The 72089-nt window shown below is 44.5% G+C and overlaps 2 pseudogenes; both read right to left on the reverse strand.

Annotated features, from left to right (window-relative positions):
* Window positions 1–32107: 32107 nt before the first annotated feature.
* Window positions 32108–34876, reverse strand: LOC143793493 (protoporphyrinogen oxidase pseudogene; annotated as a pseudogene).
* Window positions 34382–37847, reverse strand: LOC143793499 (protoporphyrinogen oxidase pseudogene; annotated as a pseudogene).
* Between the last annotated feature and the right edge of the window lie 34242 nt (window positions 37848–72089).

The following is a 72089-nucleotide window of genomic DNA, read 5'->3' on the forward strand; positions in this document are numbered from 1 at the left end:
TATGTTCAGTAAATGCACTCAATACTCGGTCGGGGCTCCTTTTGCATCAATTACTGCATCAATTTGGCGTGGCATGGAGGCGATCAGCCTGTGGCACTGCTGTGGTGTTATGGAAGCCCAGGTTGCTTTGATAGCAGCCTTCAGCTTGTCTGCATTGTTGGGTCTGGTGTCTCTCATCTTCCTCTTGACAATACTCCATAGATTCTCTATGGAGTTAAGGTCAGGCGAGTTTGCTGCCAATCAAGCACAGTGATACTGTTGTTTGTAAACCAGGTATTGGTACTTTTGGCAGAGTGGACAGGTGCCAAGTCCTGCTGGAGAATGACATTTCCATCTCCATAAAGCTTGTCAGCAGAGTGAAGCATGAATTGCTCTAAAATTTCCTGGTAGACTGCTGCCCTGTAAAAACAAAAAAGAGAAGCCAGCACTGCTTATGGTCAGGACACAATATATAAGGTGCACATGCACATACTGAATTCTATCTGTATTTCAAATATGAGACATTTAGCAAACAATTGATCAATTCTTTGAGCTACCCCGCCACTTCACGGCATTCTCATAATGGGGCAGTCCTACTCTACGTATTTTATTTACATTGTGCCATTACGGCCTCCTAAACGTATTGAGAGTGAAAAAAAAGGAAAGACCACATTATATAACATTACCATAACTGCTGCCCTGACTTTGGTCTTGATAAAACACAGTGGACCTACACCAGCAGATGACATGGCTCCCCAAACCATCACTGATTGTGGAATCTTCACACCAGATCTCAATCCGCTTGGATTGTGGCCTCTCCACTCTTCCTCCAGACTCTGGGACCTTGATTTCCAAATGAAATGCAAAATTTACTTTTATCTGAAAACACCTTGGACCACTGAGCAACAGACCAGTTCTTTTTCTCCTTGGCCCAGGTGAGACGCTTCTGGAGCTGTCTATTGATCATGAATGGCCTGACACAAGGAATGTGACACTTGTAACCCATGTCCTGGACATGTCTGTGTGTGGTGGCTCTTGAAGCAAAGATTCAAGCAGCAGTCCACTCCTTGTTAATCTCCACCAAATTTTTGAATGGCCTTTTCTTAACAATCTTTTCCAGGCTGTGTTTATCCCGGTTGCTTGTGCACCTTTTTCTACCCAAATTTTTCCTGCCACTCAAATTTATTGCTTGGATACAGCACTCTATGAACAGCCAGTATCTTTAGCAATGACCTTTTGTGGCTTACCCTCCTTGTTGAGTGTGTCAATGACTGCCTGCTGGACACTGTCAAATCAGCAGTCTTCCTCATGATTGTGGAGCCTACAGAAACAGACTGAGGGACCTTTTAAAATGCTTAGGAAGCCTTTGCAGCTGTTTTTTGTTAATTATTCAAATTTACTGAGATAATGACTTTTGGGTTTTCATTGGCTGTAAGCCATAATCATCAACATTAACAGAAATGAACACTTGAAATAGATCTCTCTTTGCAATGACTCTATATAATATATGAGTTTCACTTTTTGTATTGAATAACTGAATAAGTTAACTTTTTGATGATATTCTAATTTTGTGAGAAGCACCTGTTTGTGCCTGTTTGTGTGTGTGTGTGTATATATATATATATATATATATATATATATATATATATATATATATACACTGCTCAAAAAAATAAAGGGAACACTTAACAGAATATAACTCCAAGTAAATCAAACTTCTGTGAAATCAAACTGTCCACTTAGGAAGCAACACTGTTTGACAATCAATTTCACATGCTGTTGTGCAAATAGAATAGACAACAGATTGAAATGATTGGCAATCATGACACACTCAATAAAGGAGTGGTTCTGCAGGTGGGGATGCTCTACAACCGACACAAGTGGCTCAGGTAGTACAGCTCATCCGGGATTGCACATCAATGCGAGCTGTGGCAAGAAGGTTTGCTGTGTCTGTCAGCATAGTGTCCAGAGGCTGGAGGCGCTACCAGGAGACAGGCCAGTACACCAGGAGATGTGGAGGGGGCCGTAGGAGGGCAACAACCCAGCAGCAGGACCGCTACCTCAGCCTTTGTGCAAGGAGGAACAGGAGGAGCACTGCCAGAGCCCTGAAATATGACCTCCAGCAGGCCACAAATGTGCATGTGTCTGCACAAATGGTTAGAAACCGACTCCATGAGGATGGTCTGAGTGCCCGATCTCCACAGATGGGGTTGTGGTCACAACCCAACATCATGGAGGACGCTTGGCATTTGCCACAGAACACCAGGATTGGCAAATTTGCCACCGGCGCCCTGTGCTCTCCAAAGATGAAAGCAGGTTCACACTGAGCACATGTGACAGATGTGACAGAGTCTGGAGACGCCGTGGAGAGCGATCTGCTGCCTGCAACATCCTTCAGCATGACCGGTTTGGCAGTGGGTCAGTAATGGTGTGGGGTGGCATTTCTTTGAAGGGCCACACAGCCCTCCATGTGCTCGCCAGAGGTAGCCTGACTGCCATTAGGTACCGAGAAGAGATCCTCAGACCCCTTGTGAGACCATATGCTGGTGCAGTTGGCCCTGGGTTCCTCCTAATGCAGGACAATGCCAGACCTCATGTGGCTGATGTGTGTCAGCAGTTCCTGCAAGATGAAGTCTTTGAAGCTATGCACTGGCCCATCCGTTCCCCAGACCTGAATCTGATTGAACACATCTGGGACATCATGTCTCGTACCATCCACCGTCACGTTGCACCACAGACTATCCAGGAGTTGGTGGATGCTTTAGTCCAGGTCTGGGAAGAGATCCCTCAGGAGACCATCCGCCGCCTCTTCAGGAGCATGCACAAGCATTGTAGGGAGATCATACAGGCACGTGGAGGGCACACACACTACTGAGCATCATTTCCTTGTCTTGAGGCATTTCCACTGAAGTTGGATCAGCCTATAACTTCATTTTCCACTTTGATTTTGGGCATCATTCCAACTCCAGACCTCTGTGGGATATTAGTTGTGATTTACGTTGATCATTTTTAAGTTTTACTGTTCTCAACACATTCCACTATGTAATGAATAAAGATTTTCAACTGGAATATTTCATTCAGTGATATCTTCTATGTGCGATTTTAGTGTTTCCTTTATTTTTTTGAGCAGTGTATGTATGTATGTATGTATGTATGTATGTATGTATATGTGTGTATGTATATATATATATATATATATATATATATATATATATATATATATATACAGTATATACACACACAGGTGCTTCTCACAAAATTAGGCCTTGTTAAAAGTGTTTTTTGGGCTTAAAGGAGAAGTCTGCAGTCACCTTGTATGAATGGGACCATACAGTCAAGTCATGATAGTGTGCAATGAGCACACTGTCACAATACCTCTGTATTCTCACACCTGCCAAATAATACTCCTAAGATTCCCAAATATTGTTGTAAAACTGTACCTAAATAGTACAGTCACAATAAATCTACATGTTCAGTATTGGGTCAGTATTTTACATCAGTATATGTAAACCAAAATCAGGAGTGAGTGAAAAATAGGTGCACAGGGCGGTAGTCATGGGCGAGTGGCTGTTGTGTAACAACACCCTGGCACCCCACAAGTAAAAAGTGTCCCTTCTGTCGAGTGGTTTGTGTAAAGTGGATAACACTCACTTTTGGTCCTTAAGACTCCATTGTGCCACGATCCTGGAGCCGGATGCAACCACACAGTCAACAACAGACTCTTTGTCCATTTTTAACAGTTCAACTTTACTCAGCAGTTCAGTCTTAGGCACGGATACAGCACAGTATGTTAGATTGGTAACAGTTCCTTCTGCCTGTGCCATCACTTCCTTTGATGGAACCTGTAGCCCCTGGGATGTTCAGTCCGGCTCTGCAGCTTCCCAGACTCCCGGTCTGACTTTCATCTGTGAATCCCCATCTTTTTTCCCCTTAGGAGAAGACAGTAAGGCAGTTGATGTAAAAAGACATAAATCCATGTAACACATTTATTCCTGCACTAAGACTGTCAAAGGTCATCAGTTTATATTCCCATACTCTTCTGTCTCTTTGAGATTTGAAGTTACCTTTTAAAACAAGTAATTTCATGTCCATAACTGGGGGTCTATATGTGGGGGAGACAGGACAAAAACTGAGGACAAGGATGAATTCTCACCGCCATACAATAAGAGAAAAAAGAATGGATCTACCTGTGGCAATACATTTTTGTCTCCCGGATCATAACATTATGGACATGAAATTACTTGTTTTAAAAGGTAACTTCAAATCTCAAAGAGACAGAAGAACATGGGAATATAAACGGATGATGACCTGTGACAGTCTTAGTGCAGGAATGAATGTGTCGCAAGGATTTATGTCTTTTTACATCAACTAAAGAACTAAGGAATTTGCCCTTCAGACCATGTGGGGTCATCACAACAGAACCAGACCCCAATCAGAGGACAATAAAACATTCCCTATCTAAGAACTGGTCCAATATTTATGGACATAACTGTTTGTCACCCATGGTAATTCTGCTTCATGTCACCTGTTTTATCCATGTTTTTTTTTTCCTGTGATGTTTTGTGCATAAATATGTGATTCTCCAGAATTTTTTTTAGTCTTTGCCTGATGAAGAGGCCTGAGTAGTCTCGAAAGCTTGCAATTTGTTACCATCTTTTCAGTTAGCCATTAAAAGGTATCAACGACCGAGGACTCTCAATTCTAAATATTTTTCTATCTACTGGCTAACACGGTACCAAGATATATATCTTTCCTGTATCAGAAAATATAAACATTCCACAGCATTATTCACATCTAAGCAAAAAGCGTACCTGTTTTATTAGGAAGGGACAAAGAGCATGCTTGTCACTAACAACTCTTACATGTGAACAACATACATTCTCTAAGAGTATTTACACACAGTCTTGTTTTCTGAGCTTTTGGGGTTGAAATTGAGCAGAAACCAAATTTTTGAGAAGTTTTGAGTTTTCAGGAAGATTTTGGAGAGTTTCTACTCATTTTTCACTCCAAAAACTCAGCAAAAACTGGTGTCAACAGAAACGTAAAACCATAGAATGTTAGGGTTGGAAGGGACCTCCAGGCTTATTTATTAGATGAATACATGTACAGTAAGCTACACAGACACTGCAGTAACTATATATCTCACTGACATATTTCTTTTTATGCACAGTATGTGCAACCAAATAATAAGTTAAGAATCCTAGAATGTTTGGATTGGAAGTGACCTCCAGGGTCATCTGGTCCAACTCCCTGCTCAATGCAGGAGTCCCTAAACCATCTCAGACAGATTTCTGTCCAGCCTCTGTTTTGAAGTCTTCCATTGAAGGAGAAATCACCATTCAGAAACCACCCATTCAGTTTCATTCTATTGCTTCTAATCTTTCTTTGGGTAAACAGGAGCCTTTACTTTTGCAAAATGTTGGTTGTGCCCCACTTTTCCAACCAGGATGGCCTGGGGATCATTTAAAGTACTGGTGTTCCTTTATGGATCAAAGTTCATTTTTGGGCCCTAGATGCAACTGCATCCTCTGCATCACTTATGATTATGCCACCATCACTGTGATCTCCGGACCAAGCCTGGAAAACTCGAAACCATATGAGGCCACACAGTTTTCATTGGTATGTATGTAAACTTCAGACATGCCAACATTTGCCAGAATTTGCTACTTTGCAAATAGCCTCAATCAAAGATCTCCTACCCGTTTGTGTGTTCAGCTCTTATGCAAAACTAAGTGACAGTGCTACTTTTCTCTTGTCTGGCTAACTTACCGACAGACGTGGGAGGCAGTGACACCTGACTGCAGGATCACACTACAATCAGGGTTTATTTGTTGTCTGTAATCATAGTTCAGCACAGGAGCTGTATACATAAAACGGTAGGAGATATTTTATCACAAAGTTACTTTACTTTTTTATTCGAAATTCTATTTAAGCAAAAAAAATTTTTTTTTCTTTTCAAAAGTATGCATACCCTTTATCTGTAAAACCGGGATGTTGGAAGCTTGGATTGTATTGCAAACATAATATTTCACATTAGAAAAAGAAACAATAAGGCAGAATGAAAACTGACACGTTTGCTAATAATGTATTTTATGAAACCCCCTGACTGGGAAAAGGTCAGAAAATAATGGCAAATGCTCCTTAAGTGATTGGTGAGAGGGGGAAAATAGCTCTCATCTAAACATGACAGCCGGGCCTGTGACATCATATAAATGCCATAATTGGGAAGTGGTAAATTGTGCAGCGCTGCCTTTGATGTGTCAATAAAGAAGTTCAAGGTGACATGTCGGATCAATACTGCGCGACAGGAATCATCCGACAAATTTACTGCAAAGTAATTGGGTGCAAAATGACTCAACTCAACCTTCACACTGTAGAAAATCAGACAAGCATCCTAAAGGCAACAGTTTGTACATGTCATGTGTGCAACGGCTCCTCGCCGCACTGTGACAGCCCCGGCTGCAAATAACACGACAGAAAATGTTATAACAAACAATGCTCCTATCTATCTATCTCATATCTGCTGATATCTGTCACCAAGTCAAGTGCCCAACATTTGCTGCTATTTTATTCCCATTCCACCCTCACCCCCTGACTACGCCATTTAAAAAAAAAAATGCATTGTGGTTCCGAATGGGCCTTTTAGTTTAATTCAAATTTTTAAGGTCTTTACCAAGTGGGTGAGGCTCATAGGGCAATAAAGACACGCCCCTGAGAATCCTTTGAGGCACCCCCCCAAGGAAAGACTATAAAAATGAGCACTAAAAAAGGCCTATATCTCTGGAACCGTATGGTAGAATAAAAAAAAAAGTGGAAAAATTTGAGGAGGAGTGGGAATAAAATAAGAGCAAAAACTGGACACTTTTTTCATGGTGACAGGCCCTCTTTTAAAGCTTCTGACAATCCGTGATAGTGTCATTTAAGGTGAGTGAACCGGATGTTGTTGCATTTTGACCCTGTGATGGGTTTGCCATTGAATCAGTGGGCCTTCTGAGAGCCTACATGGCTGTTATCTTGGTACTGCTAACACACCCATCATTTTTCCTATACATAGTAATACTGAACTATTGTAGTACAGTAATAGTTGAAAGTGTTGGCACCCTTTAAATTGTTCCAGAAAATTAAGTCTCTTCCAGAAAATTAATGTATTTACACATGTTTTCAAAGGAATAAAAGAATCCACTCTATTCATGACCTGAGAGATGGAGAGGGAACACTGAGCTAATTTAAATGAATTTAAGCCTCCTGGTCCAGATGAATTACATCCTAAAGAACTGAAAGAGTTAGCAGAGGAAATTCCAGAACCACTAGCCAGAATCTTTGAAAAATCTTGGAGAACAGGAGAAGTTCCAGAAGATTGGAGAAGAGCAAATGTTGTTCCTATCTTCAAAAAAGGAAAGAAGGTGTAGCCAAGAAATTAGAGGCCAGTGAGCCTTACTTCTATACCAGGAAAGATCTCTGAACAAATTATTAAACAGAATGTAAGTACTTGGAAACAAGTCAGGCCAGACTAATCTTTTTTCATTCTATGATTTAATAACTGACTGGCTGGATCAGGGAAAGGCGGTAGATATAGTATATCGCAATAATAGCAAAGTATTTGATAATGTATCTCATACTATCCTTATTGAAAAAATGACCAAGTGTGGTATTGACAAGGCTACGGTTAGGTGGATTCATAACGGGCTCAGTGATTGTACTCAAAGAGTGGTAATAAATGGTTGCACATCCAATTGGAAGAGTGTTTGAAGTGGGGTACAACAAGGATCTGTCCTGGCCCCAGTGTTGTTCAACATTTTTATAAATAAGGGAACTGAGGGTAAACTAATCAAATTTGCAGACAATGCAAAGCTGGGAGGCATAGATAACACTAGAGAAGACAGAGACAGTATTCAGAAGGATCTAGATAAGCTTGAACAATGGGCAGTGACTAATAGAATGGTATTTAACAGGGAGAAATGCAAGATGTGAAAAAGACTTGGTATACTAATAGATCACAGGTTGCACAAGAGTAAACAGAGTGATGCAGCAGCAAAAAAGTCAAACACAGTTCTGGGATGTATTAAGAGAAGAATAGAGTCTAGATCACATGAAGTAATTATCCCCCTTTACTCCTACTTGGTCAGGCCTCATATGGAATACTGTGTCCAGTTCTGGACACCACATTTTAAAAAGACATAAAAAAAACTGGAGCAAGTTCAAAGAAGAGCTACCAGGTTAGTGAGAGGACTGTAAAGTATGTCCTACAAGGAACGGTTAAAGGATATGGGAATGTTTAGCTTGCAAAAAAGGAGGCTATGAGGAGACTTAATAATTGTGGACCTGTGAATGACCCCATTGACTGTCATAGGTATGAGTGCTGTCCGTGAAAAAAATGGATAGCACTCATATGCAAAAAAAAAAAGGATGTCTGAATGAGCCATAACAAGCAAAAAAATCCTGTCCTACTAGCAGCCCATTGAAATCACTACCAGAATACACAGTAATGACCAAACCAAAAATGACGAACCCATTCTAAAATGGCATTATTGTAAATTTAGGAAAATCAAATATAAAAAATAAATATAACTGTAAAAAAAGCAAAAAAAAATAACAAGCCTTATGTGTAGCAAAAAAAAAGACTCTTTTAGTAGTGGAATAAATAAAAAAAGGTTAGGGTCACTACTTACTTTATTTAGGATCAAAGCATTGAGGTCATTGGGGTTTATACACAGGCACAATGAGGTTTACCCTTCTGTGGCTGTATATTTATTTCTTCAAGACTCTAGGTGCTAATAGGAAGGGGGTGTACACAATTATGCATTCTCTCTGAAGATGAAAAGTGAAGGTAATTTTACTGGGCCCTGTGATGCATTTTCAATCTCCAGTGATGAATTTGGCCTGAAACAGAGTCTTTATTGATGTTGGTGCACACTCACGTTTGCACAGGAGGCTGCTATGCAAATTCAGGTGATTAGGAATTTGGCTCTTGGTTAACAAGGTTTGCTGGGAAAAAAAAAATACAAACTATTATTTTAAAACTAGAGGCCTCGCCGCTCACTCAAGATTGATTCTCACATTGCAAATCTATTATGAACTGGAATAATGATCTGTAGAAGTGCAAAAATATCCAGCTGTCATAGAGACACATTAGTACTATGCAGGTGAACTAATGAGCGGTGGTATAATATAGTACAAGTATATAAATATATATTTATTTATAAAATATATAAAGCAAAATTTCCTGATTTTACTCACTTAATTGAGTTGATATAATAAAGTAATTTTATCTATCTATTAAAACACTACAGTGCAAAAGTTTTAGGGAGATGTGAAAAATTAATCGCAAAGCAAGAATGCCACGTTACCAGGTGGAATGTATGGCATTCTGGTCACAATTCCTCCATTTTTTACAATATTTCATTGTAGACACCATGTATTTAGAAAAATGCATAGTTCCTACAGTGAGACATAGTGGTGGCAGCATCCTTATGTGGGGCACATAATGCTGCTGGTGTCAGGAAGCTGCATTTCATTTATGGTATAAATTCACAGATGCACTGCTCTATATTGAAATAGAAGATGTACCCATCATTCTGTGCCCTTGGTAGACTTTTCCAACATCATAATGATCCAAAACACACATCTGTTGCATCTCTGAGGAAGAACAGGGTGAAAGTGATTTGGTGGCCAAGTGTCTTCTGATCTGAACTCAACTGAAAACCTATGGGGATTTTTGAAAAGACAAGTTGTCATCTCTCCATCTAGCATCCAGGCTCTAAAAGAGGTAATTCTTGAAGAATGGAGAAAAGATGTTGCAGTATGTCTCTATCAGGGAGATCACAAAGGTGTCCCACCACTGCTTCCAATCAGACAACTGAGTGACAATTGATGGATGAGAAGAGTACTATTGCTACTATGTAGGTTATAGGACCCTTTCACAGTGAATGTATAGTATATAGACATCCGATTCAACCATTGACCAGCAAGCGTCGAGGGAGATTCCAAAACATGGGTACATAACGTGGGGAAAATAAGTATTTGATACACTGCTGATTTTGCAAGTTTTCCCACCTCCAAAGAATGGAGAGGTCTGTAATTTTTATTGTAGATACACCTCAATTATGAGAGACAGAATCTAAAAAATAAAAACCAGAAAACCATATTGTATGAATTTTACATAATTAAAATGCATTTTATTGTATGAATTTGATCAACTACCAACCATCAAGTATTCTGGCTCTCACAGACCTATTAGTTTTTCTTTATTAAGCCTCCGACTCTGCACTCATTACCTGTACTAATTGCACCTGTTTGAACTTGTTACCTGTATAAAAGACACCTGTCCACACAATCGATCACACTCCAACTGCTCCACCATGGACAAGACCAAAGAGCCATCTAAGGACATCAGGGACAAAATTGTAGACCCGCACAAGGCTGGAATGGGCTACAGGACAATAGGCAAGCAGCTTGGTAAGAAGACAACTGTTAGTGTAATTATTAGAAAATAGAAAAAACACAAGATGACTGTCAATCTTCCTTGGTCTTGGGCTCCATGCAAAATCTTGCCTTGTGCGGTAATGATGATTCTGAAAAAAGTCAGCAATCAGCCCAGAACGACACAATGACCTGAACAGAGTTGGGACAACAGTCTCAAACATTACCATTAGTAACACACTACATTGTCATGGATTAAAATCCTGCAGGGCACACAAGGTCCCCCTGCTCAAGCCAGCACATGTCCTGGCCCGTTTGAAGTTTGTCAATCATCTGGATGATTCAGAGGAGGCATGGGAGAAGGTTATGTGGTCAGATGAGACCAAAATAGTACTTTTTGGTATCAACTCCACTCACCGTGCTTGAAGGAAGAAGAAGGATGAGTACAACCCCAAGAACACCGTCCCAACCGTGAAGCATGGTGAGGGTAACATCATACTTTGTGGGTCTTTTCTGCAAAGGGGACAGGATGACAGCTCCACATTGAAGGGAGGATGGATGTGGTCATGTATCACGAGACTTTGGCCAACAACCTCCTTTCCTCAGTAAGAGTATTGAAGATGGGTCGTGGCTGGGTCTTCCAGCATGAGAATGACCCAAAACACACAGCCAGGGCAACTAAGGAATGATTCCGTAAGAAGCATTTCAAAGTCCTGCTGTGGCCTAGCCAGTCTCCAGACCTGAATGCAATAGAAAATCTATAGAGGGAGCTGAAACTCAGTGTTGACCAGTGACAGCCCCAAAACCTGAAAGATCTGGAGAAGATCTGTATGGAGGAGTAGGCCAAAATCCCTGCTTCAGTGTGTGCAAACTTGGTCAAGAACTACAGAAAACGTCTGACCTCTGCAATTGCAAAGGTTTCTGTACCAAATATTAAGTTATGCTTTTATATTGTATTAAATACTTATTTCATGCAATAAAATGCAAATTAATTATGTAAAAAATATTACAATATGATTTTCTGGATTTTTTTTAAAGATTCTATCTCTCACAATTGAAGTGTACCTGCTATAAAAATTACAGACCTCTCCATTTGAAAAATCGTCAGTGTTTCAAATACTTACAGTATTTTCCTCACTTTATATACTTTAGTGTAGTCACCACCAAGCTCTGCAATAATCAAAGAAAAACTAGCTGCTATCACCAATTGTTTATACAGGCCTATTGGGCTCCCCCATTGCTGGTAACATTGAGCCTCACAAAGCTTCAGAAATGCGGTTTATAGAGCAAGAGGAAAAAAGCTATTAAACTTGATATATTTAATCCAACAATTAGGTATTGTTTGTAATAATATACAAAAGATATTACAAAGGGAACAAGACAATACAGGTCTAGGAACTTTCTTTTATTTTCTTATGTGACTGTATACAGTCACATAAGAAAATAAAAGAAAGTTCCTAGACCTGTTGTCATAGGAATGGTGCAGATCTTGCAAAAGGGATCACTCCGTTTAGAAAATGTCACAGTCCTCAAAGTACGCTGTATCTCCCAGTACTGAGCATGGATTCTAGGTCAGGACCTGCTTTAATCATGGACCAGCCACTCCCACCTACCTCCCCTTGTGACCTCAGATGGGGGCAGGTAAATAAGATGAGGCCACAGGTACCAAAAATTATGAGATCCCGGATGTTAAAGGTATCTGCCCCCCTGGAGGTCCCAAGCAGAAGATATTATTGCCATATTTTCTATTATTAGTAGTATTAATATTAATAACTATTATTATTTATATAGCACTATTGATTTCATGGTGCTGTATGTGAGAAGGGGTTACATAAAAATACAAATATCACTTACAGTAGACAAACTAACAATGATAGACTAGTACAGAGGGAAGAGGACCCTATCCATGTGGGCTTACATTCTACAGGATCATGAGGAAGGAGACAGTAGGGTGGTGCTTGCAGTAGTGCCGATGGTGTTGAGGTGGTCGTGTGGCCATTACAGGTTGTAAGCTTTCTTGAAGAGATGGGTTTTCAGGTTTTGTCTGAAGGATCCAAATGTGGTGGATAATCTGACATGTTGGGGCACAGAATTCCAGAGGATGGGGGATATTCGGGAGAAGTCTTGGAGGCGATTGGGTGATTAGTGAGTAAGTGTGGAGGATAGGAGGATGACTTGGGAGGACCATAGATTACACGAGAGAAGATATGGAGAGATTAGTTTGGAGACATATGAAGGCGAATGGTTATGGATGGCTTTGCAGGTCAGTGTTAGTTTGAACTAGATACGCTGGGAAATTGGGATCCAGTGAAGGGATTTGCAAAGGGGGGAAAGAAGGAGAGTAGCGAGGAGAGTGATTAATTAGTCAGAGCAAAGTTAAGGACGAACTGGAGAGGTGCGAGAGTGTTAGCAGTGAGGCTACAGAGGAGGATGTTGCAGTAGTTGAGTCGGGAGATGATGAGGTAATACACAAGCATTTTAGAAGATTGAGGGTTGAGGAAAGGACGGATTCTGGAAATATTTTTGAGCTGGAGGCAACTGTAGGTGGTGAGAGCTTGGATGTGCGGTTTGAAGGACAGGGCAGAGTCAAGGGTTACTCCGAGGCAGAGGATTTCCGGTACAGGGGAAATTGTGATGTCATTTATTGTGATAGATAGATCAGGTAGGGAAGATATGCGAGATGGAGGAAAGATAATTAGTTCAGATTTGTCCTACCACAATTTTAGCTTTCTATACATATGAGAAATGGCATATGCAACTTTATCCAGCAGGCCAATATTAATTCTGGCCAGATAGACAGACCAAACAGCAATGCATGTGAATGTGTTGTGTTCGCACTGCTCCTTGATCCTGAAAATATGTCTTCCATATTTATAGAGCCTATAACTTTCACTAAATACCAATATTCATATTTGGTATGTGGCCCCTCAAAGCTTTGCTTTGCTTTGAAATCTGGAAGAGGCTAATTGTATAGGGACAGGAAAGTGTCGCACAAACCTCTTGTATCATATTCGTACTGACCACTTCAAAGAAGGTGGCTGCACTGTGGTGGGGTCATTGAGCAAATTGGAGGAAGAGATTGTCAACTCTTCTCCCCATGGCCCAGGTTTACAATTTGCAGTGAAGCCATGCTCCTATGCTCTATACTGTATGAGGGTAACCATCCCAACTTAATCTTCCGATGCCTTAGAAGGTTCTGTTCTTTAAAATCATGGAAGTCATACAAAATACTAGCTAAAAAATTTTTTGGGATGTGGGTTGTACTCATTCTTGCATCTACTAATTTGAGTAAAATTAAACATTTTGTAATTAAAGTTATATTATTAACTTTACATTCATGTTTTAAAATTGTTCTAAAATTGTTCTTTTATTCTGTGAGATATTAATTAAAATTTAACTTTTCAAAAGTGGGTGTACTCATCATCAATGCTAACCACTGTATATGTTTGAAAGAGAAAATGTCCAACTCACCCGAGTATGATCTTAAGCAATTCGGAACAATGGTGGCAGTTATACCTAAACGCGGTAAGATCAAGGAAGAGAAGGAGAGGTCCAGCTTTACGAACATGAAAATATTTATTTGTGGATGAGTGCAAACGCTGTATACGTGTATCTATATATCTATTTATATAATATACCTTACGTAGAATTCATCTTTTTTATTTGTACTTCGGAGCTGCATTTATAGCTCTGCAGGGTTCAGAAGAGCTAACATTTGTACGATCTCCTAATTTAGTGTCTACACTTTAAATTTATGAAAACCCATAGATTAGTTTAGAGAATCTACTTATTTTTTGGCACTTTGATCTGTCCATACGAGTGACGAAGGCTTCATTCATAGATCTCTGCCGTAGGTAAATGAGATGAGACAATTAGATTACAAGCTTGTCGTGGCCACGTCAGTTCAGTTCAATGATATCTAACGCCCCGACAGCAATCTTGATTGTATTTTAGTGATATTGCGCCTAATGTAATGAGTGAAATATGTTGATATCTGCCTTTCGGCTTCTATTCCCCCCTGTAATTATATGGTGGAAACATTAACCAAGAGCAGTCACTTTTTCTTCCCCAGCTTGACAGTCTATTATCACTTAATGACCAGCGTAATTAATGAACCCACTTATTAAGGGAATTGTCTTGAGGTCAATCTCATTCATTAGCTTAAGGGACAATTTGTGAGGTTGAATTGCTTTTTATGTTTAAAATAAACATTGATGATTGAATATATTTAAATAGCGGGAGCTGGATGCCCATCCTGGGTAAAATGTGAGATTGTCTGGGTGAGACACATAAAAATCATAGAGGCTTCTGTAATTAAACCCTTATAGTGGTCATAAAAGTAATTTTTTTTTTTGTGCTAATATTCTTTTTTTTTACCCCGAGGTTTTGTTTCTACAAATAAGAACAGTAAAATATTTTAAAAGAGTCTTTAAAGATTAGAGAAAATTGTTTGTTTTATTTTCAGATACAGTGTGACTACTTGTGTTCATGGGTGTGACTGGTAATGCAATTCCATGAACATCACATTTTACCACTAAAAGCGCTTTTAGGCACTAGGGCTCTGTTCAGACTACAAGGTTCAGGATCCTCTGCAGAATGGTTACTGACACAGACTCACAGACAAGGCTGATTCGGTGAATGGTTGTAGCAGTCCGGAAATGCGGACTACTTGGATAGGCACACAGGTCTCGGATACCGATTCAGGATCTGGCTGCACTAGGAGGTAGGACGAGGTTCAGCTCATGGCCACACTAGGACCAGGGACTTCATGTTCAGGACTGGTCACACCAGGACCAGGGTCTTCGGTTTCAAAACTAGCCACACCAGGAACAGAGACTTCAGGTTAAGGACTGGCCACACAAGGACCAGGACTTCGAGATTAGGACTGTCTGCACCAGGACCAGAGATTTTGGTTTGGGGACTGGCCGCATAAGGACCAGGGACTTTGGATTCAGGACTGGCTGCATAGGTGTACGGAGGAGACCCTAATCTGCCTCCTCCCCGGTATGTGGTCATTTATATGTGCTATGTGTATTAATGTACAGTTAGGTCCATATATATTTGGACAGAGACAACATTTTTCTAATTTTGGTTATAGTCATTACCACAATGAATTTTAAACAACACAATTCAGATGCAGTTGAAGTTCAGACTTTCAGCTTTTATTTGAGGGTATCCACATTAAAATTGGATGAAGGGTTTAGGAGTTTCAGATCCTTAACATGTACCACCCTGTTTTTAAAGGGACCAAAAGTAATTGGACAGATTCAATAATTTTAAATAAAATGTTAATTTTTAGTACTTGGTTGAAAACCCTTTGTTGCCAACGACTGCCTAAAGTCTTGAACTCATGGACATCACCAGACGCTGAGTTTCCTCCTTTTTGATGCTCTGCCAGGCCTTCACTGTGGTGGTTTTCAGATGCTGTTTGTTTGTGGGCCTTTCTGTCTGAAGTTTAGTCTTTAACAAGTGAAATGCATTCTCAATTGGGTTGAGATCAGGTGACTGACTTGGCCATTCAAGAATATTCCACTTCTTTGCTTTAATAAACTCCTGAGTTGCTTTGGCTTTATGTTTTGGGTCATTGTCCATCTGTAGTATGAAACGACGACCAATCAGTTTGGCTGCATTTGGCTGGATCTGAGCACACAGTATGGCTCTGAATACCTCAGAATTCATTCGGCTGCTTCTGTCCTGTGTCACATCATCAATAAACACTAGTGACCCAGTGCCACTGGCAGCCATGCATGCCCAAGCCATCACACTGCCTCTGCCGTGTTTTACAGATGATGTGGTATGCTTTGGATCATGAGCTGCACCACGCCTTCACCATACTTTTCTCTTTCCATCATTCTGGTAGAGGTTGATCTTGGATTCATCTGTCCAAAGAGTGTTCTTCCAGAACTGTGCTGGCTTTTTTAGATGTTTTTTAGCACAGTCCAGTCTAGCCTTTTTCTTCTTGATGCTTATGAGTGGCTTGCACCGTGCAGTGAACCCTCTGTATTTACTTTCATGCAGTCTTCTCTTTATGGTAGATTTGGATATTGATACGCCGACCTCCTGGAGAGTGCTGTTCACTTGGTTGGCTGTTGTGAATGGATTTCTCTTCACCATGGAGCTTATTCTGCGATCATCCACCACTGTTGTCTTCCGTGGGCGCCCAGATCTTTTTGCATTGATGAGTTCACCAGTGCTTTCTTTCTTTCTCAGGATGTACCAAATTGTAGATTTTGCCACTCCTAATATTGTAGCATTTTATCCGATGGGTTTTTTCTGTTTTCACAGCTTAAGGATGGCTTGTTTCACCAGCATGGAGAGCTCCTTTGACCACATGTTTACTTCACAGCAAAACCTTACAAATGCAAGCACCACACCTCAAATCAACTCCAGGCCTTTTATCTGCTTTATTGAGAATGACATAACGAAGGGATCGCCCACACCTGTCCATGAAATAGCCTTGGAGTCAATTGTCCAATTACTTTTGGTCCCTTTAAAAACAGGGTAGCACATGTTAAGGAGCTGAAACTCCTAAACCATTCATCCAATTTTATTGTGGATACCCTCAAATGAAAGCTGAAAGTCTGAACTTCAACTTCATTTGAATTGTTTTGTTTAAAATTAATTGTGGTAATGTCCATAACCAAAATTAGAAAAATGTTGCCTCTGTCCAAATATATATGGACCTAACTGTATGTGCTATGCTTGCCTTGTTTTAATGTGTTACCATTGTACCATATAATACATATTTATGTTACCTTAGGGATAGAAAATGGTTAACTGAGGGGGTTGGACTTGCAGCCTCAAGGGAGCAGGAAGCTCCTGTTTCCTGGTCAGAGCCCGGCCAAGCTTGGCTGTGGCAGGATATGCTTCCCTGTTGGGAGCATGCCATACCCCAGGACGGGGACAGAAACTGCTGCCCTGGACCCATGGGCAGTGAAACAAGCACCAGGACTAGGAAGGTGCCCCGCCGAAGGGACTTTAAGTGTCCAGATTCTGGAATATGGATTGTGCGGCTGCAGCCGCTGCTGTGTTTAGGGACAGAATAGGAATCATTCATCTCTTGTTCATTTCTACACCTTTATTATTAAAAATATAAGTTGCTACTGTTAAGCCCTATACAGTGTGAAGCGTGGTTCATCCGGAGGACGTTGTCCCATTGTGGAGAACAGCTGCAGGACTGAGGTAACCCACTGTGACCCAGGACTGGGATTGGAGGAGTCTTTTCATATGCAAGGGGCCAAGGTGCATACTGACTGTGACCTAGTGGACTCGACTATGACTACCACCCCGTACCACCTTGTTACATTTTGGCGAAGTCGGCAGGATCGAACCCAGCAGCCCTGAAACCCTAAGACTGTTAGAGAAGGATCCGGGGTCTACGATTGAGGCATTGTTCATTTCTACACCTTTATTATTAAAATACAAGTTGCCACTGTTGGGCCTTATACAGTGTGAAGAGTGGTTCATCAGGAGGATGTCATCCCATTGTCGAGAACGACTGCAGGACTGAAGTAACCCACTGTGACCCATGCTGGGATTGGAACTGTCTTTTCAAGTGCAAGGTGATGGAGTGCACACTGACTGTGACCTAGTGGACTCGGCTATGACTATCACCCCGTGCCACCTTGTTACATAAGGACCATGAACTTTGGGTTCAAGACCCTGGCCACACCATAACCTGTGGACCTCACAACTCACAAGGAGACCATCCAACTCACTAATAATTTAATGTAATGCTTGGCACCTCCCTATAGGGGTGAGTGCCTTTTAAATAAGATGCCTCCCAGCCATTGGCTCGAATTCATCTTCTAAGTGAACTAATATACTACATGCCTCCCAGGTATTGGCTGGGGGCATTTTACCATGTGCGTGCTGCCCCTTTAAGAGCAGTGCGAGTGCCCTCATGAGGCACGTTGCTGGGACTCAGAAAAGGAAGGAAGCAGGGAACACACCCGGGACCACTGTGCATGCCCGGGGCAGTGAGTATGCTGGCGTCCCTGCATGTAGGGGGAAGGGGAAACATGCAGGGCTGCCGGCAATTAGCATTACAAGGATTAATACTATGTCAGGCCATTATACACCTTGTATGCTGCATTTTTACTCAAACTTGTTTGGAAGAGACTGCCCGCTATGATTTCTCCCATAAGCATCATAGCATGCAAAGAAGTATTTCAGCTCTTTATTCCTTAGCTGGCTCCAAGAGAGAAGCAGCTGTAGCATGGAGGAGATTATACAGCAATACTGAGTAGGGCACGTGTGAATCCAGATCTGGGATGAGGTAAAAGACTTGTTAGAAAACTCAGCACAATTATTTTCTGGGTTTCCCTATCCCTGTTTTCTCACTCTTCTGCTCACTCCTTATGTCTCTATAGAGTAATATCAAAGGTGTAACCTGACACATCACTTTGCTGGCAGTCCATCTTGTCTAGAGCAAAATGGAGTTGAGCTGTTTTTAACAAGTGAATGGAGACACGGGAGAGAAGAAGTGGCTCATAGCAAATTTCTCACATATATGACAAAGTTGACAAAGTTTCTTACATTTGCCTGCACTGTTGATTTGTGTAAATGGTTGAAAGTACAGTACCCATTTAACTAGCAAAATTAGTATTCTTTAAGGATATATACAGCCAGGTCCAGAAGTACTTATAAAGTGACATCATTTAAAAAAATGTCTCCACTGCATTGACACAAGACCTGCCTAGATATAGTGGACACCTCTGATTTTCACACTTTTCTGAAAGAATTCCCTGGATACAAGCTCATAGCATTGTAGTTGCAACAACAACTGACAGGCAGTGGAATCTAAGATTAAGATGTGAGGCCAACGCAAAATTTTAAAGGCATAGTCAGTCAGACAATATGAGGTCAGGGCAGGCAAAATCTTATCAGTAGAGCTGTCATGTAGAAAATCAGGGTAGGCAGCAGACAGGAATCAAAGTCAGGCTGTGAGGTAGGTTGGAAACTAGAAGAATATACTGAATAATGCCTTATCATACATAGACTGTGACTTAAGAACCTTGTTGCTCAGGTAAGGAAGGTTCCTCAAGTAATCACTGGGCCTGCTTGGCATTGATTGTGCAAAAAAGCAGGAATCCAGCAGAGCACCAGAGAGTCTACCAAAGGAGGATATTGCCAGCCATGTAACCGCAGCTGTGAGCAAGAAGACTGCAGGGATGAGACCTCCAATTAGCTTGGAACCAGAGGCCGCAGAAGTATGGCAACATGACTCCATTTCCACAAGTCTTCAGGATCCCTGTAGAGGTAAAACAGGAAGATTTGGAGATGAGAGCAGACCTAAATAATCTACTACCGTGAGATGGGGCACCGCCACCATTGGCTCAGGGATTGGGCAATACTGCTAAATACTTTAATGAGAATTGGCTCGGGTCTCCCTGGTTTGTCTTAAAACATGGTGACCATGTTAGTCTAAACTTTTTCCCTCCTACATCTCCAGGTGAGTCATAGGTTATATTTAAACCTAAACGAAAACAAACTTTTTTTATGTTTATAGGACCCCAAAAGATATATACCTGGTATATTATATGACAATAATTATATAGTCAGAGGAGTTCACACACAAAAAAAAGTAAGGGGACTTTTTTCAGAATTAACAATATAAATCTTTATTAAATATATTAAATATAACAAGCAGACATATAGACAACCGGTGTTCATATATGAGAAGCAGCTAAAACAATTACCTGGCGTAACCAGAGATGGACAGTCTGACGCCAGGAGATAGGAGAAAAAGACCGTGTCCCATCAAACAACAATATGCACCGTTTAAATGGAGTAGTGACTACGGAATCATGTCATATAATGCCAAATGGTACAGGCTATAGGTATAAGTAATCCACAATGGCTGAATTAGACATGTGTTATATCAGCTGGAAGAGCCCTATCAAAAGTAATTAGAACCTATGGCATATGGCTCTCTCCATAGAGTAGTTGATAATCAGTAAATTTATCCGCAAAATCGTAATGAAGGGCCATAATTTAGGTATATAGTAGATGTTTACCTTGCGACATGGTGGTCACCCCAGCGCAATGGTGTTGGTGGGACACGCCAGAGCCTCGACGCGCGTTTCACCACCTACGGCTTCGTCAGGAAGCGTGGTTAAAAAGGGTAGGGTCAGGGGTATATATGTGTGAAGTGTGTAAAGTTAAAAAGGTCGTTAATGAATCAGCGTATCCTCTAACTTAATGCTCCGCCCTCCGAAATAGAGAGGGGGGTTTTGGTTATCGGGCCAGCATGCAGTGCACACGACGGAGAGGAGAATGTGCGTCATAACTCCCCGTCATCATGGCGACGCATCTAGCCCGTCGCACCACAGGGAGGGGAGACGCACAATGTACGTCAGCAATGCCGAACTCTTAGAAGTCCCCAGCGAGTTGGCGCACCTTCACGCATGATGCTCCGCCCCTCAAAGGGGCGGGCCGACATGAGACAGGCATGATGGGAAGGAGAACACTGGTCATCACTTCACATCACCATGGCAGCGCAGCCGACCAGCCACACCACAAAGGGAAGAACAGCGCATGCGTGGTGTGCGTCTACGCATAGGTGAGTATAAATCATATCTAATGGCAAGTCAAATGAGAGGGGGGTGTCAGAAAGCGGATATTAGATATAACTGCCCGCAATGATAAATAAATCAGAGCCCACATGGGCCACTCACGTCCCTTAATTAGATATTATTTTGCGCTAAAATCACCCCGGATGATCATAAAGTGGTGAAATGTATATAGACTATATAGTGGTTAACAATGGGCATGTAGATAGACAAAAAATAAGCACAATAAGCCATCACCCTTTAGTTATATGTGTTCTAAACATGTCAGCATCCCAACATATAAAGAGAGCATCGTTCTCAATGTATGTATCCGGATGCCAGCATATAACGACATTCCGTTAGTCAACTGTCATGAATCCCAATGGCTAGGGATAGCACAGGACAAGCAAGGTACAAATATATAACGGACGAGCTCTAGGGTGATGGAACCTGGGCTGACCGCTGCCCTACGCCTGACAAACGCAACTAGAGATAGCCAGGGAGCGTGCCTACGTTGGTTCTAGACGCCACGCACCAGCCTAAGAGCTAACTAGTACTGCAGAGAAAATAAAGACCTCACTTGCCTCCAGAGGAACGAACCCCAAAAGGTATAGTTGCCCCCCACATGTATTGACGGTGAAATGAGAGGAAGGCACACACATAGAGATGATATATATAGGTTTAGCAAATAGAGGCCCGCTGTAAACTAGAAAGCAGAACGATACAAAGGGGTCTGAGCGGTCAGCAAAAAACCCTAATCAAAAAAACCATCCTGAGATTACAAGAACCCATGTGCCAACTCATGGCACATGGGGAGAACCTCAGTCCACTAGAGCTTCCAGCTAGCATAGAGACATAATAAGCAAGCTGGACAAAAAACCAAACAACTGAAAATCAGCACTTAGCTTATCCTGAAAGATCTGGGAGCAGGTAGGCAGGAACAAAACAGAGCACATCTGAATACATTGATAGCCGGCAAGGAAATGACAGAAAGACCAGGTAAAATAGGAAACACCCAGCCTCTGATGGACAGGTGGAAACCAAAGGCCGCAACCCACCAAAGTCACCCAGTACCAGCAGTAACCACCAGAGGGAGCCCACAAACAGAATCCACAACAGTACCCCCCCCTTGAGGAGGGGTCACCGAACCCTCACGAGAACCCCCAGGGCGATCAGGGTGAGCTCTATGGAAGGCGCGGACCAAATCAGTCGCATGAACATCGGAGGCGACCACCCAGGAATTATCCTCCTGACCATAACCCTTCCACTTAACCAAATACTGGAGTTTGCGTCTGGAAACACGAGAATCCAAGATCTTCTCAACAACATACTCCAATTCTCCCTCCACCAGCACCGGAGCAGGAGGCTCAACCGAAGGAACAACGGGCACCTCATACCTCCGCAACAACGACCGATGGAACACATTATGAATAGCAAACGATGCTGGGAGATCCAAACGAAAAGATACAGGGTTAAGAATCTCCGAGATCCTATAAGGACCGATGAACCGAGGCTTGAACTTAGGAGAAGAGACCTTCATAGGGACAAAACGAGAAGACAACCACACCAAATCCCCAACAAGAAGTCAGGGACCCACGTGGCGACGGCGATTAGCAAACTGCTGAGTCTTCTCCTGAGATAACTTCAAATTGTCCACCACCTGATTCCAAATTTGATGTAGCCTGTCCACCACCACGTCCACTCCAGGACAATCCGAAGACTCCACCTGACCAGAGGAAAAACGAGGATGAAACCCCGAATTACAAAAAAAAGGAGAGACCAACGTGGCAGAACTAGCCCGATTATTAAGAGCAAATTCGGCCAGTGGCAAAAAAGCAACCCAGTCATCTTGGTCAGCAGAAACAAAACACCTCAAATAAGTTTCCAAGGTCTGATTAGTTCGCTCCGTCTGGCCATTCGTCTGAGGATGGAATGCAGACGAGAAAGACAAATCAATGCCCATCTTGGCACAAAATGTCCGCCAAAATCTAGACACAAACTGGGATCCCCTGTCAGAAACGATATTCTCCGGAATCCCATGCAAACGAACCACGTTCTGAAAAAATAAAGGGACCAACTCAGAGGAGGAAGGCAACTTAGGCAAGGGCACCAAATGAACCATCTTAGAAAAGCGGTCACACACAACCCAGATAACGGACATTTTCTGTGAAACCGGGAGATCAGAAATAAAATCCATGGAAATGTGCGTCCAAGGCCTCTTCGGGATGGGCAAGGATAACAACAACCCACTGGCCCGAGAACAGCAAGGCTTAGCTCGAGCACACACTTCACAAGACTGCACAAAGGTACGCACATCCCTAGACAAGGAAGGCCACCAAAAAGACCTGGCCACTAAGTCTCTAGTACCAAATATTCCAGGATGACCAGCCAACACAGAAGAATGGACCTCGGAGATGACTCTACTGGTCCAATCATCCGGAACAAACAGTCTTTCTGGTGGACAACGATCCGGTTTATCCACCTGAAACTCCTGCAATGCACGTCGCAAGTCTGGGGATACGGCGGACAATATTACCCCATCCCTAAGGATACCAGTAGGCCCAGAATCTCCAGGAGAGTCAGGCACAAAACTCCTGGAAAGAGCATCTGCCTTCACATTCTTTGAACCTGGCAGGTATGAAACCATGAAATTGAAACGAGAAAAAAACAACGACCAACGAGCCTGTCTAGGATTCAAACGCCTGGCAGACTCAAGGTAAATGAGATTCTTGTGATCAGTCAAGACCACCACACGATGTTTAGCACCCTCAAGCCAATGACGCCACTCCTCAAATGCCCACTTCATGGCCAAAAGCTCCCGATTACCCACATCATAATTGCGCTCGGCGGGCGAGAATTTTCTAGAGAAGAATGCACATGGCTTCATCACCGAGCCATCAGAACTTCTCTGTGACAAAACCGCCCCCGCTCCAATCTCGGAAGCATCAACCTCAACCTGAAAAGGAAGTGAAACATCTGGTTGACACAACACAGGAGCAGGAGAAAACCGGCGCTTAAGTTCCTGAAAGGCCCCCACAGCCGCAGGAGACCAATCAGCAACAACAGCACCCTTTTTAGTCAAATCAGTCAAAGGTTTAACAATACTGGAAAAATTTGCAATGAACCGACGATAAAAATTAGCAAACCCCAAGAACTTCTGTAGGCTCTTAACAGATGTAGGTTGTGTCCAGTCACAAATTGCCTGAACCTTGACGGGATCCATCTCAATAGTAGAAGGAGAAAAAAGTACCCCAAAAAAGAAATCTTCTGGACTCCGAAGAGACACTTTGAGCCCTTCACAAACAGAGAATTGGCCCGCAGAACCTGAAACACCTTCCTGACCTGTAGAACATGAGACTCCCAGTCATCAGAAAACACCAAAATATCATCCAAATACACAATCATAAACTTATCCAGATATTCACGGAAAATATTGTGCATAAAAGACTGAAAGACTGACGGAGCATTGGAGAGTCCAAAAGGCATTACCAAATACTCAAAATGGCCCTCAGGCGTATTAAATGCGGTTTTCCACTCATCACCTTGTTTTATCCGCACCAGATTATACGCACCGCGAAGATCTATCTTAGTGAACCACCTAGCCCCCTTAATGCGAGCAAACAAGTCAGTCAATAATGGCAATGGATACTGATATTTGACTGTAATCTTATTCAGAAGGCGATAATCTATACAAGGCCTCAGGGAACCATCTTTTTTTGCCACGAAAAAAAAACCTGCTCCCAGAGGGGACGAAGATGGACGAATATGTCCCTTTTCCAAGGACTCCTTAATATAATTCCGCATAGCAGTATGCTCTGGCAGTGACAGATTAAATAAACGACCCTTAGGGAACTTACTGCCAGGAATCAATTCTATAGCACAGTCACAATCTCTATGAGGAGGGAGCGAATTGAGCTTAGGCTCCTCAAAAACATCCCTATAGTCAGACAAAAACTCAGGGATCTCAGAAGGAGTAGATGAAGCGATTGAAATCGGAGGTGCATCACCATGAACCCCCTGACATCCCCAGCTTAACACAGACATTGTTTTCCAGTCCAGGACAGGATTATGAGTTTGTAACCATGGCAGCCCCAGCACTAGTACATCATGTAAATTATACAGTACAAGGAAGCGAATCACCTCCTGATGAACGGGAGTCATGCGCATGGTCACTTGTGTCCAATACTGCGGTTTATTCATAGCCAATGGTGTAGAGTCAATTCCCTTCAGAGGAATAGGAACTTCCAGAGGCTCCAGACTAAAACCGCAGCGTTTAGCAAATGACCAATCCATAAGACTCAGGGCAGCGCCCGAATCCACATAGGCATCAACGGAAATGGAAGACAGTGAAAAAAATCAGAGTCACAGACAAAATGAACTTAGGCTGCAGAGTACCAATGGCAAAAGATTTATCAAGCTTTTTTGTGCGTTTAGAGCATGCTGATATAACATGAGCTGAATCACCACAATAAAAACACAATCCATTTTTCCGCCTATAATTTTGCCGTTCACTTCTGGACTGAATTCTATCACATTGCATAGTCTCAGGTGCCTGTTCAGAAGACACCGCCAACTGGTGCACGGGTTTGCGCTCCCGCAAACGCCGATCAATCTGTATGGCCATAGCCATAGACTCATTCAGACCTGTAGGCGTAGGGAACCCCACCATAATATCCTTAATGGCCTCAGAAAGACCATTTCTGAAGTTTGCAGCCAGGGCGCACTCATTCCACTGAGTAAGCACCGACCATTTCCGAAATTTTTGACAATATATTTCCGCTTCATCATGCCCCTGAGAGAGGGCTAACAAAGCCTTTTCAGCCTGAATCTCCAGGTTGGGTTCCTCATAGAGCAATCCCAATGCCAGAAAAAACGCATCCACACTGAGCAATGCAGGATCCCCTGGTGCCAATGCAAATGCCCAATTCTGAGGGTCGCCCCGCAGGAAAGATATTACAATCCTGACCTGTTGAGCAGGGTCTCCAGAGGAGCGAGATTTTAAAGAAAGAAACAATTTACAATTGTTCCTGAAATTCAGGAAGGTAGATCTATCTCCAGAGAAGAACTCTGGAATAGGAATTCTAGGTTCAGACATGGGAGTGTGAACAACAAAATCCTGTATGTTTTGAACTTTTGCCGCGAGATTACTCAGGCTGGAAGCCAAACTCTGGACATCCATGTTAAACAGCTAAGATCAGAGCCATTCAAGGGTTAAGAGGAGGTAAGAAGCAGCTAGACAGCAATTAAGGGCTAGGCAGCAAAACTCTGAAGGGAAAAAAAAAAAAAAAAAAAAAAAAATTTCCCTTAAACACTTCTTATTCTCCTGCTTAGGCCCAAACAATTAACACTTTGTGGGCCGGCTATACTGTCATGAATCCCAATGGCTAGGGATAGCACAGGACAAGCAAGGTACAAATATATAACGGACGAGCTCTAGGGTGATGGAACCTGGGCTGACCGCTGCCCTACGCCTGACAAACGCAACTAGAGATAGCCAGGGAGCGTGCCTACGTTGGTTCTAGACGCCACGCACCAGCCTAAGAGCTAACTAGTACTGCAGAGAAAATAAAGACCTCACTTGCCTCCAGAGGAACGAACCCCAAAAGGTATAGTTGCCCCCCACATGTATTGATGGTGAAATGAGAGGAAGGCACACACATAGAGATGATATATATAGGTTTAGCAAATAGAGGCCCGCTGTAAACTAGAAAGCAGAACGATACAAAGGGGTCTGAGCGGTCAGCAAAAAACCCTAATCAAAAAAACCATCCTGAGATTACAAGAACCCATGTGCCAACTCATGGCACATGGGGAGAACCTCAGTCCACTAGAGCTTCCAGCTAGCATAGAGACATAATAAGCAAGCTGGACAAAAAACCAAACAACTGAAAATCAGCACTTAGCTTATCCTGAAAGATCTGGGAGCAGGTAGGCAGGAACAAAACAGAGCACATCTGAATACATTGATAGCCGGCAAGGAAATGACAGAAAGACCAGGTAAAATAGGAAACACCCAGCCTCTGATGGACAGGTGGAAACCAAAGGCCGCAACCCACCAAAGTCACCCAGTACCAGCAGTAACCACCAGAGGGAGCCCACAAACAGAATCCACAACAGTCAACCATCTATGTTACGCAATTCTATAAGCCATATATAGATAAACATGACAACATATAAATCTAGATCATCAGACAATTCCTAATAGTTAGAGCATAATCTGAATACATCAAGTGAATGATAGTCTTAATTATCAAATCTTGATCCAGGCCGTATTTCTTGCTTTATCATATATCCGTATATAAATCGTCCCGGATTTTTTTCTTTTTTCCAAAATGTCCATAGATGCTAATTCAGATAAATGCTCAATCAAAAAGTGACGTATCGATGATTCATCAGGACCATACCGAAAAAATAAATCTGTAATTACTAGAATATAGAAACTAGGATAACAACAGAAAAATTCCATGACCCTCATAAAATAACGCACTTAAAGTTAAAGAAAGGACTTGATGCTGACGGTTTCATTAAGGCCATTAGGCGCTATAGTGTTTAGGGTAACTATCCAGCGTGTTTCTTTTTGCAACAGTTTCTGTTTAAGATTCCCGCCTCGAATGCCCATGTAAACATGGTCTATGCCTCGGACTACAAGACCCTTTGGATTACATCTATGATGCTCGAAAAAGTGTCTCGGAATGGTTTTCAAAAGATGTGGTTCTGAGCAATCCACAGCATTTTTTATGTCTCTGATGTGTTCTTGAATCCGTATTTTCAAGGGTCTAATTGTCATTCCGATATATATGTATCCACAGGGGCAGCTGGCATGATAGACAACTGCCTCTGTGTTACAAGTGATGTGGTGAACTATTTTGTACACCACATCACCCTTGGAGTTTGAAAATTCTTTTGCCCTGATGATATAGCGACATACCGAGCAGTTTCCGCATGGGTAACTTCCCCATGGGGGCCCTTTGCTACTGTTCAGAAAAGAGCTGTTTTTAGGGGGTATATAATGACTCCTGCATAACACATCCCCCAAGGTCAGGGACTTACGCCAAGTAATCGAGGGGTATGAAGTTATTTGACTTTGCAGATCTCTGTCAGTTAGTAATATAGGCCAATGCCTCCTAAAGATTTGATTAATTTCGGCCCAGTTAGAGTCGAACCTAGTAATAAATCTGGGTCCTGTATTGATAGATGTACTTTTCTTTTTAGATGGCTTAGATAATAGATTGGCTCTGTCTGCATTTAGAGCACGTGAATAACCTTTAGCGATATCTCTGGACGGATAACCCCAGTTTTTAAATCTTTGGTGCAGGTCCTTTGCCTGTTTATAGAAGCTTGCATCAATTGAGCAAATGCGCCGGGCTCGCAAAAATTGCCCTATAGGGATAGAGCTCTTTAATTTGGGTGGATGTGAAGATGAATAATGCAATAATGCATTCGTTGCAGTCGTCTTCCTAAAGATATCTGTACATACTGTGCCATCGCTGGATTTAAGAATTTGAAGGTCTAGAAAGTCGATTGAAATTTGGCTGTATTTCCAGGTCAATCTGATGTTCAGTGAGTTGTTATTGAGATGACCTAGGAATGAATCGAGTTGCGACGTGGAGCCCTGCCAAATAAAAAATACATCGTCGATGTACCGCAGCCACGGGACAACAGAGCTGTGACCAGGTGTGTCAAGGACCATATCCCTCTCCGACAGCCCCAGGAACAAGTTAGCATATGAGGGTGCACAAGACGCCCCCATTGCTGTTCCCTGGAGCTGTAAGGGCGGTCCTTGAACACAAAAAAATTATGAGTAAGTATGAAATTCAACAATTCCAAAATAAATTGAATAAGACCTTCAAATTCTTAAATCCAGCGATGGCACAGTATGTACAGATATATTTAGGAAGACGACTGCAACGAATGCAATATTGCATTTTGAAAACCATTCCGAGACACTTTTTCGAGCATCATAGATGTAATCCAAAGGGTCTTGTAGTCCGAGGCATAGACCATGTTTACATGGGCATTCGAGGCGGGAATCTTAAACAGAAACTGTTGCAAAAAGAAACACGCTGGATAGTTACCCTAAACACTATAGCGCCTAATGGCCTTAATGAAACCGTCAGCTTCAAGTCCTTTCTTTAACTTTAAGTGCGTTATTGTTGTGAACTCTGTTTTTGGGCTCCCTCTAGTGGTCACAAGCGGTACTGTGTAGTGTTGTCTTTCTGCAGGTTGGCAGCATCAGCTGGTTCGTTATCCTTGGTTGGTTTCCTATTTAGCTCAACTGGATACTCAGTTCCTTGCCTGCTCTCAATGTATTCAGTGCTCTTCAGATTCCTTGTGACTACCTTGCTCCCAGTCTCTCCAAGACAAGTTAAGTTTTTGTTTGATCATTTTTTGATTATCAGCATTTATTATGTTTTTAGTCCAGCTTGCTAAAATGTGATTTCCTCGCTTGCTGGTTGCTCTAGCGGACTGAGTTTCTCCCCCCACACCGTTAGTAGGTGCGGGGGTTCTTGAAATCTCAGTGTGGATATTTTGTAAGGGTTTTTTACTGACCGCACAGACCCCTTTACTATTTTCTGCTATCTAGTATTAGTGGGCCTCATTTGCTAAATCTGTTTTCACCCCTGTGTATGTGCCTTCCTCTTACCTCACCGTTATTATATGTTGGGGGCTTCTATATCTTTGGGGATTATTTCTCTGGAGGCAAGAGAGGTCTTTCTTTCTCTCTAGGGGTAGTTAGTTCCTCAGGCTGGCTCGAGACGTCTAGGATTTTTAGGCACGTTCACCGGCTACTTCTAGTGTGTTTGGATAGGTTCAGATTTGCGGTCAGTCCAGTTTGCCACCTCCCTAGAGCTTGTTCTATGTATGTTACTTAGCTGGAGTAATTTGTGATCCTCAACCACTAAGGATCATAACAGTAGAGCAGGCCACAAAAGTGTTTAATGCATCGCAGAAGTGGGATAAAAAGAAGACCTGAGTACATTTTTTTTTCTTTTTTTTCTCCTCCCGCTTTTCCTTTGCTGCAGTCTGTTTAGCTTCTTTCATCCCCTTGAACTCTGGGTGGTTTTGAGCTCAGCTGCAGACATTAATGTTCAGACTCTGACTTCTAGTGTGGATCATCTGACTGCACGGGTGCAAAGTATTCAGGATTTTGTTATTCATAGCCCTATGTCTGAACCAAAGATACCCATTCCTGAGTTGTTTTCTGGTGATAGATCTAGGTTTCTAAACTTTAAGAATAATTGTAAGTTATTTCTACCTCTGAGACCTTGTTCCTCTGGTGATTCCGCTCAGCAAGTTAAAATTGTTATCTCCTTGTTGCGTGGCGACCCTCAAGATTGGGCTTTCTCTCTGGCGCCAGGAGATCCTGCATTGCTTAATGTAGATGCATTTTTTCTGGCTCTTGGACTGCTTTATGAGGAGCCTAGTCTTGAGAATCAGGCAGAAAAAGCGTTGCTGGCTATCTCTCAAGGTCAGGATGAAGCAGAGGTGTATTGTCAAAAATTTTGGAAATGGTCGGTGCTTACTCAATGGAATGAGTGTGCCCTGGCTGCAAGTTTCAGAGAAGGTCTTTCTGAGGCCGTTAAGAATGTTATGGTGGGGTTTCCCACCCCTACAAGTCTGAGTGATTCTATGGCTTTAGCCATTCAGGTTGATCGGCATTTGCGGGAGCGCAAATCTGCTCATCCTTTGGCGGTATTTTCTGAACAGAGACCTGAGTCTATGCAATGTGACCGAACTCTGACCAGAATTGAGCGACAAAGTCATAGACGTCAAAATGGGTTGTGCTTTTACTGTGGTGATTAGTGTTGAGCATTCCGATACCGCAAGTATCGGGTATCGGCCGATATTTGCTGTATCGGAATTCCGATACCGAGATCCGATACTTTTGTGGTATCGGGTATCGGTATCGAAACAACATTAATGTGTAAAATAAAGAATTAAAATAAAAAATATTGCTATACTCACCTCTCCGACGCAGCCTGGACTTCAGCGAGGGAACCGGCAGCGTTGTTTGCTTAAAATTCGCGCTTTAACTTCCTTACTTGAAGTCCTGGCTTGTGATTGGTCGCGCGCCGCCCATGTGACCGCGACGCGACCAATCACAGCAAGCCGTGACGTAATTTTAGGTCCTTCAGGATTTTAAAATTACGTTCCAGCGTTGTGATTGGTCGCGTCGCGGTCACATGGGCGACGCGACCAATCACAAGCTGTGACGTCACGGGAGGCAGGACACGCGCGCATTTTAAAATGCATCCATGTGCTACATGCACACCTAGGAATCAGTCAGGTCCGCAATTTGTGGTTGCGACTGGCCCGAGAATTTGTGTTATCTTGGACTAAGAATTGGTAATAAGAATCCGCTTGGCAAACTTGAAGTTCTTTTTGGCGAATTACAAGGATAAAAGGCAAATCAAAGCAGGAATAACTTCAAACTCCTAATCTCAATGACCAGGCTTGGACTACTACCTCTGAGGTCTTTTGCATAGGGAGCCCTCTTCTGATAATATCCAACAGTAACTTTTCTCCCTGTACATTTGGTTTGACTCTTACCTCTTTATCTCCTATAATTACACCCTGGAATCATTTACTGTTTTTGCTGTTTATACCCTCCCCTGAGTAAATATTTCTATACATTGGGTTAGACTCACAGCTCTTTATCTCCTACAGTGTTTTGAGAAAGTATTCACCCCTGGCTTTTTTACCTATTTTGTTACATTACAACCCGTGTTTTTTGTCATCCGATTTGTGTGTGATGCATCAGCACTAAGTAGTCTAAGTTGCTGAAGTGCGAAACATACAGGCATAAATTACATTTATGGGATCAAATAACTAAAAATTGGCATGTGAGTATGTATTTACCACTTTTGCATGCAAAATTTCTTGTGCAAGCAAATACCTTCATAAGTCACATGCTTAGTGAAAGGAAGTCCACCTATGTGCAATCTAATTGTCACATGTCTGTCAGTATATACACTTTTTTTTCTGAAAGGCCACAGAGGCTGCTACACCATTAACCAAACAAATATATGAAGACCAAGGAGATCTCCAAACACCATGGAGACCAAGGAGATCTCCAAACCAGTCAAGTACAAAGTTGTTAAGAAGTTCAAGTCAGGCATTAATCAGAGAGGCAGTACAGAAACCAAAGGCAACCCTTAAGCAGCTTCAGAGTTCCCAAGCAGCGACTGGAGTTTCTGTCCATACAAGCACAATAAACTGTTCACTCCATAGAGGTGACCTTTATGGAAGAGTGAGCAGAAAAAAAGACATTACTTAAGTACAAAAATTGTAAGGCTCATTTTGAATTTGCACATATGGGAGACTTTCAAAATGTATGGAGGAAGGTGCTGTGGTCAGATGATACCAAAATTGAATATTTTGGCCACCAAAGTAAATGCTATGTCTGGCCCCAAACCAACACAGCTCATCAGTACAAGAACACCAACCCCACAGTGAAATATGGTAGAAGCAGCATTATGCTGTGGGGATTTTTTTCGGCAGCAGTGTAAGGAGGTTGCTTTCCCTGCTCCTTGCCTGGAACCACTTAGTCAGACAGCAGTAGTTGATGAAGCAGAGAAAGCATATCTCAACCTGACTGATGAGCAGCTCCTAGACCATTTAGTCTGGGAGTATGTACAAGAAGAAAGGCAGAAGAAGATGCGAGAATCGCAGGTATCTGACTCCCCTCCAAAGAACAAAGAGAAGCACGAAGAGTCCTCGCCCGTGGAATGGCGAGCTTTAAGAGAGGGGGAATGTAAGGAGGTTGCTTTCCCTGCTCCTTGCCTGGAACCACTTAGTCAGACAGCTGGGTTGCTGGGGGGAAGACTTTCTGCCCTGGACAGAGGGGACGTGGTGACTGCTGGGAAGAGAGAGGTGTGGTCAGAAAAGAGCGGGAGAGCAGAGAGAAGGCAGCGCGCCAAAGAGAGGGCAGGCTGCAGCGCCATGCTCCCCTAAAAGTAGTGCTCCCCGTGAGGGCACTGAGGCTGAGATACCCACCAGAGTGAAGGCTGGATGTGGGGGTGTAGATTTGGAAGCCTCCAGAATCAGAGACAGTGACTGTGCAGCCCTGGTGACCGCAGTGACAAGCAAAGAATCCCTGCTGACCGCAGTGACAAGCAAAGAATCCCTGAGTGTGATAAGTAACTACCTAGTGTGTGTGTGACAGCGTTAGTACAGAGAGACTGTCAGCCTGGTGCACAGAGGCTCTTGCAGCAGCGACAGAGACTGTGCTATTTCCTGGTTCCAATTTCACTTTGAGAAGAACAGGCTGCAAAAGTTTAACCCCGGAGTCTTCAGGAGTCTCCAGTTCTCAGAAGGCAGGAAAGACTTCAGACTTTTCAAGTGCTGCTGGTGACTGTACCCACATTGGAATAAGGACCCTTCGGTCAGGACCTCCCTGGACTGATAAGTTACAAGAACACTCGTTAACCCTTTCGTTTCCGTTTAACTGTTTACTATTGATTTACCTCTATTAACCCCCCGTTTACTCCCTGCGAGGAGAATCTACTCCTGTTAATAAATTCCCCTCAACAGTTGGTCTGCCTGTTCCGTGGTGACATACGCAACCCTGCACTCTATTACACTTGGCGTAGTCGGCAGGATGTAGGAGAAGAGATGATCAATTCGCTTCCAGTGTCCCAGCATGTACTGGGGGATGCAGCTCTTGTTCAGGGTCACGATGGTGCGGCATGGCATCTCCTTCACTCCCAGCTGGGTGGCAACCTCCGTGGACGCCAGGCTCAACAGCGCCTCCTTTGATACAGCATCTGGCTCACCCAGGCTGCTCTGAAACCAGGCACCTCCAAGCATCACCGTCAGTCTGGTGGAGCTGCCGCCTCGTCTGTTGTGTTCTGGGAAAGCGAGAGAATCATATACAATCCCCAACATGGCGTCGCCCTCAAAGGAGGGAATGAGATGTCCGAAACCCGATACAGGCAGCACGTCTCCGTCATACTCCAGGTTTACCACAGCAACAGTGGCGGCGCTCATCTCACGCAGAGTGTTTGTCATTGGCTCAGCATTGAGGGGTAGAACTTTGCTCAGTACTGCTGCGGGGACTGCGCTGATCACATGATCGGCTACCATGCTGCCACCAGGAACCTTGATCTGCCAGCCACCATCCGCCTGCCACTGCAGTGCCTCCACTGGGGTGTCCTTGTGTATCTGCACACCTCTATCCTTAATGTAGGCCTCGAGCGTGTCTGAGAGGGTCTGCATGCCCCCTCGGAGCGACCACTGGCTCCACTTCTCCTTCTTGGACCTATGAATGAGTGGTGAGTCCAGTGGCGGGGTCTTATCTCCGGTGGCGACCATCCCCAGGACCACAGATCTCTTGTGACGTTCAGTTTCGTATAGGAAGGGGAAGCAGGAGCGTAGGCTGAGCTGGCGACTGTCACCAGCAAACACCCCCCGACACAGGCTGTCTATCACTATATCAGCGAGCTCTTTTCCAAACCGGCGTGAGAAGAAATCATGAATGGCCTCATCTTCCTTTGTTCCTCAAGGGGCTGTCAGGTCCCGGAGACCACATAAGAATAGAGGTCTTGAAAAGGGGGGGATGGTATGCAGGATGCCCCCTATACTGGACGGCAGCTTGTGTAGTGACTTGTTGACGTAGAGGTAGCGGTTTTTGGCAGCCGGTTGACTCCTTAGTACGGGAAGAAGATCTGCTTCAAGTCCCAGCTCTGAGATTATACTCAGCGTATTTCTCCCCACCACTCCTCCTGGCCGCATCCCGCGGGGTCCATGTTCAAACACAGCGCCATCTTCAGTCCGTGTGGTACGCATCCACCCGCCGAGTCTGCTGCTGCCCTCCAATAATATCACCTTAGACACTCCGCCATCCTTAACCAGGTGGTAACAGGCGGTCAGTCCGCTGATCCCACCGCCCGCGACCACCACTGTCCTCTGCATCCAGAGATCTACTGTGCAAGCAGAGGGTTGAGGGTTCGATCTCTCAGGTTCGGGGAGACTCGGGGTCACTCGGGAATATTCGGGGAGACTCACCGTCCGTAGGAAAGAAAGTGACGTTCACTCGAGAAGACCACCAAAGTGCTTTACTACCCTGTCCAGCACGAGTTCCTGAAGAAGGAGAGAAAGTGCCAAGTGTTCCTGCGACACTCGTTTTCAGTGTCCGAGCCGATGAGAAGGAGGAACCACTGATGTCGTCCCCTGAGGTGAAGAATGTGCTGGCTGTCAGCTCACCAGTTCCTGATCGGACAAGGGAAATGGAGCAGCTGTGTGAGACAGGGCGTGTGGCTGAGAAGCCCTGGGAAATGATGCCTGCAGAGCCCGGCGCAGCTGACAAAGAGTCCGGCCTGCATGGTCTTAATTCATCTGACTCAAGCTTTGGCGAGAATGCTCCTGTCATAGAGAGGGGGAGCCATGGAGAAGAATTGCTTGTACTAAGCCCCCAAACTGAGGAGCCTGAACAAGAAGTCCCTAAAGTTTCCGATAACGACAAGGAGGAGGAAGAATCATTTACGCAGACATCTGCTAGCGGCAAAGCTAAGAAGAAGAAGAAGAAAAAGAAGAAGACAGCAGTAGTTGATGAAGCAGAGAAAGCATATCTCAACCTGACTGATGAGCAGCTCCTAGACCATTTAGTCTGGGAGTATGTACAAGAAGAAAGGCAGAAGAAGATGCGAGAATTGCAGGTATCTGACTCCCCTCCAAAGAACAAAGAGAAGCACGAAGAGTCCTCGCCCGTGGAATGGCGAGCTTTAAGAGAGGGGGAATGTAAGGAGGTTGCTTTCCCTGCTCCTTGCCTGGAACCACTTAGTCAGACAGCTGGGTTGCTGGGGGGAAGACTTTCTGCCCTGGACAGAGGGGACGTGGTGACTGCTGGGAAGAGAGAGGTGTGGTCAGAAAAGAGCGGGAGAGCAGAGAGAAGGCAGCGCGCCAAAGAGAGGGCAGGCTGCAGCGCCATGCTCCCCTAAAAGTAGTGCTCCCCGTGAGTGCACTGAGGCTGAGATACCCACCAGAGTGAAGGCTGGATGTGGGGGTGTAGATTTGGAAGCCTCCAGAATCAGAGACAGTGACTGTGCAGCCCTGGTGACCGCAGTGACAAGCAAAGAATCCTTGGTGACCGCAGTGACAAGCAAAGAATCCCTGAGTGTGATAAGTAACTACCTAGTGTGTGTGTGACAGCGTTACCACAGAGAGACTGTCAGCCTGGTGCACAGAGGCTCTTGCAGCAGCGACAGAGACTGTGCTATTTCCTGGTTCCAGTTTCACTTTGAGAAGAACAGGCTGCAAAAGTTTAACCCCGGAGTCTTCAGGAGTCTACAGTTCTCAGAAGGCAGGAAAGACTTCAGACTTTTCAAGTGCTGCTGGTGACTGTACCCACATTGGAATAAGGACCCTTCGGTCAGGACCTCCCTGGACTGATAAGTTACAAGAACACTCGTTAACCCTTTCGTTTCCGTTTAACTGTTTACTATTGATTTACCTCTATTAACCCCCCATTTACTCCCTGCGAGGAGAATCTACTCCTGTTAATAAATTCCCCTCAACAGTTGGTCTGCCTGTTCCGTGGTGACATACGCAACCCTGCACTCTATTACACTTGGCGTAGTCGGCAGGATGTAGGAGAAGAGATGATCAATTCGCTTCCAGTGTCCCAGCATGTACTGGGGGATGCAGCTCTTGTTCAGGGTCACGATGGTGCGGCATGGCATCTCCTTCACTCCCAGCTGGGTGGCAACCTCCGTGGACGCCAGGCTCAACAGCGCCTCCTTTGATACAGCATCTGGCTCACCCAGGCTGCTCTGAAACCAGGCACCTCCAAGCATCACCGTCAGTCTGGTGGAGCTGCCGCCTCGTCTGTTGTGTTCTGGGAAAGCGAGAGAATCATATACAATCCCCAACATGGCGTCGCCCTCAAAGGAGGGAATGAGATGTCCGAAACCCGATACAGGCAGCACGTCTCCGTCATACTCCAGGTTTACCACAGCAACAGTGGCGGCGCTCATCTCACGCAGAGTGTTTGTCATTGGCTCAGCATTGAGGGGTAGAACTTTGCTCAGTACTGCTGCGGGGACTGCGCTGATCACATGATCGGCTACCATGCTGCCACCAGGAACCTTGATCTGCCAGCCACCATCCGCCTGCCACTGCAGTGCCTCCACTGTATCTGCACACCTCTATCCTTAATGTAGGCCTCGAGCGTGTCTGAGAGGGTCTGCATGCCCCCTCGGAGCGACCACTGGCTCCACTTCTCCTTCTTGGACCTATGAATGAGTGGTGAGTCCAGTGGCGGGGTCTTATCTCCGGTGGCGACCATCCCCAGGACCACAGATCTCTTGTGACGTTCAGTTTCGTATAGGAAGGGGAAGCAGGAGCGTAGGCTGAGCTGGCGACTGTCACCAGCAAACACCCCCCGACACAGGCTGTCTATCACTATATCAGCGAGCTCTTTTCCAAACCGGCGTGAGAAGAAATCATGAATGGCCTCATCTTCCTTTGTTCCTCAAGGGGCTGTCAGGTCCCGGAGACCACATAAGAATAGAGGTCTTGAAAAGGGGGGGATGGTATGCAGGATGCCCCCTATACTGGACGGCAGCTTGTGTAGTGACTTGTTGACGTAGAGGTAGCGGTTTTTGGCAGCCGGTTGACTCCTTAGTACGGGAAGAAGATCTGCTTCAAGTCCCAGCTCTGAGATTATACTCAGCGTATTTCTCCCCACCACTCCTCCTGGCCGCATCCCGCGGGGTCCATGTTCAAACACAGCGCCATCTTCAGTCCGTGTGGTACGCATCCACCCGCCGAGTCTGCTGCTGCCCTCCAATAATATCACCTTAGACACTCCGCCATCCTTAACCAGGTGGTAACAGGCGGTCAGTCCGCTGATCCCACCGCCCGCGACCACCACTGTCCTCTGCATCCAGAGATCTACTGTGCAAGCAGAGGGTTGAGGGTTCGATCTCTCAGGTTCGGGGAGACTCGGGGTCACTCGGGAATATTCGGGGAGACTCACCGTCCGTAGGAAAGAAAGTGACGTTCACTCGAGAAGACCACCAAAGTGCTTTACTACCCTGTCCAGCACGAGTTCCTGAAGAAGGAGAGAAAGTGCCAAGTGTTCCTGCGACACTCGTTTTCAGTGTCCGAGCCGATGAGAAGGAGGAACCACTGATGTCGTCCCCTGAGGTGAAGAATGTGCTGGCTGTCAGCTCACCAGTTCCTGATCGGACAAGGGAAATGGAGCAGCTGTGTGAGACAGGGCGTGTGGCTGAGAAGCCCTGGGAAATGATGCCTGCAGAGCCCGGCGCAGCTGACAAAGAGTCCGGCCTGCATGGTCTTAATTCATCTGACTCAAGCTTTGGCGAGAATGCTCCTGTCATAGAGAGGGGGAGCCATGGAGAAGAATTGCTTGTACTAAGCCCCCAAACTGAGGAGCCTGAACAAGAAGTCCCTAAAGTTTCCGATAACGACAAGGAGGAGGAAGAATCATTTACGCAGACATCTGCTAGCGGCAAAGCTAAGAAGAAGAAGAAGAAAAAGAAGAAGACAGCAGTAGTTGATGAAGCAGAGAAAGCATATCTCAACCTGACTGATGAGCAGCTCCTAGACCATTTAGTCTGGGAGTATGTACAAGAAGAAAGGCAGAAGAAGATGCGAGAATTGCAGGTATCTGACTCCCCTCCAAAGAACAAAGAGAAGCACGAAGAGTCCTCGCCCGTGGAATGGCGAGCTTTAAGAGAGGGGGAATGTAAGGAGGTTGCTTTCCCTGCTCCTTGCCTGGAACCACTTAGTCAGACAGCTGGGTTGCTGGGGGGAAGACTTTCTGCCCTGGACAGAGGGGACGTGGTGACTGCTGGGAAGAGAGAGGTGTGGTCAGAAAAGAGCGGGAGAGCAGAGAGAAGGCAGCGCGCCAAAGAGAGGGCAGGCTGCAGCGCCGTGCTCCCCTAAAAGTAGTGCTCCCCGTGAGTGCACTGAGGCTGAGATACCCACCAGAGTGAAGGCTGGATGTGGGGGTGTAGATTTGGAAGCCTCCAGAATCAGAGACAGTGACTGTGCAGCCCTGGTGACCGCAGTGACAAGCAAAGAATCCTTGGTGACCGCAGTGACAAGCAAAGAATCCCTGAGTGTGATAAGTAACTACCTAGTGTGTGTGTGACAGCGTTACCACAGAGAGACTGTCAGCCTGGTGCACAGAGGCTCTTGCAGCAGCGACAGAGACTGTGCTATTTCCTGGTTCCAGTTTCACTTTGAGAAGAACAGGCTGCAAAAGTTTAACCCCGGAGTCTTCAGGAGTCTACAGTTCTCAGAAGGCAGGAAAGACTTCAGACTTTTCAAGTGCTGCTGGTGACTGTACCCACATTGGAATAAGGACCCTTCGGTCAGGACCTCCCTGGACTGATAAGTTACAAGAACACTCGTTAACCCTTTCGTTTCCGTTTAACTGTTTACTATTGATTTACCTCTATTAACCCCCGTTTACTCCCTGCGAGGAGAATCTACTCCTGTTAATAAATTCCCCTCAACAGTTGGTCTGCCTGTTCCGTGGTGACATACGCAACCCTGCACTCTATTACAGCAGGGACAGGGATAATAGTCCAAGAAGGAAGACTGATGGTGCAAAATACAGGGATATTCTGGAGCAAAACCTGTTTCAGTCAGTGATTTGAGACTGGGACGGAGGTTCCCCTTCCAAGAAGACAATGATCCAAGGCATACTGCTAACGCAGCACTCGAGTGGCTTAAGGGGAAATGTGTAAATGTTTTGGAGTGGCCTAGTCAAAGCCCTGAGCTTAATCCATTTGAGAATCTGTGGTCAGACTCGAAGATTGCTGTTCTCCAGAGGAAACCATCTAACCTGAAGGTGATGGAGCATTTTTACCTTGAGGAATGGGAAAAAATCCCAGTGGCAAGATGTGGAAAGCTCATAGAGACTCATCCAAAGCGTAATGAAGCTGTAATTACCACAAAAGGAGGATCTACAAAGTACTGAATTTATGGGAGTGAATAGTTATGCACACTGAAGTGTTCAGTAATTTTGTCCTATTTGTTGCTTGCTTCACTATTAAAAGAAAGCCAAATGTTCACAATTGTAGGCATGTTCTTTTCTTGAACTGATGCAAACCCTAAAAAACCTGTAAAAATTCCAGGTTTTGAGGTAGCAAAACACGAAAAATGGCAAGAGGGGTGAATACTTTCGCAAGTCACTCTATGCTTCCTGAACCCATTTGTTGTTTTTTCTTTTGACACCCTCTCCTGAGTAAATGCACTTTCAGCTCACTGCAGCAGAATATGTTATCCCAAGAAAGAATAAAGAAAAATGGCCAAATATTCAGGAGATCATATCTATGAAGATGCAAAAGTATGAATCTGCAGCTACCTTTAGCTGGAATATTAATATAAAAAGGCATTACACTTGCTGATAATGTACTGCGTATATGAGCGTACACTTTTACATAAAGATTGTTACAAAATAAAGGTAAAAAGTAGTGTCTGCCTCATTTTTAATCATTTTGACAGTGCTAACAGGGGAAAGACTGACATGTGATTCCCCCTGTGTGTCTCATTATACGCATGTATGGAAATACCATTTAGGAGATACATCTGGGTACGAGTCTGCCGAGTGGCAGCTTATTGATCAATTAATGCACAATCAATTGTACATTATGTTAGAAAGGTTTACATGCTAACGAGAAGTGGATTGTGTTGTGACATTTAGGCTCTCAGATTGCCTCATTTGTCAGTCTACTTACATTGGGTTATTCACCGATTTTTATTGTTTTATGAAACACTTGGCGTTATAATTAAGACATAATCTTATTGGAATCCCATAAACGGCGGCCATATTGATGCAGGTTAGATGACTATTTCTTTACATAATCATTATGACTGTAACCTACTTATGATTCACGTCAAAATGGTCCTTAGATAGTCACAGAATGTCAATGGGACAAAAATAATCAGACACAAACATACACATATTTAAAGTGGAACAGTCCTTGTCTATTTGACCTATGATTATGTTCCCTGCTATTTTCTGGTACTGTACTTGTCATTTGACTCCTTCTTTGATGTAAGATCATTATTGCATATTCATATCATTATTGTTTTGGCACACCATGGATAGAAGGTCGGCAGCTCTTTACAAGGCTTACATGGACAGGCTTTGCACAAACTACTCTGTTTATTTGGTCTTGGGGAGGGGAACTCCAGCCTTCACTCTTTAACCTTTTATACAAAGATTTGAACTCATGCAGGGTCCTAGGATTACATACTCACAGTGGCTGCTGGCTGGTGGAGTGAGCTTGCAGAGAATAGTCGTGATGCCGGGTCCAACCCACCGACAGGCTTTGCAGGAGCCATTCCATTTAGCAGGTCTCACTGGAACCCTGGCCTTCATCCTTTAACCTATATACCGAAATCTGGACTTATGTAGGGTAATTGGATTACGTACATGGAGTGACTGTCAGCTGGTAAAGCGATCTTGCAGAGAATAGTGATGCTGGATCAAAACCATTAAGTCAAGGTATGTGAAAGAATTGTGAGACAGTCAGGTCATCATTAGGGATGAGCGGACCCATGGAAGTTTGAGTACATCAAGTTTGGCCAAACTGTAGCTCAAAGTTATGTTCAGCATCAGAACCTGACCCCAAGGTCCATGGTGACCCAAACTTCAGCACTTTAAAATGGCTATACAATGGTGATCATAAGGGCTAGGGGCAGAGGCATAGCTAGGGTTTTGGCTCAGGGGGGGCGAAGCTTCTGAATGGCCCCTAACCAGGTAACCTTCATTACAATTCGGTGATGCGCCCTAATAGTGGAGGAGAACCTCAGCAGATGACTGCGCTGTTACAGAAAATAATCTCTATACAAAGACCAATATGGATATTACCGCCATATGGTCAGTGGTAGATACCAGCCCTACAGAACATATAAGAGATCACAGCACAGTTACAGATAATGTCTTACCGCTGATGTTCTTTCTGATGGAGTCGTTCATTTTTCCCGTCTTTTCCATCTGGCCCAGACCGACATGACAACTTCTTCCACCCAGGACTCATCTGCAGAGAATACAACAAAGACACATTTCACTTCTCACATTCCATCCCCATCTCCATCTATTCCTAAACCTGCACAAACTCCTCATCCTGCTGATACCCCAATACTGAGCTGATGCTGCCATATGTGTCCATATTACTGCACCTGATACCCCAATACTGCGCTGCTGCCATATGTGTCCCTATTACTGCCCCTGATACCCCAATACTGAGCCACTGCTGCCGTATGTGTCCCTATTACTGCCCCTGATACCCCAATACTGAGCCGCTGCTGCCATATGTGTCCCTATTACTGCCCCTGATACCCCAATACTGAGCCGCTGCTGCCATATGTGTCCCTATTACTGCCCCTGATACCCCAATACTGAGCCACTGCTGCCGTATGTGTCCCTATTACTGCCCCTGATACCCCAATACTGAGCCACTGCTGCCATATGTGTCCCTATTACTGCCCCTGATACCCCAATACTGAGCCGCTGCTGCCATATGTGTCCCTATTACTGCCCCTGATACCCCAATACTGAGCCACTGCTGCCGTATGTGTCCCTATTACTGCACCTAATACTACAATACTGAGCCTCTGCTGCCATATGTGACCCTATTACTGCCCCTGATACCCCAATACTGAGCCACTGCTGTCGTATGTGTCCATATTACTGCCCCTGATACCCCGATACTGAGCCGCTGCTGCCGTATGTGTCCCTATTACTGCACCTGATACCCCAATACTGAGCCGCTGCTGCCATATGAGTCCCTATTACTCCACCTGATACCCCAATACTGAGCCACTGCTGCTGTATGTGTCCATATTACTGCCCCTGATACCCCGATACTGAGCCACTGCTGCCGTATGTGTCCCTATTACTGCCCCTGATACCCCAATACTGAGCCACTGCTGCCGTATGTGCGCCTATTACTGCCCCTGATACCCAAATACTGAGCTGCTGCTGCCGTATGTGTCCCTATTACTGCACCTAATACCCCAATACTGAGCTGCTGCTGCCATATGTGTCCCTATTACTGCACCTGATATCCCAATACTGAGCCGCTGCTGCAGTATGTGTCGCTATTACTGCACCTGCTGTGTGGTTCTCTGTGCCCTCTAAATTCTAAAGCAACCCTCCAGAATATAGTACTGCCGGGTGCAAGTGCCCTGGAAAACAGGGCCCACATTTTGTCCCCTAGAAAGTAATAATGCCCTCTGTGTGTGACCCTTTGATAGTCACAGTAACCTGAATTCCCCTATAAGAATAAGTGCCCACTTTACATTTAATAAAGTCCCGAGTCTCAGCCCTGTACAGCTCCCCTATACACAGTATGATGCCCCCTCACTGTATATACTGACCCCTTAATATCCCCCAAACTGGCTCCAACACTGTATGATGGCCCCGTCGCTGTAATCTCCACACTGAATGATGGCCCCCTAGATAGCCTCCATATAGCATAATACACCAGATAGTCCTCAATATGGCATAATACATTCCCCATAGGCCTCCATATAGTATCATGCACTCCCCATAGGCAGACTCTATAGTATAATGCACTTCACATAGGAAGACTATATAGTATAATGCAGCTCCCCATAGGCAGCCTCTATAAGGAAGGCTGTAAATGTGTCCCCAATCCCCTCCACAAGGCATAAAAATGACCTCTCATTATACTCACCAACAGCGCTCACAAAAGCATAGCTGGTCTTGACTTAAGATCGCCATCCTCCATTACTGCTTTTTCTGGATGATACATCCTACGTCATCCACACAGTGTCACCCATCGTGCTCCTGTGCAGGCACACTTCTCTCTGAGCTGCTGAAAACAGAGCTAAGTACTGTAGTGCATATGCGCTGGGAAAGGCCAAAGGGCGCTGATGACCTGGAAATAAACCGGCACATGCGCACTACAATACTGTGCTCTGAATTCAGCAGGGCAAAGAGAAGTGCGCCTGCATGGGAGTGTGATAGAGGACACTGAATGCATGATGTAGGATGCATCTTCCACACGAAGAGGGACAGCGATCACAGGAAGAGGGTCGGCGCCGGATCAAGACTAGTGACGCCCGGACTGCGCCATCTGTGAGTATAATAAAAGCTCTTTTTTGTGCCTTGCATAGAGGATTGGGGACATAGAGAGCATTCTAGAACACTATGTGAGGGCATACAGATGCTGGCCGGACCTTATATGATGACAGGCTCCCACATGTAAAAGCCGTCCTGCAAGATTCCAGCCGCTCGCAAACTTAAGAAAATAATCATTTTCTCCTTCTCATAAGCTAATCAGCAGTAAATAAATTATGTGCCAAGACACTTATCGATCACATGTCAGTTTTCAGTGTCTGTCCAGATTGCAGGATAAACAAGACATACAAGTTTAAGAACCTTCATTGCTTTATATACTGTGCCTGTATATATGTATTCAAGGCAACAGATCAGATATATCAAATAGCAAATGACATGTGCCAAGATACTCATCATGCTGTGTGGAGAGTGTCCTCTGGTCCTGGGGGCTGCTCCTCAGGCTCCTCCCAGTCAGATGCAGACATCATGTGTAGGCAGTGAGCTCAGGTCACAGTCAGAGGCAGAGTCCCCCTGCGTCCCCGGCTGCTGCTGCTGGAACTGATTACTTCTCTGCAGCACAGGAGCTTTGAAGCAGAGCGTGCTCAGCCGGGATTGGGTGAGTGGTGAGTGACCTCCCTTCACCCTCTCCTCCACAGACTGCAGAACAGCGATCACATGACTCACTCCCTGCACTTTGATCGGAGGCCTTGTCTTCCTTCTCTCTGCTGACTCCCTGTGAGCGTTTGTACTGTGCATGTTACTTTAGCTACATACACAGTACAAACGCAGGGGAAATTAAAGATAAACATTGACCGGAGGCAGGGGCCCCTAACGCCGGCCCTGACAGTAGCGTAAATCTGGGTGGGCCCCCTCAGAGCACAGGGCCCGGGGCATCCACCCCCTCTACCCCCCTGGTAGCTACGCTACTGCTGTGTGATAATATAGACTTTACCACTTATAAAACTGTGTCCTGTAGTTGTCTTGTTCCACGCAAAGAGTCTCCTGAGTTATCCCCTATAATTATTACAGGATACTCTAGCCTAAAAAAAAGGAGACTGCTGGAACAATGACTTCAGAAAGCAGACTAGAGCAGGTGTTTTCCATAATTAGATCACTGCAGAAAGATGTGGAAGGTCTGCAAAAGAAGTTTGGAAGCTTTGAACACAATCAACAAGTGTTTGGACAGACTTTGCAGGACTTAAGCACCCGCACGGCAGCCCAGGAAAACAAACTTGCTGGCATAGAGTCCCAGTATGGACGGTCTTTTCAGGACATAAGCACGCAAATAGCTGCACAAGCTGCACAATAGCTGCGCAACCGCCACCAGCTAGCCCACTTAAGTTGCCCCCATTCAGATTTAATGGTGATCGCGACAAATTTTGTGGCTTTGTGAATCAATGTATGCTATATTTTGATGTGCATGCTGACCGTTTTCCTAATGATAGATCCAAAGTATTGTGTGTAATAATGCTGCTGACCGCACGAGCGCTCGCCTGGGCGAATCCGATGATTGAGTCTCGTGACCTACGGTTAAATAACTTGGATGATTTCTTGGCCGCTATGGCATTAATGTTTGATGATCCTAATCGCTGTGCAACCGCTGAATCTGCTTTATTGTCTTTACGCCAGGCAAAACATTCTGTTATTGAGTATGCTACTGAATTCAGGAGATTAGCGGTAGATACCAATTGGGACAGTTATGCACAATTGCCTATTTTTAAAAGGGGTCTGTCTAGTATTGTAAAAGATGAACTAGCTCGCTCTGAGTCACCACAAGAGCTAGAGACATTTATACAGCATTGTGTGCGCATTGACATTCGCCTTACTGAGCGTAGGCAGGAGAAGTTTGCTGCATATAACCATATTTCTAACTTTTCCCTTCCTTCTAAAGAGCCTGCAGGTAAAACATCTCGGGAGGTGGAGGAGGTGCCCATGCAAATTGATTCCATTCAGAGGCGCGAGATCAATGAGCGCTGGGAGCATCACCTTCGTGAAAGTCTATGTTTCTACTGCGGCCAGTCTGACCACTTCTTGATCAATTGTCCTAAGTGTCCTAGACGGCCTAACAAGGTGCTAGCAGCAGTAGGGGAGTATGACAACTGTGATGATGAATCTGACATCTCTGAATGTAGCCTGCCTTTAAACGCTGTATTCCATTCACTTTCTATGACTTCACCCCCCAAAGAGCTTAAGGGAAAGAACTCTCACTGTTCTCTCCCTATTAAGATCCTGTGTTCAGGACAGTGGATTTCCAGTGCAGCTATGATTGACTCTGGTGCAGGTGGCAATTTCATGGATATCGCATTTGCCAAGGAACATGGTATTGAAATTCAGCAAAGAGCCTCTCCAATTACCATGGAAACAGTGGATGGGTCACCTTTAATTTCTGGGCCTGTGGATCAGGAGACCATACCCCATGAAATTTTGTTGGAGCCTAATCATCAGGAGCAACTTTCTTTCTTGCTAATTTCTTCTCCTTATTTTCCTGTAATTTTAGGCATTCCTTGGTTGCGTTCTCAGAACCCAATTATCAACTGGGAGACCAAGGAGATTATCTTTCCAACAAGGAGCAACTCAGCGTTAACAGAAGCTGTCCCTGAGTCCACGGCTACAGAACCACATGTACAGGTATTTTCTTTACCTCCAGCATATAAAGAGTTCTCTGACATCTGTGACAAGAAGAATGCAGATCAGCTTCCTCCACACAGGCATTATGACTGTCCCATTGAGTTGCTTCCTGGGGCAGCTATTCCATTTGGTAACGCATACCCTTTGGTGGCACCTGAGCTTCAAGCCTTAAAGGAGTATACTGATGAAAATCTGGCCAAAGGCTTCATACGTCCTTCTTCCTCACCAGCAGGGGCACCTATCTTTTTTGTAAAGAAGAAGGATGGGACCCTGAGACCCTGTGTTGACTATCGGGAACTCAATAAGGTAACCGTACGAAACCGTTACCCTTTGCCTCTAATTCCCGAATTACTGGAAAGAGTCCACCATGCTAAGGTGTTCTCTAAACTGGATCTTCCTGGGGCTTATAATTTGGTGCGTATTCGTCCAGGGGATGAGTGGAAAACAGCATTCAGATGCCGGTATGGACACTTTGAATCTCTTGTGAAGCCCTTAGGGCTTTGTAACGCCCCTGCAATATTTCAACACCTTGCTAATCACATTTTCAGAGATTTGTTGGACCAGTTTGTAGTGATCTATTTGGACGATATACTAATCTTTTCTGACTCTCTACAGGAACATGAAGAACATGTCAAAACTGTTTTAAGACATCTGAAAGAGAACCATCTGTATATTAAGCCAGAGAAATGCGAGTTCCATCGTTCTGAGATACAGTTCTTAGGTTATATCATCTCTCCCCAGGGGCTGAACATGGAATCTGGTAAGATTCAGGCTATCCTTGACTGACCGGTACCCAAGAACGTTAAGGAGGTCCAACGTTTTATTGGTTTTGCAAATTTCTACAGACGCTTCATTAGAAATTTTTCTGATATTGTCCGTTACATTACTTCCTTGACAAAGAAGGAAAAGCCCTTTAAGTGGTCATCACAGGCTCAAGAAGCTTTTGATCGGCTTAAGATCTGTTTCACATCAGCACCGCTGTTGATACACCCAGATCCAACACCTTCTTTCATTGTGGAGGTGGACGCTTCTGATAATGCTTTGGGGCTAGTCTCTCCCAAAGAACTGGAGAGAAGGGTCTGCTACATCCTTGTGCTTTCTTTTCCCGTAGACTAACCTCAGCAGAGAAGAATTACGACTTGGGAGACAAGGAATTGCTGGCTATTATTGTTGCTTTCAAAGAATGGAGGCATCATCTGCAAGGAGCTGCACAACAGGTCATAGTGCTAACTGACCATCGCAATTTAGAGTTCCTTAGATCCGCTAGATGTCTTTCTCCTCATCAGGCTCATTGGAACTTATTTTTAAATCAATTTAACTTTATCTCATACCGTCCAGGTTCTCGTAATGGGAAGGCTGATGCTTATCCCGAATCCATGCTGCGGATTCCGTACCTGGAGCCCCGTCCAAGACCATTCTATCTGATGCCAATTTCATCGGAGTTATCCACGATCAGGACTTGTGGAAGGAGTGCAGGGAGGCCTATGACGGTGATGTATTTCTGGCCAACCCACCTGTGGATATTAATCTTGTCTTTAAGGGTGGCATGTGGTTCAGAGATCGACGTACCTACATCCCTGAGGTCGTCTGTCTGCAGATCCTCAAGTTGGTACATGACTCCAAGTTGGCTGGTCACAGGGGGGTACAGAAGACACAAGAGTTCCTGAGCCGATTCTTCTGGTGGCCAACTTGCCTGAAGGATACCAAGGACTATGTTCTCTCTTGCGAGGTATGTGCTCGTTACAAGACTCCTCATGTGGCACCTACGGGTCTTCTACAACCATTACCTGTTCTGTCCCGCCCTTGGGGGTCTATATCAATGGACTTTATTGTGGAGCTGCCTGCATTGGGGGGCATGAATACAATCATGGTGGTACTTGATCGCCTGACTAAAGCTGCTCATTTTGTTCCGTGCACCGGCCTCCCCTCAGCTAAAGATACAGTGAACTTGGTTATACAAAATGTCATTCGGTTGCATGGGGTTCCGGATGAGATCATCTCTGACCGTGGAGTGCAGTTCACTTCAAGATTCTGGAAGGGGTTTTGCTCTGCACTCAATATTAATGTCTGTCTCTCTTCCGCTTACCATCCCCAGACAAATGGTCAGACTGAGCGTACCAACCAGACGCTGGAACAATATCTAAGATGCTATGTCAGCCATCTCCAGGATGATTGGTTGGAGTTGCTGCCGTTAGCCGAATTTTCATATAACAATTCTCAGAGCGCCTCCACTAAATTTACACCTTTCTTTGCCAATCTGGGTTATCATCCGTGTATCTTACCTAGGTCTCCAATTAATTCTCCAGTTTCGGCAGTGGAGGAAAGGCTGACTGCGATGAGGCAAAATCTGGAGGTTCTGAAGGAATCCCTGACCACAGCTCAAGAACGTTATAAGAGATTGGCTGATAGATTCCGTAAACCTGCACCCATGTTCAAGGTAGGAGATTCCGTGTGGTTAGCAACTAAGAATCTGAAGTTAAACATTCCTTCACAAAAACTTGGACAGAAATTAATTGGCTCTTTCAAGATCAACGGTATTGTGAGCTCTGTGGCCTGCCGGCTGAAGCTGCCTAGGACTATGAAGGTACACCCAGTTTTTCATGTATCTTTACTAAAGCCTTTATCTCCTAATACCTTCCAGGGACATGTTGTGCCACCTCCGCAGCCTGTGGTGATTGATGGGCAAGAACAATTTGTGGTGGAGGAAATTGTTGATTCCAGGATTCACAGGAATCGGCTCCAATATCTGATAAGATGGCAGGGATATCCCCCTGAGGAAGACTCTTGGGAACCTGTGGAAAACATCAATGCCCAACAGAAGATTTCTCGTTTTCATCAGAGATTCCCTGAGAAACCAGGTCCAGGATCGTCCTGAGGCCGCTTCTAAGGAGGGAGTAATGTCAGGACTCTGAACATTTTTTATTACCTTTTTGTGCATTACTGCCCTTTTCCAAGATGGCGTCTTTAGTCTCATGTGCACTGTGTCTTCCTGCTATAAAACTCCACCCCAGCCTTCTGTCTGTGCTAGAGTATTCTGCCTTGCATCCAGCTCCTGACCTCTGATGACTCCCTGGCTATATACCTGCTCCTGTGAACCTGTGTGGTGATCCTGCTACTCTGCTCTGAGTTCCTGCTGCATACACCAGTTCCAGTAATCCTCCTTCATCTGCTGCTCGTGTTTACTTCCATCTGCATTTGCTGGACATGTAAGCTGTTTCTGCTCTGCAAGAACCTGAGACTATTACCCAGACCTCCCTGGTTGAGCTAAGATATTATTTGAACTGCCTTATAAGCATATCTATGTATTTTGGACTAAGCAAGGACTTATTCGTGTCAAGTATCCCCAAGAATAATTGTGCTTCATAGACATTCTGCATGATTGCATTTTCCTCTGAAGTTTCCTATAGACTGCTAAGCTGCATTTGATATTTGCACCAAGTGTTGTGGACTTGAGTTTCTCTCTGCACCTGTTTGAATCACCGTGTGATAATATAGACTTTACCACTTATAAAACTGTGTCCTGTAGTTGTCTTGTTCCATGCAAAGAGTCTCCTGAGTTATCCCCTATAATTATTACACTCTCCGTCATCCAATCTAACACCGCCTCATCATGTTTTTGCCTGACCATTCATGTAGCAGTACTCGGCCCTATGAAATGGTGCAAAATGTCCTGTCGCCTGCGTGCACAAAAAGGAAGATGTTTAATTTGGGTATGTAGTAGGCACAGAATGACCACTTCCTCTCCCTGCAGCATCTACACCACCACCAGCAGCAGCGTCACAAGTACCACCACGGCCATGTCCAAGTCCCATATTTGATGCTCTCCTCATTTTTTGAAGTGGCTTTTAGGCACACTATTCCCACAGACACGAGTGCAGAGTAGAACAATTAATTTTTACACACACTATTCCTACAGACACGGCTGCAAAGTAAAACAATTTGTTTGTATGCACACTACTCCCACAGAAACGGGAACAGAGGATAAAATAATTGTTTTTAGGCATAATACTCCCACAGATATGGGTGCAGAGAATAAGAAATTGATTAGGCACACTACTCCTACAGACACGGGTGCAAAGTATAAAATATTGGTGAGGCACACTACTCCCACAGACATGAGTGCAGAGTAGAAAAAATTGGTTGTAGGCATACTACTCCCACTGACACGGATGCAAAGTACACACAGAGCGGCTTTTTTGAAAACTGGGAACACACAAAACCTAATACTGTCCCACACTCTGCTGCGTCTTGTCCTTACGCTAAGCAGAGCAAAATGGCGGTGGCACTCATGATCCAGCAGTTATACAGTCCAGGTCACGTGGTGCGCCGGTCAATCACAGCCATGCCAATACTTGACATGGCTGTGACTGCTCCTGAAGTGCTTGTAGAAAAGCCGCGGAGACACCATCACGTGTTTCTCAACGCAAGCAATGAATAGCCAGGTCTTTCACCGGGAAGGAACAACCACGGGAAGGGCAGCATCCAATAAAGGAAAACCACCTATGCCAAAACATGGTATCCATCCACAGACAGCTGTTTTGGGGTATTTGCCCCTCATCAGTGTGGAGTAGGAAACTGGCTATTAGGAGCAGTGCCTAGTGAAAGGACTATAAACATAAGGATGAATGACCTCGGGGAGATCAAAACATCCAACACCGCGGAGACACCGCTCCTGAAGTGCTCACAGACTAAAAGCTTGTTGATTGGCTGCCCTACAGCCTTTCAATAAACTTTATTTGGCATCTGAACCCAACAGAAAACCAGACTTCCTGTAAAAAGTCAGTGTTCGGGGTTTGGTATGAACCCTGAATGTTACAATTCGGGTTCTCTCATCCCTAGTCATCATAAATATGAGCCAAAGTCAAGGTCTAGAAATAGGAAGCAGGACTTAACCACTTCCCGACCTGTGACACAGCGTATGCCTCATGAAAGTCAGTGCCTATCCGACCTGTGACGCATATGCTGTGTCACAGAATGATCGCATCCCTGCAGGTCGGGTGAAAGGGTTAACTCCAATTTTGCCCGACCTACAGGGACGGGGGGAGTGGTACTTCAGCCCAGGGGGTCACCCCCCCCCCCATGGCTACGGTCGCTCTGAATGGCTGCCGAAAGTGAAACAGCCAATCAGAGCAATTTGTAATATTTCACCTATGAAAAGTGGTGAAATATTACAATCCAGCCATGGCCAATGCTGCAATACCATCGGCAATGGCTGGAAACCCTGATCTGCCCCCCACCACCGCCACCGATTTCCTCCCCAGTCCTCCGTTCTGTCCCGTACTCCCCTCCGTCCTCCTGTCCGCTCCCCCATCCTCCTGTCCGCTCCCCCGTGCTCCGATCCACCCCCCCGTGCTCCGATCCACCCGCCGTGCTCCGATCCCACCCCCTCATACTTACCGAGCCTCCCGGTGTCCGTCCGTCTTCTCCATGGGCGCCGCCATCTTCCAAAATGGCGGGCGCATACGCAGTGCCGGCAGATTCGTTCCAGGTACATTTTGATCACTGTGATAAAACCTATCACAGTGATCAAAATAAAAAAATAGTAAATGAACACCCCCCCTTTAGCACCCCCATAGGTAGGGACAATAATAAAATAAAGAAAATATATATATTTTTTTTTCCACTAGGGTTAGGGTTAGGGCTAGGGTTAGGGTTAGGGTTACGGTCAGGGCTAGGGTTAGGGCTAGGGCTAGGGTTAGGGCTAGGGTTAGGGTTACAGTTAGGGCTATTGTTAGAATTAGGGTTAGAACTAGGGTTAGGGTTAGAATAAGGCTATGTGCACATGGTGCGGATTTGGCTGCGGATCCGCAGCGGATTTGCCGCTGCGGATTCATAGCAGTTTTCCATCAGGTTTACAATACCATGTAAACCTATGGAAAACCAAATCCGCTGTGCCCATGATGCGGAAAATACAGCGCGGAAACGCTGTGTTGTATTTTCCGCAGCATGTCAATTCTTTGTGCGGATTCCGCAGCGTTTTACACCTGTTCCTCAATAGGAATCCGCAGGTGAAATCCGCACAAAAAACACTGGAAATCTGCGGTAAATCCGCAGGTAAAACGCAGTGCCTTTTACCTGTGGATTTTTAAAAAATGGTGCGGAAAAATCTCACAGGAATCCGCAACGTGGGCACATAGCCTTAGGGTTAGGGTTGGAATCAGAGTTAGGGTTGGAATTAGGGCTAGGGTTGGAAATAGGGTTAAGATTAGGCTTGTGGTTAGGGTTAGGGTTAGGGGTGTGTTGGGGTTAGGGTTAGGATTAGGGTTAGGGTTGGGATTAGGGTTAGGGGTGTGTTGGGGTTAGGGTTGTGGTTAGGGGTGTGTTGGGGTTAGGGTTGTGATTAGGGTTATGGGTAGAGTTGGGATTAGGGTTAGGGGTGTGTTGGGGTTAGTGTTGGACTTAGAATTGAGGGGTTACCACTTTTTAGGCACATCAGGGGTCTCCAAATGCAACATGGCGCCACCATTGATTCCAGCCAATCTTGCGTTCAAAAAGTCAAATGGTGCTCCCTCCCTTCTGAGCCCTGCCGTGCGCCCAAACAGTGGTTTACCCTCACATATGAGGTACGAGCATACTCAGGACAAACTGGGCAACAATTATTGGGGTCCAGTTTCTCCTGTTACCCTTGTGAAAATAAAAAATTGCTTGCTAAAACATAATTTTTGAGGAATGAAAAATGATTTTTTATTTTCACGGCTCTGCATTGTAAACTTCTGTGAAGCACTTGGGGGTTCAAAGTGCTCACAACATATCTAGATAAGTTCCTTAGGGGGTCTAGTTTCCAAAATGGGGTCACTTGTGGGGGGTTTCTACTGTTTAGGCACATCAGGGGCTCTGCAAACACAACGTAACGCCCGCAGACCATTCCATCAAAGTCTGCATTTCAAATGTCACTACTTCCCTTCCGAGCTCTGCCTCCATTGCGTCACTCGTCACTGCATCCCACAACCTGCTTTCATATCCTGTGTGCCTTACCTGTTGCACCAACGTCCGTGGCCTATGTCCCCACCTGGACAAGAATCTTGGATGATCCATCTCACCAGGTGAGTTGAAGCAAGTAATTTGTGCCCCCTTATAGTAATATCCACAATGTATTTTGTGTATTAGGAATCTGTTACCACCAATAAAAATACAAAAAAAACACACTAAAATTATTAACACACAATGTAGGTGCCTGGTGGATAAGTGGACACTACGGCCGGCCAGGTGAGATACTGAATGTGGCATGGAGTCTAATGGCCATTTGTCAACTGGTTACTAACAAAATTTAGCTGCCATACTGTCAGTTAGAATGAGATATGAAGTGGAGAAATAAGGTTCTATCTGATGTGACTATTTCTATTCAGATTGATGCATTTCCATGACAACAAACAAGCCCCGTGTAGTCTGATCGAGATAGCTCGACGTGATTAAGGGTCAGATATGATCTTCTATCAATTTTTATGCTCATGTGGTATAGGGGGTTATGTTTTGTTTCCCTGTAGTTTCTGGGCTGCCATCAGTCGTGTCCAGGAATAATTTTCTTCAGGAGCATGACGGAAAAAACTGTACAATGACCATACTGTCATCTGTTACAATATGGCCGCTAGCGCTACATCTACACTTAAATAGAAGTGATTGGCTTGAAGGGTAAAAATGATATTGCTCAGTTTCCTTGTAGTTAGCAAAGTTGAGCTTTCTACAAAATATTTTGTAAAGGCTGAAAATTATTTATCTGTCATTTCCTATAGCTCTGGGTTCAACCATCTGTGAAATATGATATTGCAATGTAGCGTTCAGTGGCAGCACTTGTACCTTACAGGTGGGCTGCAGGTAAACAGCCCTTTGTCCTCTGAAAAATGGTCCAACAGCAGAGAAATGACTTTGATAAACCTCAGTAAAGGCTCTCTATCATTCTTTTCCGAATGACTTCCCCGGTGAAACATGGTTACCCAACCTAAATCTATCTTACTTGAGGGAAGGTGTCCATCCTACAAGCTGTGCTCATACAGGATGAGTCCTTGTTCCATAAATATCTTTTATTCAATATACTTAAAAAATATCAGAGGACCCTGAAATCTTTACTTTTGTACTTTTATGCTTTACTGCGAAAAGTAACATAAATGTGTTCTGAATGCATTGTAATTTGTCTATCTCCTGTCTGTCTATCTATCTATTGTTTATCTATATATTATAATCATCTATCTATCATCTATCTATCTATCTATCTATCTATCTATCTATCTATCTATTATCTACCTATTATCTATCTATCTATCATCTATCTATCTATTATCTATCTATTATCTATCTATCTATCATGTATCTATCTATTATAATCATCTATCTATCATCTATCTATCTATCTATCTATCTATCTATCTATCTATCTATCTATCTATCATCTATCTATCTATTATCTATCTATCTATCTATCATCTATCTATCTATTATCTATCTATCTATCTATCTATCTATCTATCTATCTATCTATTTATTATTATCTAACTATATTTCATATCTATCAGTAAGGGCTATAACATTTTTCTAATTCTCTTTTTTGGAGTGCTGCCTTCATTTTTGTATCTATCCATCTTCAAACAAAAGAATACATCAGCCTCTGTAAGCGCTAAAATGTATGCAACATTGAATATGTAAAATTTGGACTTCATTACTACTGTATAGAATATACTTACAAAATGAAGGTACAGCCCACCAAGGTGTAACTTTCTTTGGTGGGACCCTAAACCTAACATTTACCAAACATGCCACTCCTGGGCTAAAAGCTACAAATATAAAGAGCAGGAAGGGTCCAGCACTAATCAACAATAGCCTTAGGCTGAGGGGAGCAGCTCAGTCAAATATGGTGGCAGTCACCACCTTGAACAGTATACTTCAAAAACCAAAAACTAACCAGTACCTTCCAACAGACTAAAGCAAGTATGAACAGAACTGCTTTGATGCGATTATATACAAACAAAAGAAAGAAAAAGCGCTATGTAGGCAAACATTGAATATTTTAAATGTTACTTTATTACTGCTACATAGAATATACTTATAAAATAAAGGTACTTAGAACATAAATTGGCCAATTCATGAGAACACACTAGCCACAACAAGGCATACCTTTTTTGATGGGACCCCAAGCCTAATGCCTATTTGTAAATCTATCTATGTTAAGTGATAAAAGCTATCTTAATGATAACATCCCAATCCATGTACAAGAATATAACTATTATAATAATGGCCCATAGAGTGGGTACGGAAAGAATTCAGATCCCTTTAAATTTTTCACTCTTTGTTTCATTGCAGCCATTCGGTAAATTCAAAACAGTCCATTTTTTTCACATTAATGTACGCTCTGCACCCCATCTTGACTGAAAAAAAAATGTAGAAATTTTTGCAAATTTAATTAAAAAAAAAACCTGAAATATCTCATAGTCATAAGTATTCAGACCCTTTGCTCAGACACTCATATTTAAGTCACATGCTGTCCATTTCCTTGTGATCCTCCTTGAGATGGTTCTACTCCTTCATTGGAGCCCAGCTGTGTTTAATTAAACTGATAGGACTTGATTTGGAAAGGCGCACACCTGTCTATATAAGACCTCACAGCTCACAGTGCATGTCAGACCAAATGAGAATCATGAGGTCAAAGGAACTGGCCAAGGAGCTCAGAGACAGAATTGGGGCAAGGCACAGATCTGGCCAAGGTTACAACAGAATTTCTGCGGTACTCAAGGTTCCTAAGAGTATAGCGGCTTCCATAATCTTTAAAGCGAACCTGTCAGCCGTTTTGGCCGACATAAGATACGGCCACTGGCTTTCAGGGCTTATCTACAGCATTCAATAATGCTGTAGATAAGCCCCGGTCCGACCAGCAAGATAAGAAAAATAAGAAAAAGGAGGGCGGCATCGCAAGAAGATGAGAGGTGCCGGACCCGGACCGGTGACATCCATCGGATCGGACCATCCCCCCCGGGTGAGTATAATAAAACAAATTTTTCTTATTTTGCAGGTTGGACTGGGGGCTTATCTACAGCATTATAGAATGCCCTAAAAGGTTGTGGCCATATATTATATCGGCCAAATTTGCTGACAGGTTCCCTTTAAATGGAAGACGTTTGGGACCACTAGAAGTCTTCCTAAACCTGGCTGTCTAGCCAAACTACACAATCGTGGGAGAAGAGCCTTGTGAGAGAGGTAAAGAAGATCCCCAAGATCACTGTGGCTGAGCTCCAGAGATGCAGTTCCACAAAGTCAACTGTCATTGCAGCCCTCCACCAGTCAGACCTTTCTGGCAGATTGGCCAGACAGAAGCCTCTCCTCAGTGCAAGACATATGAAAGCCCGCACAGAGTTTGCTAAAAAACACATGAAGGACTTCTAGACTATGACAAATAAGATTCTCTGGTCTGATGAGATGAAGATAGACCTTTTTGGTGATAATTCTAAGAAGCATGTGTGGAGAAAGCCAGGCACTGTTTATCACCTGCCCAATACAATCCCAACAGTGAAACATGGTGGTGACAGCATCATGCTATGGGGGTGTTTTTCAGCTGCAGGGACAAGGCGACTGGTTGTCATTGAAGGAAACATGCTTGCGGCCAAGTACAGAGATATCCTGGATGAAAAACTCTTCCAGAGTTTTCTGGACTTCAGACTTGGCTGAAGGTTCACCTTCCAACAAGACAATGACCCTAAGCACACAGCTAAAATAACAAAGGAGTGGCTTCAGAACAGCTCTGTGACTATTCTTGACTGGCCCAGCCAAAGCCCTGACCTAAACCCAATTGAGCATCGAAAACACCCTTTAAAAAATTATGTGGGTGTTGCATCACGGAGCACTGTCACCCTGGTGATAGGGTGGTGGAGGACGAGGATGAGGAGGAGGATGACAACAGCAAATAGCCTAAATCAGGAAGCGTATACCCATGTGTGGGTGTGAAGAGGTGCATGGGAATAAACCTCCCAAAAAAAGACACTAGATATGAGTTTATGTTAAGCTGCTATCATTCGGTGGTGTTGAGAAGTCTGGCCCAATCCAGCCCTTGTTCATTTTTATAAGTGTCAGCCTGTCAGCATTTTCAGTTGACAGGCGGATGCGCTTATCAGTTATAATTCCACCAACGGCACTTGAAACCCGCTCTGACAATACTAGTGGCAGGAATGCAAGGACCTCCAAGGCATACAGAGCCAGTTCATGCCACGTGTCCAGCTTGGATACTCAATAATTATAAGGCACAGAGGAATCATGGAGGCTGTTGGTACGGTCAGCTAGGTACTCCCTCAGCATCTTCCCAAACTTTGCACTCCTTTTGAGAGTGCCCCGCGCCTCAGGGCCTGTATGATGGGAGGGTCTGAGAAAACTCTCCCAGAACTTTGCCAGTGTTCCCCTGCCTTTGCTGGATTGGAGTTGTGTCTCTCTCACCTGTACTCCTTTGTTGTCCAACGAACTGTGACTTCTGCCGCCAGTGTTTTCAGAAGGGAATTTTTTTAATAATTCCGCAACAAGGGCCTTCTGGTACTGCCCCATTTTAGTAGACCTGTCCGCCTTGGTAATAAGAGATAGAAAGTTCTCCTTGTAACATGGGTCTAGAAGTGTCACCAACCAGTAATGACTGTTACCCAAAATTTTGAGAACGAGAGGGTCATGGGAAAGGCAGCATAACATAAACTAAGCCATGTGTGCCAGACTGCTAACAGACCAGATTTCTATGTCCTCACCAAGAGGATGACTGACCATGCTCTCCTCCTCCTCCTCGCTGTCCTCAGGCCATCCTTGCTGAACAGACCATACAACAGTTGTGCAGGTAGTACCGTCTATAGCGCATGAAACTAGCTCCTGTTCTTCCTCCTCTTCCTCATTGTCACCCAATCCATGTTGGGATAAGATGAGGCTAAGCTGTGTGTAATCACCCTGTTTGCCTCCTAGCTCGATCTAATCATGATCCACCTGCAATGCATCCTCTTTGATTGTGAGCAGAGAGCGTTTCAGAACACAGAGAAGTGGGATGGTGACGCTAATTATGGTGTCATCGCCGCTCACCATCTTGGTGGACTTTTCAAAGTTTTGTAGGATGGTACATATGTCTGACATCCATGTCCTCTCCTGAGGTTCTATGTGTGGAGTCTGAACTGAATGCCAACAGCCTTGTTGATGCTGTTAGTCAACAACTGCTCTCTTCTGCTCACAAATCCTTCCAACATCTGCAGTGGAGAGTTCCAATGCGTGGGGACATCACACACTAGTCGGAGAGCCAAAAGCTGCAAACGCTGCTGAAGCATGGCAAGGGTGGCGGAAACTGTAGCTGATGAGCTCGCCTCGCCTCAGAGCCGCCGCCAGGTTCCGGCCATTCTCACACATGACTGTAGGTTCAGCAGTTTCAGCATTGTGCAGTTTGACACCTAAGCATACTAGCTTCAGCACAGCCTGTTGCCGCTTGGCTGAGGCAGTGCAGTGCTTCCAGCTTGTGACTGATGATGTCATTTTGGAGATGGAGGCTGAAGAGGAGGACGAGGAGAAGGTGCAAGAGCTGTAGACTGTGGGGGCAACCCTGATTGACGTAGGGCCTGCAATCCTCGGCGTCAGGAGGACATGTTCCATCCCAAGGTCTGACTGGGTCCCGGCTTCCACTATGTTAACCCAGTGTGCTGTCAGCGAGATGTACCATCCCTACCCAGAACCACTTGTCCATGTGTCTGTGGTTAGGTGGACTTTCCCAGTAACTTCATTGTTGAGGGCATGGCTAATGTTGTTGGACATGTGCTTGAGTAATGAAGGGATGGCACAGCGGGAGAAAGAGTGGCCGCTGAGAACCGAGTACCTCGGGATGGCTGATGCCTTCAGGTTGTGGAAAGCTTCTGTCTCCATGAGCCTAAAAGGCAACATTTCAAGCACAAGCAGTCGCAAAATTTGTTAATTTAGTAGTGTGGCCTGTGGGGCGTTGGCTGTGTATTTCCGCTTGCATTCCAAGCACTGGGGTATGGACAACTGAACACTGCGCTGGGACAAGGACGTGAATGTGCCTGCTGATGGTGCTAGTTGAGTGACAATGACAAGTGCAGGGCAGGAGGCATCTTCGCATGCACCATAGACAGGGGATTGGCTTGCATGCACAACAGCGGAAGAAGCAGTGGTATCACCTGCAGACAGTGTTCCTGGACCCTGGGGTTCAGCCCACAAACTTGGGTGCTTTGCTGCCATGTGCCTGATCATGCTGGTGGTGGTCAGGCTGGTTGTTTTGCTACCCCTGCAGATGCTGGCCTGGCAGGTGGTGCAAATGACCTGTTGGTGGTATCGGCAATCTTTAAAAAACAAACAGACTCGGGAAGACCTAACAGTTGTACTGGCAACTTCGGTCATGTTGGTGTTATGGGGAACGGTTGCCCATCTTCTGTCTGTGGCCACCACACTGCTTCTTCCTGCCTGTTGGGGTGCTACGCCTCCCTCCCCCTGTGTGCTGCTGTCCTCACTCTGCATGTCCTCCTGCCAGGGTGGTTCAGTTACTATATCATCCACCACCTCGTCTTCCACTTCTGCTCTCTGGTCCTCCCCACTGACTTTCTGGCAATTGTGTCTCATCATTGTCCACCTCTTGTGACACTTTCCCACTGTCGCCTTCGTGTAACAGTGGCTGCTCAAATATTTGGGCATCGCTACATGCGATCTCCTCTTGCCGTGCTGCAAGTGAAGTAGGCGTGAGACCCGAATCTATAAATGGAAAAGTGAATAGCTCTTTGGAGTGGCCAAGAGTGGAATCTGTTGTCTCCTGGCACTCGGCATGGTGGGAGGAAGGAGGAACAGGGTGAGGAATATGCGGTCCAGCCTCACGGCTACTGTGACTTGACCGTGTGGAAGTCAGGGTGGTGGTGGTGGTGGCAAAGTGACTGGAAGCATTATCAGCTATCCAACCAACAACCTTTTGATACTGCTTTGGGTTCAATAGTGGTGTGCTGCGGTCCCCTAGTAATTGGGACAGGAAGGTCGGGCAAGAAGATGTGGGTGTTTCAGCTTGCCCACGGCCTCAGCCTCTGCATGCACCATCACCATCACGTCCAGTTCCTCATCCATTACCATGTGCCTTACCCCTTTAAAAGGAGGACAATATTTTCCACGTTCACTAAAAATGGCTGAATTTGGAGCAAACTTATATGTGATCCATGTGACAGAAAACCGCAGTTTTAAATAGCTGGCCTGTAGGTAACTATTTTTAACAGCAAACTGGTGTCAATAACTTCACTAACACACTGCAACAAAATTGCAATGCTTTTTTGGACTGCTAAATACCACCAAAATGTGCCACAGACCGTATAATACTCTATGGGTGAGTAATTGAATCCAGAAACCGTTTTCAATGCTTTTTTGAATGTTATAATAATAATAATCTTTATTTTTATATAGCACTAACATATTCCGCAGCGCTTTACAGTTTTGCACACATTATTATATACCACAGAAATGTACAACAAAGCACGTAATACTCTATGGAAGAAAATATATTCATTTTTTTTCACCCACACAAAAAATGTTGTCACATGCAGCAGATATATTTTCAGCAACAGACTGCAAACCCTACTATAATACTGCTCCCTATGTACAAGAATATAACTACTATAATACTGCCCCTATGTACAAGAATATAACTACTATAATACTGCCCCCATGTACAAGAATATAACTACTATAATACTGCCCCCATGTACAAGAATATAACTACTATAATACTGCCCCCATGTACAAGAATATAACTACTATAATACTGCCCCTATGTACAAGAATATAACTACTATAATACTGCTCCCTATGTACAAGAATATAACTACTATAATACTGCCCCTATGTACAAGAATATAACTACTATAATACTGCCCCCATGTACAAGAATATAACTACTATAATACTGCCCCCATGTACAAGAATATAACTACTATAATACTGCCCCCATGTCCAAGAATATAACTACTATAATACTGCCCCTATGTACAAGAATATAACTACTATAATACTGCCCCCATGTACAAGAATATAACTACTATAATACTGCTCCCTATGTACAAGAATATAACTACTATAATACTGCCCCTATGTACAAGAATATAACTACTATAATACTGCCCCTATGTACAAGAATATAACTACTATAATACTGCTCCCTATGTACAAGAATATAACTACTATAATACTGCCCTTATATACAAGAATATGACTACTATAATAGGGTTGAGCGAAACGGATCGTTCATTTTCATAAGTCGCCGACTTTTGGCAAAGTCGGCGTCTCATGAAACCCGACCCGATCCCTGTGTGGGGTCGGCCATGCAGTGGAAGCTACATTTTTTTTCCTCAGCGCTGTAGCTCATTGGGCTTCCCTAGAAGGCTCCCTGATAGCTGCGTTGCTGAAAAAAATGCAATTCTGCCATTGTTTTGGGGCTTGGTTTTATTGGTATTTTTTATATGGTAAAAATTACCTGGAAACATGATTGTCCACATCAGTCTGATTACAGTGATACCAAACTTACATTTAAGTGATGAAAAAACATTCAGAATATTGTAAAAAAAATTGGTTTGCTTTCTGTCTGTTTTTCAAGTCTTTGTTGATTTTTATTAATACTAATTTTGTGTGCGTATAATACGTTCTTGCTTATTATTACAGCTTCTTAGGGAGGTGAGGTGACCTAAATAAGCAATTCTGGCCCTTCAATTTTTTTTTTCTTTAAGCTGTTTACTAGGGTTGAGCGAAACGGATCGGTCATTTTCATAAGTCGCCGACTTTTGGCAAAGTCGGCATCTCATGAAACCCGACCCGATCCCTGTGTGGGGTCGGCCATGCGGTACGCGACTTTCACGCCAAAGTCGCGTTTCAATGATGCTAAAAGCGCCATTTCTCAGCCAATGAAGGTGGACGCAGAGTGTGGGCAGCGTGATGACATAGATCTCAGTCCCCACCATCTTAGAGAAGGGCATTGCCGTGATTGGCTTGCTTTCTGCGGCGTCACAGGGGCTATAAAGGGGCGTTCCCGCCGACCGCCATCTTACTGCTGCTGATCTGAGCGTAGGGAGAGGTTGCTGCAGCTTCTTCGGAAGCAGGGATAGTGATAGGCAGGGTACATAAAGCCCCAAACCGCTTGTGCTGTAGCGATTTCCACTGTCCAACACCACCTTTTGTTTGCAGGGACAGTGGAAGCTACATTTTTTTTCCTCAGCGCTGTAGCTCATTGGGCTGCCCTAGAAGGCTCCCTGATAGCTGCGTTGCTGTGTGTGTACGCCGCTGTGCAAATCAACTGCTTGTTTGTCCACACTTTTGTGTGCAGCAGTCCTTTTTATAGCTGCCTGCCATACTTTTCTTAGATTACTGCAGGGAGATAAAGATTGGCAAGTCTGCCTCTGTGCCAGTGCTGTGTGTGGCATCTGTCTCTCATTGTGTGCCACAGAAAACCTAGTGTGTAATACTGGGCCTTTTTTTTTTTTTTTTTTTTTAATTCTCCCTGAAAAAAAAAAAAAATAGTGGGAGATAAAGATTGGCAAGTCTGCCTCTGTGCCAGTGCTGTGTGTGTCATCTGTCTCTCATTGTGTGCCACCAAAAACCAGTGTGTAATACTGGGCCATTTTATTTTTTTTTTGTAAATTCTACCTGTAAAAAAATAAATAAATAGTGGGAGATAAAGATTGGCAAGTCTGCCTCTGTGCCATTGCTGTGTGTGGCATCTGTCTCTCATTGTGTGCCACCGAAAACCAGTGTGTAATACTGGGCCATTTTTTTTTTGTAAATTCTCCCTGAAAAAAAAAAAAATAGTGGGAGATAAAGATTGGCAAGTCTGCCTCTGTGCCATTGCTGTGTGTGGCATCTGTCTCTCATTGTGTGCCACCGAAAACCAGTGTGTAATACTGGGCCATTTTTTTTTTTGTAAACTCTCCCTGTAAAAAATAAATAAATAGTGGGAGATAAAGATTGGCAAGTCTGCCTCCGTGCCAGTGCTGTGTGTGTCATCTGTCTCTCATTGTGTGCCACCGAAAACCAGTGTGTAATACTGGGCCATTTTTTTTTTTTTGTAAATTCTCCCTGTAAAAAAATAAATAAATAGTGGGAGATAAAGATTGGCAAGTCTGCCTCTGTGCCAGTGCTGTGTGTGGCATCTGTCTCACATTGTGTGCCACCGAAAACCAGTGTGTAATACTGGGCCATTTTTTTTTTTTTGTAAATTCTCCCTGTAAAAAAATAAATAAATAGTGGGAGATAAAGATTGGCAAGTCTGCCTCTGTGCCATTGCTGTGTGTGGCATCTGTCTCTCATTGTGTGCCACCGAAAACCACTGTGTAATACTGGGCCATTTTTTTTTTTTTTAAATTCTCCCTGTAAAAAAATAAATAAATAGTGGGAGATAAAGATTGGCAAGTCTGCCTCTGTGCCATTGCTGTGTGGCATCTTTCTCTCATTGTGTGCCACCGAAAACCAGTGTGTAATACTGGGCCATTTTTATTTTTTTTTAAATTCTCCCTGTAAAAAAATAAATAAATAGTGGGAGATAAAGATTGGCAAGTCTGCCTCTGTGCCAGTGCTGTGTGTGTCATCTGTCTCTCATTGTGTGCCACCGAAAACCAGTGTGTAATACTGGGCCATTTTATTTTTTTTTTGTAAATTCTACCTGTAAAAAAATAAATAAATAGTGGGAGATAAAGATTGGCAAGTCTGCCTCTGTGCCATTGCTGTGTGTGGCATCTGTCTCTCATTGTGTGCCACCGAAAACCAGTGTGTAATACTGGGCCATTTTTTTTTTGTAAATTCTCCCTGAAAAAAAAAAAAATAGTGGGAGATAAAGATTGGCAAGTCTGCCTCTGTGCCATTGCTGTGTGTGGCATCTGTCTCTCATTGTGTGCCACCGAAAACCAGTGTGTAATACTGGGCCATTTTTTTTTTTGTAAACTCTCCCTGTAAAAAATAAATAAATAGTGGGAGATAAAGATTGGCAAGTCTGCCTCCGTGCCAGTGCTGTGTGTGTCATCTGTCTCTCATTGTGTGCCACCGAAAACCAGTGTGTAATACTGGGCCATTTTTTTTTTTTTGTAAATTCTCCCTGTAAAAAAATAAATAAATAGTGGGAGATAAAGATTGGCAAGTCTGCCTCTGTGCCAGTGCTGTGTGTGGCATCTGTCTCACATTGTGTGCCACCGAAAACCAGTGTGTAATACTGGGCCATTTTTTTTTTTTTGTAAATTCTCCCTGTAAAAAAATAAATAAATAGTGGGAGATAAAGATTGGCAAGTCTGCCTCTGTGCCATTGCTGTGTGTGGCATCTGTCTCTCATTGTGTGCCACCGAAAACCAGTGTGTAATACTGGGCCATTTTTTTTTTTTTTAAATTCTCCCTGTAAAAAAATAAATAAATAGTGGGAGATAAAGATTGGCAAGTCTGCCTCTGTGCCATTGCTGTGTGGCATCTTTCTCTCATTGTGTGCCACCGAAAACCAGTGTGTAATACTGGGCCATTTTTATTTTTTTTTAAATTCTCCCTGTAAAAAAATAAATAAATAGTGGGAGATAAAGATTGGCAAGTCTGCCTCTGTGCCAGTGCTGTGTGTGTCATCTGTCTCTCATTGTGTGCCACCGAAAACCAGTGTGTAATACTGGGCCATTTTTTTTTTTGTAAACTCTCCCTGTAAAAAAATAAATAAATAGTGGGAGATAAAGATTGTCAAGTCTGCCTCTGTGCCAGTGCTGTGTGTGTCATCTGTCTCTCATTGTGTGCCACCGAAAACCAGTGTGTAATACTGGGCCATTTTTTTTTTTGTAAACTCTCCCTGTAAAAAAATAAATAAATAGTGAGAGATAAAGATTGGCAAGTCTGCCTCTGTGCCAGTGCTGTGTGTGTCATCTGTCTTTCATTGTGTGCCACCGAAAACCAGTGTGTAATACTGGGCCATTTTTTTTTTTTGTAAATTCTCCCTGTAAAAAAATAAATAAATAGTGGGAGATAAAGATTGGCAAGTCTGCCTCTGTGCCAGTGCTGTGTGTGGCATCTGTCTCACATTGTGTGCCACCGAAAACCAGTGTGTAATACTGGGCCATTTTTTTTTTTTTTTAATTCTCCCTGTAAAAAAATAAATAAATAGTGGAAGATAAAGATTGGCAAGTCTGCCTCTGTGCCATTGCTGTGTGTGGCATCTGTCTCTCATTGTGTGCCACCGAAAACCAGTGTGTAATACTGGGCCATTTTTTTTTTTGTAAATTCTCCCTGAAAAAAAAAAAAATAGTGGGAGATAAAGATTGGCAAGTCTGCCTCTGTGCCATTGCTGTGTGTGGCATCTGTCTCTCATTGTGTGCCACCGAAAACCAGTGTGTAATACTGGGCCATTTTTTTTTTTGTAAATTCTCCCTGAAAAAAAAAAAAATAGTGGGAGATAAAGATTGGCAAGTCTGCCTCTGTGCCATTGCTGTGTGTGGCATCTGTCTCTCATTGTGTGCCACCGAAAACCAGTGTGTAATACTGGGCCATTTTTTTTTTTTTGTAAATTCTCCCTGAAAAAAAAAATAGTGGGAGATAAAGATTGGCAAGTCTGCCTCTGTGCCATTGCTGTGTGTGTCATCTGTCTCTCATTGTGTGCCACCGAAAACCAGTGTGTAATACTGGGCCATTTTTTTTTTTTTTGTAAGTTCTCCCTGTAAAAAAAAAAATAAATAGTGGGAGATTAAGATTGGCATTTCTGCTTGAGTGGCGGTCGTGTGTGTGCCATCTGTCTCAAATTATTGGGGCACAGAAAACCTAGTGTGTAACATTGGGCCTGGTTTTCCTTTCAGTGTCAGCCACCTATAAAGGTGTATATAAATCCTACAGAAGTTAGAGTTCACCTTATAAGTTGTTTTACAGTAACAAATACCGTTACTTTGGTTACGTTTTGCAAACAATGAGGAAGTCTGGTGGAAGAGGTCGTGGCCGTGGGCGGTCATTGTCAGCTGGTAATGATGGTAGTGGTGGTGGAGCATCAGGTGGTCGTGGTAAAAGCAGTACAGCACCTAAGTCTCGAGTTGTTGAGCCAGGTTCGTCGTCTGGCTACACAAGGCCTCGAACGCTCCCTTTTCTGGGAGTAGGAAAACTGCTTTTAAAGCTGGAGCAGCAAGAACAATTTTTGGCTTTCCTTGCTGACTCAGCCTCTAGCTCTTTTGCCTCCTCTTCTGAAAGTGCAAAATGTAAAAGCAGCGCGTCGTTAGTGGATGTTCATGGTCAGGGACAAGTCGCTTCCTTGTCTTCTTCACCCAGAACAAGAGAGAAGGATGCGTCAGGAGACACAACGGGTTACTCCATGGAGCTCTTTACACATACCGTTCCTGGGTTAGACAGTGAAACAGTTAACAGGCCATGCCCATTAGAAGTTGAATCGGACATGGAGTGCACTGATGCACAGCCACAGCCAGATTACTATGCTGTTCCTTTGACTCAGACCAGAACATTGCCCTCGCAGTGTACTGAGCCAGAATCAAACCCAGCTGAGACTATGGTGCCCCGTCACGAACGCTCTACCACCGGCTTACACGGTGACACAGACGAAGTTGCACACGAGATAGAAGAGGAGGTCATAGATTACCCAGTTGTTGACCCCGATTGGCAGCCATTGGGGTAACAACGTGCAGGCGGCAGTAGTTCTGAAGTGGAGGAGGAGGAGGAGCCGCAGCAGGCATCAACATCACAACAGGTTCCATCTGCCGGGCCCGTATCTGTCCAAAAACGCGTGGCAAAACCAAAACCAGTTGGAGGACAGCGTGGCCTGTTGTGAATTCCATTCTCGGGCTCCCTCCTGTGGTCATGAGTGGTACTTTGTGAGTTCTGTTCTTGGGCTCCCTCTGGTGGCCTTTAGTGATATGGCTGTCTGTAGCTGGGCTCCAGCTGCCTCGTTTTCTGCTATGCTGGTTCCCTATTTAACTCCGCCTGGACCTTTACTTGTTGCCAGCTGTCGTTGTATTCAGTACTGGTTCAGAACCCTCTTGGACTTCCTTGTGACCTGTCTCCTCGTGGAGAAGCTAAGTTCATGCTAGTCCATTTTTTGCTCATTGCAATTTGAAAATGTTTCTCTGTATATGATGAGTTCAGTCCAGCTTGCTTATATGCTATGTGATTGCTAGCTGGAAGCTCTGGGGTGCGGAGTTGCGCCCCTCACATCGTGAGTCGGTGTGAGGGTTTTTTGCATTCTCTGCGTGGATAATTTTCGTAGTGTTTTATACTGACCGCACAGTTCCCTTGCTATTTTCTGTCTATCTAGTGATTAGCGGGCCTCATTTGCTAAAACCTGTTTTCATTTCTATGTTTGTGTTTTCTCCTTAACTCACCGTTATTATTTGTGGGGGGCTGTCTAAACTTTGGGGAAAATTTCTCTGAGGCAAGTGAGGCTGTGTTTCTCTCTAGGGGAAGTTAGTTCTCAGGCTGTGACGAGGCATCTAGGCACTTAGTAACGCTCCACGGCTGCCTTTAGTGTGTGTTTGATAGGATCAGGATTGCTGTCAGTAAAGTTCCCACATTCCCAGAGCTTGTCCTTTTGTTCTAGTTTACCCATCAGGTCATTCATGTGTCCTTACCACCAGGATCATAACAGTGGCCATCCGGTTAAAGAAGCTCAGTCTTCAATGCCTGAAAAGGTATCCGATAGTAGAAAGAGTGCAGTCTGGCATTTTTTTAAACAACATCCAAATGATCAGCGCAAAGTCATCTGTCAAAAATGTTCAACTACCTTAAGCAGAGGTCAGAATCTTAAAAGTCTAAATACAAGTTGCATGCATAGACATTTATCCCCCATGCATTTGCAAGCCTGGACTAACTACCAAACGTGCCTAAGGGTTGCAGCACCCTCGGCCAATGAAGCTAGTCAGCAACGCTACATCCCTTCCCTCACTGTAAGCCCACCATTTCCCGCAACACCTGCAGTATCTGTGCAGCTTTTGTCTCCAGGCCAAAGCAGTCAGGGAATCACCAGGTTCGTAGTAGGAAACACTGCATGTAGGGCACCGGCAAGAATACCATCTCCAACCCTCTCTCAGTCTGCCATGTCCACCGGCACCACCGCTAGTTCCATGATCTCCAGCTCTCCAGTCCAGCTCACCCTACATGAGACTCTTGTTAGGAAAAGGAAGTACTCATCCTCGCATCCGCGTACACAGGGTTTGAACGCCCACATTGCTAGACTAATCTCATTAGAGATGATGCCCTACCGGTTAGTTGAAAGCGAAGCTTTCAAAGCGCTGATGGACTACACTGTACCACGCTACGAGCTACCCAGTCGACACTTCTTTTCTAGAAAAGCCATCCCAGCCCTCCAACAGCATGTTAAAGACCGCATCGTCCATGCACTCAGGCAGTCTGTGACTACAAAGGTGCACCTGACAACAGATGCATGGACCAGTAGGCATGGCCAGGGACGTTACGTGTCCATCACGGAACACTGGGTGAATGTGGTGGATGCAGGGTCCACAGGGGACAGCAATATTGGGACAGTTCTGCCTAGCCCACGGTCAAGGAAAGAGTTGGCTGTAGGCGTTCGCCCCCCCTCCTCCTCTTCCTTGTCCTCCTGCAGAAGCGAGAGCTCGTCTGTTATGATCCTAGTGGCAAGGATCGCAGGTCGGACTAGCTAAGTAACTGAACAGACTACTAGCTCTGGGGAAGTGGTAACTAGATTGACCGCAACCTGATCCTATCCGCAAACAACTATAGGCAGCCGTGGAACGTTACCTAAAAATCCTAGACGTCTCGTCACGGCCTGAGAAACTGACTATTCCTGGAGGGAAAGTAAGTCCTCACTTTCCTCAGTGGAAGACCCCAAAGATATAGAATAGCCCCCCACAAATATTAACGGTGAGTTAAGGGGAAAGCACAAACGCAGAGATGAAATCAGATTTAGCAAATGAGGCCCGCTAATACTAGATAGCAGAAAATAGGAAGGAAACTGTGCGGTCAATAAAAAACCCTATTCAAAATATCCACGCAGAGATTGCTCGAGCCCCGGCACCAACTAATGGTGCGGGGGAAGCAACTCCGTACCCCAGAGCTTACCAGCAAAAAGAAATCACATGTTAGCAAGCTGCACTAGACTCATCATACACAGAAATCATATTGCAGGCAGATGAGCAAAAAATATTCAAACAGAACTTAGCTTATCCTGAAGAGGCAGAAAACGAGATAATCAGGAGTAATCAGAATAGCACTGAATACATTGACAGCCGGCAACCAGTGGAAGTGAAGCAGAGCTAAATAGGAGCCTCCCTGGTGAATAACGAGGCAGCTGATCCAGCAGACCCGCAGGATAATAAACCAAACCACCAGGGGGAGCCAAAAAACCAAAGTCACACAATACCATCTGTGACCACAAGAGGGAGCCTGAAAACGGAGTTCACAACAGTACCCCCCCCTTGAGGAGGGGTCACCGAACCCTCATCAAAACCCCCAGGGCGATCAGCGTGAGCCACATGGAAGGCACGAACCAAATCGGCCGCATGAACATCAGAGGCGACAACCCAGGAATTATCCTCCTGACCATAGCCCTTCCACTTAACCAAATACTGAAGCCTCCGTCTAGAAACACGAGAATCCAAGATCTTCTCCACCACGTATTCCAATTCTCCCTCAACCAGCACAGGGGCAGGAGGCTCAACCGAAGGAACCACAGGCACCACATACCTCCGCAACAACGACCGATGGAACACATTATGAATAGCAAACGATGCCGGGAGGTCCAAACGAAATGACACAGGGTTAAGGACTTCCAAAATCTTATAAGGACCGATAAACCGAGGCTTAAACTTAGGAGAGGAGACCTTCATAGGAACAAAGCGAGAAGGCAACCACACCAAATCCCCAACGCGAAGTCGGGGACCCACACAGCGACGGCGGTTGGCAAAGCGCTGAGCCTTCTCTTGTGACAGCTTCAAATTGTCCACCACATGATTCCAAATCTGATGCAACCTATCCACCACAACATCCACTCCAGGACAGTCAGAAGACTCCACCTGACCCGAGGAAAAACGAGGATGAAACCCTGAATTACAAAAAAAGGCGAAACCAAAGTAGCAGAACTAGCCCGATTATTAAGGGCAAACTCGGCCAATGGCAAAAAAGTCACCCAGTCGTCCTGATCAGCAGAAACAAAACATCTTAAATAGGTTTCCAAAGTCTGATTAGTGCGCTCGGTTTGGCCATTCGTCTGAGGAATTAATGCCCATCTTAGCACAAAAGGTCCGCCAAAATCTAGACACAAACTGGGATCCTCTGTCGGAAACAATATTTTCAGGGATCCCGTGCAAACGAACCACATTTTGAAAAAACAGAGGAACCAACTCGGAGGAGGAAGGCAACTTAGGCAAGGGCACCAAATGGACCATCTTAGAAAAAGGATCACACACCACCCAAATGACCGACATTCTCTGAGAGACAGGGAGATCTGAAATAAAATCCATGGAAATGTGCGTCCAAGGCCTCTTCGGGACAGGCAAAGGCACCAACAAGCCACGAGAACAGCAAGGATTAGCCCGAGCACAAATTCCACAAGACTGCACAAAGGAACGCACATCCCGCGACAAGGAAGGCCACCAGAAGGACCTAGCCACCAAATCTCTGGTACCAAAAATCCCAGGATGGCCTGCCAACACCGAAGAATGAACCTCGGAAATAACTCTGCTGGTCCATCTATCCGGGACAAACAGTCTCTCCGGTGGACAACAGTCAGGTCTATCCGCCTGAAACTCCTGCAGCACTCGTCGCAAATCTGGGGAGATGGCAGACAAAATCACCCCTTATCTGAGGATACCAGCTGGCTCTGAATCACCAGGAGAGTCAGGCACAAAACTCCTAGAAAGAGCATCAGCCTTCACATTCTTCGAACCAGGCAGGTATGAGACCACGAAATCAAAACGAGAGAAAAACAATGACCAACGAGCCTGTCTAGGATTCAGCTGCTTGGCCGACTCGAGATAAATCAAATTCTTGTGATCAGTCAAGACCACCACACGATGCTTAGCTCCCTCGAGCCAATGTCGCCACTCCTCAAATGCCCACTTCATAGCCAACAACTCCCGATTACCAACATCATAATTCCGCTCGGCAGGCGAAAACTTTCTTGAAAAGAAAGCACATGGCTTCATCACAGAGCCATCAGAGCTTCTCTGCGACAAAACAGCCCCCGCTCCAATCTCAGAAGCATCAACCTCGACCTGGAAAGGAAGGGAGACGTCTGGCTGACATAAGACCGGAGCCGAAGAAAACCGGCGCTTCAGCTCCCGAAAGGCCTCCACAGCCGCAGGAGACCAATTAGTAACATCAGAACCCTTCTTGGTCAAATCCGTCAATGGCTTAACAACACCAGAAAAATTAGCGATGAAGCGACGGTAAAAATTAGCAAAACCCAAGAACTTCTGAAGACTCTTAACAGATGTAGGTTGAGTCCAGTCATGAATAGCCTGAACCTTGACTGGGTCCATCTCAATTGCAGA

The sequence above is a fragment of the Ranitomeya variabilis genome, chromosome 1 (genome assembly GCF_051348905.1).
Source record: "Ranitomeya variabilis isolate aRanVar5 chromosome 1, aRanVar5.hap1, whole genome shotgun sequence".
Classification (NCBI taxonomy): Eukaryota; Metazoa; Chordata; class Amphibia; order Anura; family Dendrobatidae; genus Ranitomeya; species Ranitomeya variabilis.